Consider the following 72,089-nt stretch of genomic DNA (forward strand, 5'->3'; position numbering starts at 1 on the left):
CATTATTCATAGGAAGTAGCTTGAAAAGTATCCCACCAAAAATTTTAAGTGATGGCTTTCATAATATGTAAAAAAAAATTAAATGACGTTGCCTCAACAAGTCCATCCTCCCCACGGCCAGTCACATATGCGGACGATGTATTATTGTTCATGCAAAACCCTACCACCTCCCTACCTCATCTTCTCAAAGTAATAGATGATTTTGGCATCTATCGGGATTTAAGATAAACTGGCCAAAATTGGCCTTCCTTCCACTCAATGTGACTGCGAAGGCTACCGCCCTCCCAGCAAATATACCCATGGTAGAACACTTTAGATGTCTCGGAGTTGAAATATTCCCCACTATATGCCAAACGGTGAAGTATAATTATTCCGGATTCTTAGATAGGATAACAAATGACTTCGGCAGATGGTCAAAATTAAAAAACTCATTACAGGCCCAAGAATCAATAGTTAAGATGGATGTTTCACCCAGAATTAACTTTTTCAGCTCGATGTTTCCGTTACCCCCCCCCCCCCCCTGTTGGTTACTGGAAAAAATTACACTCCGCTGCATATAAATTCATTTGGAACAACAAACCTCCACGAATAAAAAGATCCACTGCACAGAGAAATAAAGCCGACGGGGGTTTAGCATTTCCAGACTTCAACTATTATTTTAAAGCGTTCTCTTTAAGACCACTGATCACCTGGTTTGATTCTCAAGCATCTGTATCCTGGAGAACATTAGAGGAGAACATAGTGGCACCACATAGACTGCAGGATATAGTGTACACCAACTTATCAATTAAGCAATGCAACTCGAGATTTGGCCCTCTTATTACACATGTGATCCGGATATGGCGTGACACACAGAAAAAGTGTACAAACCGCCATAAATGGCATAGTCATTCTCCCCTATTTAATAACAATTTACTCCTTATTGCACAACAACCTATCAGATTTCCAAAATGGGAAAAGGCATACATACATTGGGGGATATCTTCGATGACCATGGTTTCTGCAGTTATCAAGATATATTTAACAAATTGAACCTCACCAGTTCCACTTATTTTTTCTATCTACAATTAAGAGCAGCTTTAAAGGCTCACGGAGTCCCATTAAAGATTCCACTTGAGCACCACAGATTTGACAAATTCTTTTATGAAAAGGAGACATCGAGATGCTTCGTCTCTGACTTTTATCGTCACTTACTTACGTCCTCATATGAAATCCTTCCCCTAGACTCGGTTTGGAGGAAGGATATCCCAAACTTGGAAGTAGATTTTGATTGGGATGAAGTCTGGGCAAACGTACGGCTATCATCACGTAACCCATGATCACCAACAGATTAACCTTAACTTTGTTCATAGGACTTACCTGACTCCTAGACGTTTGCACCTAAGGTGGCTCAGACAAGACCATCAATGCTCCTTATGTTTAAACGGTGATCTTGGTACATGTATGCATATGTATTGGGAATGCCCTCGTGTTAAGATATTCTGGGAAAAAGTAACAACTCAATTATCATATTTTTTATCTCTAACCATACCTATACTGACTTCTGTATTGTTGTTGAATGATGTTTCTCAGTTATCAACCTCTGTACATGTAAAAAGACTAATTTTGTCCGGTCTTACGGTTGCCAAAAAGTTGATAGCGTCACGATGGATTCAACCGGATAAAATGTGCCGGAAGGTGTGGGTTCTTACCTATCTCGATGTGATTTATCTAGAGATATCTACTGCACAAATTTTAGGGGTTAATGAAGCCAGCATAGCAATCTGGTTGGCTGTGGTGGAGAAGATAAAGGGAAGCATATGAACTTGTAATTTCCGATGTTAACACTTTAAGTGCCGAAAACGTGTTTAGGCGTCTTTCCTAGCCATGCTAAAGTTGCCGAGGACGCCCTAACTCGTCTTTAATATCAATATTTCAAAAATCTGTGATCGGAATCATATTTCCCCTCTGCAGCCTTCACACACAGTTCTGAGCTCCTCTCAATCCTCTAGCGGTTCAAGAGCGCCATCTGGTGGCCGATCGGCATAAGCGCCAAACAGGAAGTCATGTGGATGAAGTGGTGATCACCCATATTACTTCCGGGCACTCGCTATAGGTCCCGGGACTCGAGCTCGACACAATACATAGCGATCCGTTGCCAATAACTCGATAAACAACATGATTTGGACGTATATACTATTATACAACCTGGAAATGGACCGGGTATTTTGACATCCCATAATGGAAAACTGTCTACCCCACGCTGATCGCCCAACGGCCCGAGGAGATTGGGGTGAGTTTTAGCGTGTAATATTACCGTGTTCGATACTAACTGATCTGATGAACATATGACCCACATTAGATGAATGGTATAACGCTGCCCACGGAATTATAAACGCCCCCTCGCCCATCCGGTCAACATCAGATGACGTGTAGTAACTTCCAGAAGTACGTCCAGTTGGAATTTTTTATATCGCGCCGATTGCTATCAAACTGTATTTCATCATCAATATAATGCATTTGGGGCTATAAATCACGTTCTGGAGAAAGCTGCAGAAAGAGATGAAAACATACTTATACCTTAGACCATATTTTAGTATGAATATGTGAATGAAAAAGGTTAACGTTGCTACACCATGAACAATACATATAGGACCTTGAATGGGCCCTAATAATGGCAATCTAGCAATAGAATTTAAAAAGTTATAGCCCTGCAAAGAAGGGGAACTTCTCCATGTTAAATATAGCTGGCAACGGATGGTATATCATGAATTTAGCCTTAGGCAATCAAAGTGTTAAATGGAATAGTGGATGTATAGTCCAAGAGGGGGTCCTGAGGGGGGGGGGTGGAGGGGGAGGGAAGGGGAAGGCAAGAGCTAGGAAGAGCGAGCAAGAGCACATGTATTGTATTGTATTGTATTTATTATTTGTATGTCTTTTAATCTAAATTTATTTTGATTTAATTACTGGACTGTCATTATTGTTATTATTATTTCTGTCATTGTCCTGTGATTTATCATTGATTTTTACTGTTACTGTATTGTTTGTCTAGTTTTATGTTAAAAAAGGGAAAATTAAAAACATTTGTTCAAAAAGAAAATATATAGAGATAGAGAGATAGAGAGACAGAGAGATAGAGATAGAGGTAGAGAGAGACAGAGATAGAGATATACAGTATATAGAGATATAAATAGATACATGGGTAGATATATATATAGATAGATAGATAGATAGATAGATAGATAGATAGATAGATAGATAGATAGATAGATAGATAGATAGATAGATAGATAGATAGATAGATAGATAGATAGATAGATAGATAGATAGATAGATAGATAGATAGATAGATAGATAGATATAGAGAGAATATATATATATATATATATATATATATATATATATATATATATATATATATATATATATATATATATATATATATATATATATATATATATATATATAATATATAGAGAGAGAGAGATAGAGAGAGATAGAGATATATATAGAGGTAGAGATAGATATATAGGTAGAGAGATATATATAGATATAGAGAGATAGAGATAGAGGTAGAGATAGACAGAGATATATATATATATATAGATATATAGAGATATAGAGACAGAGATAGATATAGAAATAGAGATAGATATATAGGTAGAGAGAGAAATATATATATAGATATAGAGAGATAGAGATAGAGGTAGAGAGAGACAGATATATATATATATATATATTACTTAGTTACAGAATGAGTTTATTCTTAAAAGATATATACTTTATTATACCTAGAATTGCAAATGAAGTTGTATTTGGCTTCTAATCTATCAATTTACTTTTCCAAAGTAGAAAGGTTTCCTTTTAACATCTATTTTACTAGCTACTTCTTGGGTGATTTCCTTCTGTCTATGTTCTTTACCCCAGGCCCTAATAAATCACACTCTAATGTGAGCAAACCGGTTCCTTTGTGTGTTTCTTTGTAGCTGACTGAGGTGTCTGTATGTAAAGTTGGTCTCTTTTGAGACATCCCTGCTTGCATGATACTTTATTTACCCACAGACAACTGGTCCCTGTAATGATTTCCTAGTTAAGTCACCTGATGATTTATTCTAAAACATTTCTCTTGAGTTCCAAAATGGGAGTTAATATAATTATTAAGAATATGTATAATTTAAGAGGCAAATTATACTACACTATATCTATCTCTGTCTCTCTATATATATATATATATATATCTCTGTCTCTCTATCTCTATATATATATATATATAGAGAGAGAGAGAGATATATATATATATATATTTATATATAGATATATAGATATATATAGATAGATAGAGAGACAGAGATAGAGAGACAGAGATAGATATAGTGTAGTATAATTTGCCTCTTAAATTATACATATTCTTAATAATTATATTAACTCCCATTTTGGAACTCAAGAGAAAGGTTTTAGAATAAATCATCAGGTGACTTAACTAGGAAATCATTACAGGGACCAGTTGTCTGTGGGTAAATACAGTATCATGCAAGCAGGGATGTCTCAAAAGAGACCAACTTTACATACAGACACCTCAGTCAGCTACAAAGAAACACACAAATGAACCGGTTTGCTCACATTAGAGTGTGATTTATTAGGGCCTGGGGTAAAGAACATAGACAGAAGGAAATCAACCAAGAAGTAGCTAGTAAAATAGATGTTAAAAGGAAACCTTTCTACTTTGGAAAAGTAAATTGATAGATTAGAAGCCAAATACAACTTCATTTGCAATTCTAGGTATAATAAAGTATATATCTTTTAAGAATAAACTCATTCTGTAACTAAGTAATTAAAATGATCAGTATAGGCTGTGACTGTAACTGAAAAGGGAGATAGCTGACAAAGAGTATTTGCATACAAGCAGGCCAACAGCTGTTTCTCACAGAGGTGTGAGAAGCGAACTCCTTCTGTGGCACAAATACACAGACAGTGGGAGGACTTGATATGGATTAAGAATATTGAAAATACTTTAAAAAGGCAATTGTCTAGATGAAATATAATTTTGATTAAACTACAATTATCACTGAAATGATGTGTTCAATAAGGGGAACAGAATGATATTAAATTTGAAGTGGTTTATAGCCAAACTCACAGGATTAATGAAAGAGAACTTGCAAATAACCTATATTAGCATTAAATAAATGTAATTATTTAGAAAGGCATGGTAAGACTTTAAGGAATCATAGGCGAATAAATTGAATAAGTCAAATGATGAAATGCAATCTTTATACACTGAACTGGAAATAATGATTGTGAATGTAACATTTTTGGGTTTACTCTGGCACAAACAAGTCATGTTTTATGTTGACATGTGGGTCCTTGAGAGAAGTACATTAATATGTATGTATCATGTTTAGCTAAATTAATAGTGACAATGATTTTAGCCTTCAAATGATTTGGAAAGAAATGCTGGCTTCAGCAGAGTTGTTAATGGTAAGCCACGCCTACATTTTCAAACTCAAAATAGCTGGTTGGAGATTGGAGGAAAACCGGTTGTGATGTCACTTGCTGTGAGGTCATCACCGGGACCAAGGCCTGCTATAAATACAGGGCCACGAGACACTGGGTGGAGAGATCAATGAGAAAAGGCGAAGAAGACTTGGACAGGACACCTCATCGATGAAGAGCGATTTCATATCCACGCTGCCAACAGAGATCACAGAAGACGGTGTTGTTAATACCAGTGGACATTTTTGTTAGAATATTCTGGATGCCGTTTCAGAGTTTGAATTTCAGTTTACATCAAGTGTTTTTGAGAGCAACTATTGATTGATTTTTTGTGGTCAATAAATATCCAATCAGAAGACATTGAGCGAATGTTTGGACTCAGTTTTTAACATAATACTACATCTGGTTAGGGACAACAACAACAACAACAACAACAACAACAACAACAACAACAACAACAACAACAACAACAACAACAACAACAACAACAACAACAACAGTACTATATACTGTAAGTAGAGTATCATCAGAAGAAGATACGACAATAGATATAGAGATAGAGATAGATATATAGGTAGAGAGAGATATATAGAGAGATAGAGATAGCTCAAGTTTCAAGTTTCTTTATTATTTGTCACAATCAAATAAAATAAAAAAGGTATGTATCTTCTTGTCTAACTCCAGGGAAGATGTTAAATAAGCTAATTTCCCAAAATGTTGGAGTTCCCCTTTAAGTCTACATGATTACAGTAGGGTTCAGTCTACATGGTATACAGTAGTGTTGCCTCCAACAGCAGATCAGTCTATGATATCAGCCGATTTGGTCTTAGTCCAACCTTTAATGTCAGGAACCCCCCCCCCCCCTCCCCCCATTTGATATCGTCCCTGGGACCCCCGCCTGACAAGATAATGTGTTGTTACATACGATTTAATCCAGAATGCCATCACCATTGTATTCTCTCACTGTACTAACGTCTAGTTTATTGTTTGTATGTATTCTCTCCCTGTACTAACTTCTAGTTTATTGTTTTTATGTATTCTCTCCCTGTACTAACTTCTAGTTTATTGTTTGTATGTATTCTCTCACTAACTTCTAGTTTATTGTTTGTATGTATTCTCTACTAACTTCTATTTTATTGTTTGTATGTATTCTATATCTGTACTAACTTCTAGTTTATTGTTTGTATGTATTATCTGTACAGTACTACATGTAACTACAATTAAATGCATTATTGTATGCATGTACAATACTGCTGTATATATTGTATGTATATATTCATTATATATATATATATATATATATATATATATATATATATATATATATATATATATATATATATATATATATATATATATATATATATATATATATATCCACATCTGTCTGTACATACCGGCATATAATCTTTTTTACATATGATACTATCTATATCTGTACATATGTAACGGTTGTGACAACGTCATCTCAAACTTCGATGCCCCGAGGGAGTTTCGAACACGGGTCTCCCACGCCGGTGAATTCACCAATATCGCTTTTACACCGCCCGGGCTCCGGTTCAAGCTCCAGCTCCGTTCTGAACCCTCTGAACCTTGGTGCTCTCTGGCAAACCACCCCGCGTTTACAGCCATTTAAGCATAACCAACCGTTACCCAGGCAGAGGTAGAAATAATGCGTGGAGAGCGAGCCTCAACGCGCGAGCCCACACACAAAAGCACACACGCACAGTATACATTTTAAATTAATCGTTCCAGCAAAGTAGGCTTCTATTATTCGAATGACTGTTTTAATGGGTATCATAGTATTAAGTCCTACTGTAGAACATGACATGTTAGCATGACATCTGATTTATTAATGCCAATACAAAAAATTAGGGACAAACGCAATTGGCACAACTGTAAATTATGGATTAGTCACTCATTTTTAACATTCGACTGATTAGCTCAGCTCGTTAGTCCACTGGCTGAGGATCCTATGGTCACATGTTCAAATTACTATTGGTAAAAACATTTTTTTACGTTTAATTAATTTATCCACTCTGGTTGGATGGTGTATATGTATATGTATGTATTGTGCTGTATAATGACAATACATTTTAATCGAATCTCATTTTTAAATCGCTACGCTGCCTATGGACACAACAGTGGCAGACAGCTTCGGAGGTGATTGCATTCCACCATGCTAGTCGCTACTCAAATCGCTACTCAAATCGCTGCTCAACAGGTAGCGATTTCAAAATGAGATTCGATTCAAATGTATTGTCATTATACAGCACAATACATACATATACATACACACCATCCAAGTGGATAAATTAATTAAACGTAAAAACATTTTAAAAATTTAACCAAGAGTGATTTGAACCTGTGACCATAGGATCCTCAGCCAGTGGACTAAGAAGCTTAGCTAATCAGTCGGATGTTAAAACTCAGTGACTAATCCATGATTTACACTTGTGCCAATTGCATTTGTCCCTAATTTTTTGTATTGGCATTAATAAATCAGATGTCATGCTAATATGTCATGTTCTACAGTAGGACTTAATACTATGATACCCATTAAAACAGTCATTCGAATAATAGAAGCCTACTTTGCTGGAACGATTCATTTCAAACGTATACAGTGCGTGTGTGTGCGTGTGTGCTTTTGTGTGTGCGCTCGCGCGTTGAGGCTCGCTAAGCCTTTCTCCACGCATTTCTGGAGCATTTCTTTATCCACTCTGGTTGGATGGTGTATTGTACTTGTGCTGTATCATAACAATACATTTAAATCTAATCTTGTTTTGAGAGCAGTCGCAAATCGCTTCCTGTTGAGTGCAATGCCGACTCGCTACTTTCCCCCGTTCACTTGTCTTCACACAGCCTAGAATATGACACGCCCACTGTTGACATCACGGTTCGCGAGGAAAAACCAACAATTTTTCGGTGCCAGCTGAGCACCGATTTATCACGTCCTGAACCAATTAATCCCGGGCTGAACGCGCCGGCCGGTGTGAGATTACGTTCGGGGACCGGCTCCAGCACGGAGCCTGGCCGGTGTAAAAGGGATACAAGAGGTGAAGCGCTTCACGATACCATCTGTTACACTCACCCTCCTTAAACTCACTCCACTCCACCCAAGGCATCCGGGTCAGTCGGCACCATTGTACCGGTTGTCATATAGTCACCTCAAACTTCGATGCCCCGAGGGAGTTTCGAACACGGGTCTTCCACGCCGCGGGCAACAACACAGACCGCTATACCAAGAGGTGAATTCACTGCTTTGTAACGTGTCTATGTGTCTTTTGAGGATGAGAGTGAGTTTAACCCATATCACCGCTACTCACCCCAGCCCTTCGTGACTGCGCTTCACGATACCACCCTTGCACAGCTACTCACCCCAGCTCAGCCCTTCGTGACTGCGCTTCACGATACCATCTGTTACACATATCCCTCACCTACTCGCACTAATTACGTTGCTGGCCAGTATGACTTACTACCATACTGTCTTTATACCTGTATCACTGCACATATTAATACTACAACTCTGTACATACATCAGATTAGTACTATTACTCAGTAGTACTAATGTATATATATTTTTTCTTTGATCCACTTTTTCTCCTTATTTTCAATTTTTCTCCCATCCCTATTTTGTATTTCCAATTCTCCCCTCCCCTGTCATGAACTTTGCTCGACTATGCCCCCGACTGGTCGGTTGTAGGGAGGATAGAAGCCTTGCATCACGTGTCCCCTCCGGTACACGAGGAGGCAGCCTGTCGCATCTTTTCACCAGACAGTGCGGACTCTCAGTGGCGGGGTGTAACGCATGGGAGGCTCACACTACCCCCGCTACTTCCTGTCTCTGCTGTGCAGGCGTCCCCCAACCGACCTGTAGGAGTCGCTGCCCACAACGTCCAAATCCCCACCCATCGACTTCCACCCTCTAACTCTGCCAATGAGTTAGTATGACGGCCAGCCCAAGCCGGAGGCAATGCTGACACCCGGATTCGAGACCGGAGTCTCTTGCGTTGGTGACGAGCACAATCTCCGCTGCGCCACCCAGCCGCACTAATGTATATATATTATACTTTAATTCACCTGTACATTTTATATTAATGTTGCACTTTACTGTTACATTTGCACTCTGGTTGGATGCCACACTTCTTTTTGTTGTACTGTACTCGTTGTACTGTACTGAAAGTGATTCTTTCCATGTTACATTCTTTTTTTGTGAGCGATTCCTCCCCATTTCGTGTCTGATGATTTCCTTCCTCAAAGTGTGGTCATAAAGCACTGCTACGTAATCCGTCAGCGAGCGGCCCAGCATGCGCCTCTGCCTCGTTAACGGGGTAAGACACCCTGTCACCCCACACGGCCCGCGGCTGACACTGTATTAATTATCACATCCTCCTGCTATCAGGAAGATATGTGACAGGCAACGCCTCTACTTCCTTAGGCGCCTAAGGAAGTTCAAAGTGAGTCAGGAGATCCTTAAGAACTTCTACTCATGCACAATAGAGAGCATCCTGACTGGCAATATCACCTCCTGGTTTGGGAATAGCACCGCACAAGACCGTAGCAGACTACAGAGAGCCGAACGCACAATTGGAGGTGGACTTCCCACTCTCCAAGACATTTACAACAAGCGTTGCATGGGTAAGGCTAAGAGAATAATCAAAGACCCTAGCCACCCAAACAACTGCCTCTTTGAACTGCTGCGGTCAGGCAAGCGATACCGTGGCCGGTACAGAGAGACTCAGAAGGAGCTTCTATCCCCAGGCCATCAGGATGCTCAACGACAATAACACTATGTAACAAACCATCAAATACACTCACAGCACACACATCCACACGTACACATGCAGTAGTATTTGGTAACCATAGATCTACATATGTCCAATTATTTACCTTGGGTTAAGGAATTCAGTAACTAATCAAAATCATGTGTTCTAGTCTTATAGAAACAGTCAAAGTGAAAAGATTGGCAATCAAATATAGTTTAAAACTGATTTGACTAGGGTGACTTAGCTTAGAGAGTGTGTGTGTCTACAGAGACTTGGGGGCACAACAGGAGGTAGATTTACATACAAAGTGTGGGCCAGCAGCTGAAACAATGAGATGACCACATAACATGAAGTCGTTATTTCCTGCCCCGTGGCCTGGGGACACAGGGTGCAGCCCAAACTGGTCTGATTACGACATGTGGAGACAGCTGCCGTAGGAGGGACTATGATTCAGTATCTCAGTAACATCAAGTACACTTTCAAATGTCTGTTTCTATACCTAAATTAGCTTAAAATGAACTGAAAATGATCCTGTTATATTGTGGTAACAATTCTGAATCTAATGATATAAAATATGCCATGTTTATGAATAAGAATCACAGAGTTTGAAATTAAGCCACTACATTGGAAAATACTAAAAGTGCTGAATAATAACTGTATAAAATAGATATTGATTTAAGTTAAAAGAAGATGATTAGAAACCTATAGAAGTGGGCTTAATGATAAAACTACTGTGATTCTCATTTAGCATCAAGAGAAACTATTCAAAAATGATATCTCTGGTTATGAAATCAATCTCAATTCGAATATATATATATATCTTGGGTTTAATAGCTGGTGGGCCCCAGGGGACGGCCCCTCTTTTTCAAATACTCTGTGAAGGCTTGCGATTGGGTGGAAATCCTATGCATGAGGTCACTTGGTGACGTCACGCCCAGGGTTTCTGGCTCAGGGATAAAATGGGGTGCTGTGACTGTAAGGACAGACTGAAACGGAACAACACAGGAACACACATCCCACCTTTTCACACAGAGGACGGCGCGACTAGAGGGGAACAAGGAGAACAAGCTTTTGGAACGAGAACAGAATCCTCTTTGTTATCAACAGAGAACAAAGACAATTCAACAATTACCATTCTTTAATCTACTTTTTTAGTCTAGTCTGGATCGCAGACGGCATAGTGTCTAGTGATCCGACTATAGCATTCGTTATTTTAATTGAACCAGAACCATTGTGATTACACTTTTAACTTTGAATTAAACAGATGCTGGTACACCATTCTCCTTCATTTCTCCTGCTTAGCTGCCGTCGAACAAGACCAGTTGGTCTTTTGAAAGTACAATAGGGCTTTTAAGGGATAACACAACGCAGAGCAGATCAGTTCTGATTCATCAGAACAGAATACAGCCCCTTTGTGAATTCACACACTCACTTTAAATAAACAACTCACTGTAGCACCCACTTTAGACACTTTTACACACTTTATATTTATATTTATTGGTAAAAAGATAGCTATGGATACAATACTATGGTCATTTGACAGTAACTATCTTCTGTCCAAGATGCAAAAAACAATAATTTTTTTCATGAATATGTTTGCGCGTTATCACGTGGTGAATATAAGTATAGTTTCGGAGTGATCCTGGCAAATTCCTGGAGAGCTGAGTTATAGGGTGCAATGTGAATTCTACTAAAAGCATTGGCGTTTCATCATGTTAAGGCGCATCTGACCGACAATAAATCAAAATGACACCATTCACCATCGTAGCCTATAATAACAGCATTGCATTGGCCTATAAACCGGTTTTAATAAACAAACAGAAACAGTAGCATGTGCATCTTTTAGATCAATTAGGCTATGAAAATTAGGCTGCCTCTAAATATAAATTTTTTTATTAAATAAGAATGGTTTACTTCACTTTTTTAGTTTTTTAAATAATAATTATATATATATTTTTTGACTCTGACATGAAAATCAAATGTGGAGACGACGGGCACGACTATTCGAAAATTCGAAAATTCGAACTCATCCCTACTGCCTGCCAGCAAGCTGATCTGAGATCTGTGACGGAGACGCAGTGTGGACATGTGTCCCAGTGGGTATCCGCGCGCAGCATCACATCTGATCTGAGATCAGTGATGGAGACTAGGGATGGACCGATCTGATATTGATATCGGATATCGGCCCCCGATATCACTAAAATAGCTGGATCAGGTATCGGGAAAAAAAATATATATATATATATCGGATTTTTTTATTTAAATTTATTTATTTATTTTATAATAAGAAATAAAATAAGAAATAACAATTCAGTACATTTATATCTATGTGTTAACCCTTTCACTGCCACATGACAGAAGGTTAACCCTTTACTATCACACAACCGACTGACCGTCAGTTGTGTGATAGTAAAGGGTTAACCTTCTATTGCGTGGCAGTGAAAGGCTTACCCGGCTGTCGTGTGGCAGTGAAAGGGTTATCCTTCTATGTATTGCCACAGTGAAAGGGTTAACCATTTTGGTAGTGTAGCAGTGACATGGTTAAAGGGGACATGCATTGCTATTCCTTGCACTATTTTGGCAACTTTACACAATTCATGAGAGTCTATGGAACACATCAGACATTTTTTTCACAAAAAAATGCATTGTTTTATATTTTTGATCAAGTACTCAAAAGCATAATTTTTCAGCCTCAGGATTTCAGGCTATTTTTGGATGGGCTCCGCCCATAAGCGCTTTTTAGTGAGAGTCACCCACAGTCTGCGACTAGGAGACAGAGAGAGAGATAGAGAGAGAGAGAGAGAGAGAGAGAGAGAGAGAGAGAGAGAGAGAGAGAGAGAGAGAGAGAGAGAGAGAGAGAGAGAGAGAGAGAGAGAGAGAGAGAGAGATAGAGATAGCTATCAACAGAAGCTCCTCTCTCTCTATCTCTCTCTCTCTTTCTCTCTCTCCCTCTCTATCTCTCTCTCTCCCTCTCTCTCTCTCACTCGCTTGTTCTCTCTCTGCCTCGCTCTGTTTGAGGAAGTGAAGATATTTCCACTCGCTCTGTTGTCGCTGTCAACCATAGAGGGGGCGTTAGTTATGCAAATCAGTACCCTATTCACGTCAGCAATACCGTCAAATCAGAACGGCTTAGTTGAGTGAACTCGAGACTAGACTGATGAGTCAATATGGTAATTAGAGATACAGACCCATTGATACTAACCTATATTGCTATAAAACAATGCTAAATACTGGAAAAAGCCATTTATAATGCATGTCCCCTTTAATTTGTTACATTTAGTTTCACTAAGTTAGGAAAGTAATGTTTTAAGTCAAGCCTGATGTTGCCTTGCACAAAATAATGATCCCAGTCTCTTCCACAGTGAGGCATACAGTTTATTAATTTAATAATGGGTATTTACATTTACATTTAGTCATTTAGCTGACGCTTTTATCCAAAGCGACTTACAAGTTCTGTACGACAAGTCATCAGGAAGGGCACAACTCTATCAGCTGAGTAACAATGTGTTGAGTGCTATAGTGTAGGTTAGTATATTAGGACAAGGGCATGACAGTAAGGTTAGTTAGGGTTAGAATTTTTATTTTATTATTATTATAATTTTTTTAATAATGGTATTGGTATCAGCTGATACCCAACGCCAGGTATCAGTATCGGGACTGAACAAGTCGGATCGGTGCATCCCTAATGGAGACTAGGGCTGTCCCTGAAGCCTGTCTTTGGGATTCGAACCTCGTCAGGGTTTTTCGAACGGACGTTCGAACCTTCGTATTTAATAATAAAAAAATAATAATTCTAAAAGAAAATAATTCTAAAATTATTATTATTATTTTTTTTTTATCCTCAAACTAAATCCTCAATTTGAATAAAGTGATTAATCTGATTAAATTAGTCTTATTTTTTTTATTAAATCAACTTTCTTGAATGAATATAACTCATTTACATTTACATTACATAAAACAGTTTTAATACTATAATATTAGTGTAGCCTAATCGTTATCTGAAACTGTGAAGAAAAACCCCATTGGTGAATAGACACATAAAAAATTTAATATATATCTTTAAATTGTTTTTATAAAAAAATGTAATTCTAATGTTGATTTTGAATTCGAATGCCAACGTAACGAACGAAGGTCCGAATGGAGCCCCAGCGCGGACAACATGTCCCAGTGGGTATCCGCGTGCAGCACGTCGCCGTGGAGCCGTGGCTCGGTACAGAGCCACAGGAGGTAATTCTTGTTGTTGTTGACTCGGAACTCATTGGGAGCGAAGCTACAACCTTTTTCTTTGGGTGAAATGAAATTGGATGAACTTTGTTATTTAATTGTCAAGCGGAGAAGGAGGCAGTTAAGACAGAAAAGCACAGGTTTAAATAAACAACACACTGTAGCACCCACTTTATCACACTTTACACTTTTACACTTTACACTTTATATTATTGGTAAGGGAATTGCACATCTCTCATTCCTTATTTCTTATTGCACCTCACCACCACAACGGTGGCACCACAAGCTAAGCTACACCTCACCATTTTTGTACCAGATGTACATACTGTATATAGAGGTATACTGAACAAGTGTTGTTTACACTTGTGTTTACTTGACTTCTTGACTTTCTATATTTTTATTTATGACAAATAATAAAGAAACTTGAAAGGAATCGCCCTGCATTGACTGAGGGATCGGTTACTGCTGGTCCGACTAATGCTACGCATTATCATTTGTGCGTAAAAGATAAGATACGATAAGATATTCCTTTATTGATCCCCTTGGGGAAATTCAGGCATCATAGCAGCATGGGGGAAGGGGGAAGGGGGAGGGGAAGTACAGGTATGGGCAGGGTAATAAAGGGACCTGGGCTTGAACTATGACCTCTGCCAGTGGGTCTTGGACTTCCTGACGGGCAGACCCCAGGTGGTAAGAGCAGGCAACTGCACCTCCTCATCCATCATCATGCTCAACATAGGGGCCCCCCAGGGCTGTGTTCTGAGCCCCCTCCTCTACTCCCTGTACACACATGACTGCGTGGCACAGCGGAACAACAACACAATCATCAAATTTGCTGATGACACAGTAGTGGTGGGCCTGATCTCTGCCAACGACGAGAGGGCCTACCTGGAAGAGGTAGAGAATCTGTCACAGTGGTGTCAGGAGAACTGCCTCTCCCTGAACGTCAGCAAAACAAAAGAGATGATTGTGGACTTCAGGAGGTCGGGGGTCAAGGACTACAGCCCCCTCAGCATCGACGGGGCACCGGTTGAGAGAGTGAACAGTTTCAAGTACCTCGGAGCCCACATATCCGAGGACTTGACATGGACCACACACATTGACAGTGTTGTGAAGAAGACACGACAACGCCTCTACTTCCTCAGGCGCCTAAGGAAGTTCCAAGTCAGTCAGAGGTCCTTAGGAACTTCTACTCATGCACAATAGAGAGCATCCTGACTGGCAACATCACCTCCTGGTTTGGGAATAGCACTGCACAAGACCGTAGCAGACTACAAAGAGTGACACGTTCAGCCGAACGCACAATTGGAGGGGGGCTTCCCACCCTCCAGAACATTTACAACAAGCGGTGCAGGGGGAAGGCTAAGAGAATCATCAAGGACTCCAGCCACCCGAACAACTGCCTCTTTGAACTGCTGCGGTCAGGCAAGCGATACCGGAGTCTTAAGGCGAGCACAGAAAGACTCAGAAGAAGCTTCTATCCCCAGGCCATCAGGCTGCTAAACGAACAATAAACACTATGCAACAACCATCAAATGCACACAGCACACACACCCACACGCACACACTCACTTAAACAAACAACACACTGCAGCACCCACTCTCCACACTTTAGATCACACAAACACACTTTATATTTATTGATAAAGGATTTGCACTACAACTCGTACACCCACTGTAAATTGTACCTAAATTGCACCTCATCCCATTTCTGCCTTGCACTATATTGTATTGTACACTGCATAGTATTGTATATTATATGGTAACTCAGTTATGTCTATTCTGCATCGAACATTGTACATATGTCTATACTGAACACTGTGACCTAATTTTTTACTTCTAATTTACATGCTATACTATGTTATTTTATTTCATACTTATCTTGTCTTGCACAGTCTCTGGAGCGTAACAGTAAGAAGCATTTTGTATAAAAGTATTCTGTACTTCTGTATGACAACTATTAAAGAAACTTGAAACTTAATAGTAGAAAGACATAAATACAGGCAATAAAACTTATAGTACAGTAGAAAAGTAAAAAAAAAAATAGGCAGTTTAAGTAACATAATGAACTCTGAATATATGGATCTGAGCAAGTAGGCAAAGGTGCAGATGAGGGTCTGTAGTCCTATCAGTTATATTATACATTGCAATAAATATGGTTACAATAAACTAGAATCTAAATATATACTATGAGTAAGTAATAGCGGTGGGGGAAAATATCAATACAGTAAAGTATCACGATACTTTGCATGGCGATACTGTATCGATACAAGGACGCCAAGTATCGATATTTTATTATGTCATTTATTAAAAAAATAAAAATGGTAAGGAAGTTGCATTGTTCATTTCAATACCTGTAATAGTACAGTAGTCCACACACACACACACACACACACACACACACACACACACACACACACACACACACACACACACACACACACACACACACACACACACACACACACACACACACACACACACACACACACACACACGCACACATACACACACACACACACACACACACACACACACAGAGAGACAGACACACACACACACACACACACACACGCACACACAAACACGGCAATTTTTTTTGAAAACGCCTGAAAATTGCATACCCAAAGTAATCTGCAATTTATTATACTTTATACTTATAGCACATGCATGACTCTGGTCGCTTTTGAAGGAAACATTCTGAATTTGCATCCACAACAGGAAGAATCACTCTGAGATACCAAATTCATCAACCGTACTGACCTTAACCATGAAGAAATTGAAACTGTTTGGATTGAAATCGTATTCGATAGGGCAAAATCAGTACTAGTAGGCACAATCTATAGACCGCCAGAACAGAGTGGCTTCTATGACACACTTGATGGGTGTTTAGCTGGGGTGGAGGGTGTAGAAAAAAATCGTATTGGGGACTGGAACACGGATATGCTACGTAAAGCAGCACCCATCTTCAAGGCCTTCAGTAGGTTTTCTGATCTGCACGGTTTCAGCCAGCTAATCACCCAACCCACAAGGGTATGTGATTCAACACAAACCACCATTGACCTCATTTTGACCTCTGACAAGTCCATGATCTCCAATAAAGGGGTGATAGCATGCGGGTTAAGTGATCATTATATGATTTTCTGTAGCCTAACCGCAAAAAGCTAAAACAAAAGGCCGTCTGTCACAAAACAGTCACATCTAGGGACCTCAAAACCTACTCTAGAGAGGCCTTTAACCAGGAACTGGAGAGCATGGACTGGTCAGATGAACTCAGTGGTACACAGGTTGAAGAAACATGGCTTGGATTCCAAACCAAATTCACAACAATACTTAACAACATGGCACCCCTAAGAACCACCAGGGTTCAAAATCGCGCTGAGCCATGGATGCACACTGAAATACTGACCGCTATGAAAACCAGAGACAAAAAATGCTCTGAACTTCATAAAAGTCAGACAAAGCTTTCCAAAAGCTCAAACAATGAACTCCAAGCCCACGTGGTTGAACTAAAAATTCAAAGAAACAGACTAAGAAATGACGTAAACGCGATGATCGAAACCGCAAAAAAGAAAAGTCAAAACAAAAACAAACCATGTGAACTTTGGAAATGACTCAATAATCAACTAGGCTGCAGTAAAAAACGTAAAGCCAGATTCTCAAACATAAACATGAAGACGGACAACACGCTCATCACAGACAAGCTGGATGTAGCCAATTACTTAAACATCTTCTTCACAAACATAGCCACAACACTGGTAAACAAACTACCCTCCCACTCAGGGCATTATGGGGTAGAACACATAGTAGCATACTACAAACACCTAGGGGTCCGCAAAGACTACTTCAAACTAGAAATGGTAACAACCGATGAGGTACTCAAAAAACTGAGCGCCCTCCAACCTAACAAGGCCACTGGCCATGACAACATCCCCTCCAAATTCCTCAGAGACTCAGCAGCCGCCATTACCCCAATCATCACACACATAATAAACCTCTCCATAAAACAGGGACACATCCCCAAGGACTTCAAAATTGCGAGTGTGACCCCTCTGCACAAAAAGGCCAGCAAATTAGACCCAGGCAACTACCGCCCTGTTTCTATTCTTACCTCCATCTCCAAAGTCATGGAGAAAATAGTCTACGAACAGGTCGAAAAGTACCTGGTGGAAAAAAATCTAATCTACGAATTCCAATCTGGCTTCAGAACATCCCACTCCACTGACACATGCCTTCTCTATTTGAACCACCACATCAAAAAATAGGTGGATGCGGGCAAATACTGCGGCATGGTCATGCTGGACCTACAAAAGGCCTTCCACATTGTCAATCACTCCATTCTGATTGACAAGCTAAAAGCAATTGGTTTTGATAGTTTGATAGTGAGCTGGATGCAATCCTACCTTGAGGGGAGTGAACTGATGGTGGAGGTAAACTGTACTCTACCCCCCCCCCCCTCACAGTGAGCTGTGGTGTTCCACAAGGAAGCATACTAGGACCGCTACTGTTCCTAATTTATGTAAATGACATAAACAACTTGTTCTTGTTCGCGGATGACTCAGCCCTGCTGGTCTCTGACAAGAACAAGTTACAGGTTGAAAAAACCCTCAGCTCTGAACTCTGCAGAATCTGCACCTGGCTCGCTGATAACAAACTATCATTACACCTGGGTAAAACAGAGTCCATTCTCTTCGGATCAAATAACAAACTCAGCAAGACCGACGGCTTCTCAGTTACAGTGGGTGACAATATTGTCACAAGTAAAGATGAAATTACATACCTAGGTTCCATCCTAGAGGCAAATCTTTCCTCTGACAAAATGGCATCCAAGGTAATAAAAAAAGTCAACCAACGAACTAGATTCTTGTACCGGATCTCCTCTCTGGTAAACAAGAATACCCTGAAGACTCTGGCAGGAGCACTAATTCAATGGTACTACGACTATGCTTGCACCTCATGGTACCATGCACCTCAAAGGCGCTAAAAACAAGATTACAAACCTCACAAAACAAACTGGTCAGACTTCTACTTGACCTTACCCCTAGAACCCACCTCACCCCTAACCACTTTGACAACCTAGGATGGCTTAGAGTAGAGGACAGAGTACAGCAACTTGCAATGGGCCTGGTCTACAAGATACACTATACGACTAAGGTACCCATGTACATGTCAAAATACTTCCCAAAGGTCAGTGAATACCACGACCACAACACCAGAGGAAGCTCAACAAATCATGTTAAACCCAGATTCTGCTCAAACAAGGGAGTAAACACGTTTCGCAATTATGCCACATCAATGTGGAACGCCCTACCCATAGCTGTAAAGGAATGTGAATCACTACCCACATTCAAAACCGCTCTGAAAGAGCATCTACGGGAGGCTGCAATTCTAAACTGGCCACCGTAAATGTCCAAACCCCCCCACCCCCACCCCCTCCTAATAGACAGTCTCCTCCCCACCGCATGTATATATTCTCCCCCCACCGTATGTATATTTATCTCCCAACCACCCACCCCCTCCTAATGTACAGTCTCCTCCCCACCGTATATATTCTCTCCCCACCGTATGTATATTTCTCTCCCACCCACCCACCCCCTCCTAATGTACAGTCACCTCTCCATCATACTCTGTCAGGATCTATGGGTAACAGTACTGTATATTTGCATATCGTATATGTCACAAATGTAACAGTACTAAATACCTGTATGTCATGTATGTCCCTATGCCATACATGTCATGTATGTTGTGTATTGTCATAAATGTCACTATGAATTGAAAATGGGGGACCCTGATGTAAACAAGACAAACGTCTTTCTCTGGTCTGCATCCCCTTAACAATTGTGTGTATTGAGCCGTACTGTATTGTACCCATTCTGCAATCTGTTAAATAAAGTTTTCATTCATTCATTCATTCATTCATTCATTCATTCATTCATTCATTCATTCATTCATTCATTCATTCATTCATTCATTCATTCATTAATTCATTCATTCATTCATCCATGCATTCATGCATTCATGCATTCATTCATTCATTCATTCATTCATTCATTCATTCATTCATTCATTCATTCAGACATCAGTCTGCTTGAGAAAATCCCATTTGCTGCAATACAAAATATTGAAGTGAGAGGAACAGACTGAAAACTTATTTTTATTAGATAAAACATGTTGGCAAAGTTTTACTTTGCAGTTTAAAAAAGGTAATACATCACAATATATCGCAATATCAATATAGCAAAACTCAGCATATCGCAATATATTTTGAATCGCAATACTATCGCATTGTGACTTAAGTATCGTGATAATATCGTATCGTGAGGCCTCTGGTGATTCCCACCACTACTAGTAAGTAATCATTGAATAGTAATACTAATATAATATACTAATGTCCGAAGCCTGAACGTATCAGTGTAGCACCTTGTTGCTGTAGGGATACCGGGTGTCCGTGAGCTCATATCACCGTGGTTTTTAACCGTGTGTCGAGGGACACCGTTGTGCCTCAAGAGCTTGCTCCAATTTAAAGAAGGTCTTCAGTAAGATGTAGGGATGTCCGATATTTTCGGCTTACCAATATTATCGGCCGATATTGGCATTAAAACGTAATATCGGAAATTATCGGTAGCCTATCGGTTTAAAAAAATATATATATATATATATTCTTATTTTATGTATTGTCAAAAGTATGCATAATGTTGTGTTAATTCCACGACAAGAGATATGTAAAGTTAATTACCTGAAATTATTCAGTTTTTTGGGGCGGGGGAAACCCTGCATATATCGGTATCGGTTGATATCGGTATCGGAAATTAAGAGTTGGACAATATCGGTATATCGGATATTGGTAAAAAAGCCAATATCGAACATCCTAGTAAAATGGCATGCAGTCGGCCTGTGATAATAATACTCATCCCAGCTGCTCATATTTTGCTATCTCCCTCGTATTATGTACACTTGATGTACACTTGATGCAGTGTTGTAGTCGAGTCAATAAATCTCGAGTCCGAGTCGAGTCTCGAGTCACCAGTGTTCGAGTCCTAGTCCGAGTCACCAAAGAAGAGCCAGAGTCGAGTCCGTGTCGAGTCCCTGTTACCCTAGTCTGGGTCAGAGTCCTCAAGGTTGAGTCCACTCCACTCTGGCAGTCAAAGAGCTGACATACAAATAAAAAAAGGTCTACGTTAAACATAAATGACACAGCGGTCACCATTTCAAAATGAGTTTATTTACTTTGTGACACAATAGCCACAATATCTTATGCCAAATAAAAAAATAAAATAAAAAACGCTATTTATTAAGTGTGAGTCCTCGTCTGCACATTCCGAGTCTGAATGCAGTCAATGCTCGAATCCAAGTCCAAGTCCGAGTCATTGGTGCTCAAGTTCCAAGTCGAGTCACGAGTCCTGAAAATCTGTCCAGAACTCGGACTCGAGTCTGAGTCCTGGACTCGAGTACTACAACACTGACTTGATGACACTTTTACGTTAATATTATCAGGTTTATTCTTGTCTACTGCAGCACCAGATAGGTTGAGAACCCCCTCCTTGAACACCAGAGCTGCACCCACAGCTAAATTCATTAGCTGTGTGTATATGCAATTCCCTTTTATTCTGTTTTATATGTGTATTTTTGTCATTTTTGTTATGTAGGCCTATTTGATGTATGTTATGTATGATAACCTTTTTTTTATCACTTTAGGTTGATGCCTTTTTTAACGTCTTGGCCAGGGACTACAGATTAAATCTAGATTTCTGGCTAAATCCGGTGTATTTACATTTATTGTTGATTAATACGCAATGTTCCTTTTGCAAATAAACTTAAACTTAAACTTGTGGGATCTGGAGGTCACGCATGTCTTCAGACTCATGCATTCATGTGTCCTGGATCCTGGACACGTATAGGGCAGTAAACTGACATTTCCATTCATGCACACAAACTCGAATGGTTTATTTTGTCTGGGGGGGGGGGGCAAGCAAGTGTTTGAACTTTCAATGACACAAAGTGGACCAATAATATCAAATAAATCATGAAAAAAAAGAAAAACCCAACCCGGTCGGAGGGCGGAGCGGAGGGATCACCATTAATAATGCAACGCGGCGTGGAAGAACGACCGTTGGAAAACGGGGCCTCCGTTGCAAAAGGTTAGGCGATCTGCTGAGCACGGCGGCTGCTGCCTGCACTAAGCTAGTTAAAATGTCTATCCTCAGAGGTCAGATTATCCCGGGACAAGGACGCATAAGAGGTCATTATCCACACAGCCACTTTGCTTGGCCAACCATTTCCGGCCTCCCCTGTGCCCCCTCCCCCAGGCCTTCTGAACCTGTCTCCTCCAGCCAAGTTATTGTAGCCTTGTGCTCCGCCAAGCAGGTTTGAAATCCTCCTATATAAAACAACCCCCTAAACAAAATACACATCGCTGTGCACATCCCACGGAAATATGGCTCTTCAATCACTTAAGTGACCCGCTCAATTAAACATATGGGGGGGAGAGAGGTTCGGTTCCACTGACGCGGCTTATTTTGTATGACTTGCTCGGAGGAGCTCTCCAGCAGTTGATTTTCCCAGGGATTGCCGGCCGCCGAGGTTTACGGCATAGAAATAATATAAAAACCCACTGCATCATCATCCGCGCGGCGCAGGGAAAGCAAAATAAATGTGTGTGGAGCGCGCGGGACAGCCCACAAAGGTATTCTGATTTATTAGTGTGTTGTGTGAGGCGCATTACAGCACAAAGTGATAGATCAACGCAGAGCTAAATCTCTGGTACCGACTTGCGTACAAGAAAGTATGGCTGGAAATCCGAGTTCTATAATTCAGGATCTCCTGTATATCAAGTGGATCGCTATAGATTCCCACGGTGGCTTAGATGAGATGGGTATTGTGCTCTTAAAAGACAGCGGCGTGATGCATTACTGGGCAAAGCGGTAATGACTGCTCTTTGAGAATGAATTCCGATCAATGGTGTTGATCATCAGCATATTTTCCAATGTAAGGAAGAGGCCTATTCTTATTGATTAGGATTAAACACGATCCAGCCGAGAAGAGGGGGAAAAGGGAGGTGGTGGAAATGAAAGGGCTGTGTGGGTTCAATACCGGATGTTGCTCGTGAGACACTCTGTGGAATGATATGAAGCATGTTTGCAGGTTACTCCACTTAAAGGTTTTTTGGTTAAAATAAGTGTTAAATTCTACACTCTGTCATCACTGATACAGAGTGTCTGGTCAGTAACATGGGTCTCCCAGTCCCTCCTGCTCTGCAGTAAACACAAAATACATGTTCTGGTATCCCTTCCCACTTTTTCCAGATATTTGACTTATTTCAAGAAATCTTGCCAGGCTAAATTTCATTTGTGTCAAGGACATTATTTGCTTAAAACTAAAGAAGCGCCTGCCGACTCTACATGTATCGGAGAAGACATGTGGTCGTCTACACCCTCCCCAGACTGAAAGCAGGGCAGAGCATAGGCGGCGGGTATATAAGACCAGGCTAGGCTATGCCGACCCAAACCAGTCTGCACATTATTATAGGCAGCCTAGGCTACGATATTGTGTGTGTGTGGGCTGCTGCAGCCCGGTGGTGACAATACGCAAGGGTCGGCGAACCAAGGTGTCAATGGCAGTAGGTGTGGTGGCCGTTTAACATTCCAGGCTGCAGGCAGTAACCAATCACGCCGCATCATCAAACTAACCGATGCCAGTCTGGTCTTCAAAATCCTCAATGGGCTAGCCCCACCGCGTGTAGCTTAATCCCAGCGGAAGAGTGCAAGAGCGCTTCCGCATACTTCGCCATACGCCAGTACGGTAATTTCCTTTTCCTTCGCCCAGGTGCTCGCGCGCATGCGCATGAGATCCCTGCTTGGTTCGACGCTTTGGTTCATATTAATCACATATTAACACGCTTTGGTTCATATTAATCACATATTAACGCTAATGCGCCATATTAGCACACATATATACACGCGATGGACGCAGCAGGCGATCATATTAATCACATATTAACACGCTTTGGTTCATTTTAATCACATATTAACGCTAACGCGCCATATTAGCACACATATATACACGCGATGGACGCAGCAGGCGATCATATTAATCACATATTAACACGCTTTGGTTCATATTAATCACATATTAACCAGGGGCGTTTTTAGGGTTAGAAAACATTGGGGGCTTCAGCAATTTTAGAGTAATTAGAGATGAATACTGAATAACTAGAATCATTAGAGGTTCTCAAAGTGAGGTCCAGGTCCATGAGAGGGATCTGGGCAGTTAACAGGACCAAATCATCAGTTTCTTATTTATTTATTTAACCTTTATTTAGCCAGATAAAACATTGATCTGGTCCAAGAAGCCCCAACAGGAGTACAAATATACATATATACACATATATATACATATATATAATATATATACATATACTGTACATACATACACACATATACACCAATAACAAAATAAAAACACAGTTAAGAATCATACACATAAGCAAATAAACAAAACTGTAACTGAGGGGTTACAATACCCTGACTGTATTAAAGATTGTGATATATTAAACCACTACTAGTTATGTACTTTAATTACTGGCCATACAGTACATGAATATATATGGTGAACACCCACACAAGAATACGGCATTGACACATAAAGTTCTATTGGAGGGTTATTTATTATTATTAAGCAACGTTAGGTTACAGATTGAGAATTAGGCTCGTGCTTGTATGGCGAAGAACATACGTAAAGTCAGTCAAGAGCATAAGTCAATGAGAATAGTATGAATACTAGGATGGGTCTAAGCTGATGCCACCTGTGGTATAGCAATTATATAGGCCACACCGGTACCAGCTGGAGACACTGGGGGGTTCCCTCCGGGGTGTAAGGCCGGTAGGGGTAGAGGAATGTTCGGGTACAAAGTCTGGGTCAACGAGGAACAACGAGGCTCCAGATACAGGAGCCGGTGCATGTACTCCCTTGATCAGCAGACAAAGCAACAGCTATAATCCAGTATGCTCGACAGCATTGACGACAGCCAGCCAGCCCCTTCCAAGAGGCGGGCCTGAGTGATGATCCTCACGGGGGTAAATCCCAAACGACAGTGGGATCAATGGTACTCTTCTCCAGTGGTCACGGTCCCAAAGCAATATAATCCAACCAGAAATGGTTCTGCAGTCGCCGGTGTAGATTCTCCTGTGTACATATCCAACGGTTCTCGCCTAGGACTCCTCGGGTGTGGGCACGGATTTAGGCCGCACAGCCTGGATAAGTGCACTAGCTAAATACACGACGAACCGATGATAATGCTGGTCACTGAAGAACTGTAGCCGCACGATACACTATAAATGATCGACTATTACTTCACATTAGATTAAGTCGAACTCAACGTTACTGCGTTAAACTCTGACACTTTAGCATTCTATTCGCACGCGGTTCTCAATGCTCTATTTAGATGCAAGGTTGCTCACTTCACTGCACGTTGTATGCGTGGTGAAGGCTTGGACACTGAACTAGAACTACTGCTGTTTTACACCTGCGCCGTATTTATACGTAAGGTGATTATCTAGTGCCAACCTCAGTTCTGTCTCGTATTACTGCGCAGACTCTGGGCATGTACCGACATGCCCGGAGTTGCCTTTGAACTTGCCGTTGGGGGCTTGGTCGTTGGCGCCTGGGGGTCGCTGTCCAATAGGAGAGCGAATATTACTCTGGTTTGTACACAGGTAAAGGGATATTCCGTGTATATATACAAATAATATACAAGGGATATCAAACGATATACAAATATTATACAAGGGATATCAAACAATAAATATATATATTCGGTTTAATCTGACCCTTTGTAACAAAAACAAACAAACAAACATATGCACAGCCTATGTACAAAAGAAATAAACAGTTCATCTCTAGTCTTTACAGTTTTCTTCAATTGCATAAACACTCAAATCAAAAGTATTACAAAAGTATCAAAACCTTAGGTCGCTTTCACACAGGGGCTGTTTGGTCCGGACTTTCGGACCAGAATTCGATAGTCCGGTTTTTCGGGTCTGTGTGAATGCGCGTCGAACTCGGTCCGCGGACCAAGCAGGCGAACTCTAGTCCGCCTGAAAACGTAGGTCTCGGTTCGGCTTCAGCGGACCAAACGCGAACCAAATATAGGAAGTGATTATTATTACCACTGCTTGCAGCACTCACTGCAAAACAAGCACACTGCATCTAATCTCTCTCTCTCTCTCTCTCTCTCTCTCTCTCTCTCTCTCTCTATCTATCTATCTATCTATCTATCTATCTATCTATCTATCTATCTATCTATCTATCTATCTATCTATCTATCTATCTATCTATCTATCTATCTATCTATCTATCTATCTATCTATCTATCTATCTATCTATATATCTATCTATCTATCTATCTATCTATCTATCTATATATCTAACTGTGCATCTTGGGAAGAAGGAAGAAAAACGCGGCTTATTATTATTACCGAGGCGCACGGTATTAATAATGGATCAATGCCACGTCAATACTATTATTATTATTATATTATTATTATTGGTCTACAAGTTGTTTAGCGAGAGGAGGGTGGTAATGTGCTTCAAATTTCAATAGAACAATGGATCAATGCCATGTCAAAACTCGCTCCGCTGATCTGGAGGGCTCGCAGACAGTCCACACACAGACACACACACGCGCGCGCGCACACACAGGCTTGCAGCCACACACACATTTCCACTGTCCAATAGACAAGCGCCCTTTTCGACCGCGTGACATTGTTCAGAAGGTCTCGGTCCGCCTCACAGATTTCTCTATGTGAACGCAGGCGAACCAAATGAAGAATGCAACAATGTTGCAACTTCACCCCCAGAACTGCACAGAGTCCACCAAAACTATATGTGAAAGCGACCTTACACTCAAGGAGCAAAATATAGGCCCAGATTTGCACCCCTACAATGTCAGCATCACACTTTTTGCAAAACAATACACACAGTGATTTGCAAAACACTAAACACACTTGCATTACATTAGACACAGAATGTCAAATTACCACACATATGAGCCAATTGGTTAAACACAGCCATCAGATGCACAAACACACCATTGCTTAATTGTAGATACACCAATCAGGTTATAGCACTATAAAAATGCAGCAGGTGAGTTCACCTGTCTTCAACCAAAATGGAAGGAGAGTGAAGTACTGTACACAGAGAACGTGAAAATATACAATACATCCACCAAACACTACACAAGACAACCAATGATGCAGACTGATGAAAATATACATTTTCTCCCATTTTCCTCAACATGGAGAATCACAACAGAAAATTATCTTGCCAGATCCAGCTAGGCAAAGAGATAATGTCTAGTATTTTCTGTTTAAATTTTTTCAATTTTTGTTTTGTTTTACTGTAATTTTAACCTGTACTGGATACAGTATTTTATGTTTGTATGATATTTGCTGAGCTTACAGTGTTATGCACATAGCATGAAAACTGGGACATGTATTGTTGTGATTCTCCATGTTGAAATGTTGACTGATTTGGTTATATGGAGAGAACATTTATATTTTCATCAGTCTGCATCATTGATTTGGGTATATGGAGAAAAAATGTAATTTTTTTCATCAGTCTGCATCATTGATTTGGGTACATGTAGATAAATAAATTATATTTTCATCACAGCATTGGTCTTGTGTAGTGTTTGGTGAATTTATTGTATATTTGCACATTCTCTGCGTACTTCACTTACAGTACTCTAATCACTGAGAAGTAGAATTGCTAAATGTGTTTTAGGTTAAGCACAGCAGTGTGTGTAACTGGTTCAAACAGAATTAAGTCATATGAAACGTGTTTCATATGGTAACAAAATGTAGTTTTTATAAATTAGTGTATGGTTTTGACAAGTGTTTAATTTAGCAAAGGATCTGATGTGTTCTGATAATTGTGTGTGTGGTTGTGCTAATTGTGTGTTTTGAAACACCGGGCCCCGTTTTCAAAATCATGCTTAGGCAATCGAAAGAAAACTGTATTGTGTGTTTCATTATATACATATGTTTCAGTCTTCTCATAAAAAAAATATTTGATTTTTGGGTCTTTTCCTGCCTTTGGTCCGCTTTGCATTCACATCTCAAATGAACCGCAGCAGGGTTCACTTGCAAGAGTGAATGAGCTTTCACACCACACCAAACCATGAAATGAACCAGGGTTCGATTAAAGCTTATTATAGGACACTGGACATGGGTATGGATGGCTCCAGGTGCTGCTGCGTTAAAGTGCACATCTTCAATATCTGTACTATTTAAAAGCACAGTGCAGGACACACTCAAAGGTTATCGCACCTCAGAGATGGCAGTGGACATGTATGACAGGACAAAGGCCATATGTAATGGCCTTTGGATTGAGGAACATACTACCAGCCAAAGGAGGAAGCAGAAAAGGATGGACGAGTATGTAGTTGAGTCATCTTGTGGCACAAGCTCAGACCTCAGCTCAGAGACTGTTCTATCCAGTCGTCGACAGAATGTTGCAAGAGCTTGAGAGCAGGTTCTCATGAGTTGGATAACAACTTATGAGAGGCATACAGGCATGTTATCCAGCCTCAGACCAGTTTCTCTCAGTGGAATTGCTGCAACCCCTCGCCACACATTACAATATCCAACTATTGCCAGAGGAGATCACAGTTGCAAAGTGTTTCCTGGTCAGGACAGGCAGAGATGCAGTCCCTACTATCCAAAGTGTCTTTTCCCTCCTGGATGATAATAATAATAATAATAATAATAATAATAATAATAATAATAATAATAATAATAATAATAATAATAATAATAATAATAATAATAATAATAATAATAATAATAATAATAATAATAATAATAATAATAATGATAATAATAATAATAATAATAATAATAATAATAATAATAATAATAATAATAATAATAATAATGCATTTGATTTATAAGGCGCCTTTCAGGACACTAAAAAAAAAAGTCCACAAATCGGTGAATAAAGAAATTATAGGATCAAATGAAAACTACTTACTAAAAATGGATGTTTAAAAGTACTAAAAACCAACAAAAAATACCAAACACTAACAAACATTCAGCACAGACAATGGGAATGCTGACATAAAAAAAAGAAAAAGAAAAAGTAAAAGAAAAACAAAAAATGTAAAAAAAAATTTTTTTTAGATCCGGGGCTAGGAGAAAAACATCCGGGGCTAAAGCCCCGGAAGCCCAGGGCTAACGACGCCACTGATATTAACGCTAACGCGCCATATTAGCACACATATATACACGCGATGGACGCAGCAGAGCTTGCGGCATTATGTAGCCGTAATCCCCTATGTTTTTCATTTGGCCCTTAGCTCAACTGGTATGCCGCCGTGCTGTGAATCCTGCGGTCCGTTGGTGACAAGTTCAATTCCTTTAAATTATTTTATTTTTTTTAACGTGCATTCTTTCGTCGGTTACGTTTAGGCATGTTAACTTTAAGCATTGTTTCGGAGTTGGTTATGGTTAAGTTTAGGCGCTGTTAAGGAGCTGGTTAAGGTTAGAGTTTGTCTTAGAGAATGGCAATAGACAGCCTATTTCCGCACTGCCGTCGCCTCGCAATAATATACATGTATTCCATAATATGTAAAGTACAGTTGACAGCTGCGTTGTGTTAACGTTACAATGTACAGGGAAATAACATTATGTGGTCCTCGTTTGGATAATATGTAAAGTACAGTTGACAGCTGCGTTGCGTTACGTTGCAATGTATGCGGAAATGCTGCGTTGTGTTGCAATGTACTACATGCATTCCATTTCGGCGTCTGAGCGGGGGGAAAGAAAATGCGCATTTGGAGGGCGTTACCGCGGCCAATCAGGGCAAAATGCGGAAGCGCTCTTGCACTCTTCCGCTGGTATTAAGCTACACGCAGCCCCACCCCCACTTCCCGATTTTTTCACCTCCAGGTTCACCAGAACTGTTGTACCGGGTGACTTGGCTGTTTCATTAAGGACAAATACATTTAGCAAATCAGCCCTCTCCGTGAGAGCTGCCAAGACCTGGAACTCCATTCCAAGTTACATGCCGCCTGGGCATAACACTGGATCACCTGAGGCCAAGGGCTTGCTCTACGAGGGCATGATGAGACTGAGTCAGAGTTAATCAAACTGTGGAAACTTTTTAGAGCTACTATGTACATTGTTTTCAAAGCATGATGAGATCCAAATTACGGAAAACGTTTCCTTCATTGCTGTCGGCACCGCAACGGGTCATAGACCTAAGCAAAGCCTTCGACACCATCAGCCGTGAGCTGCTCTGGAAACACCTCAACAAACTTGGGGTACCACCCAAGTTTATCTCCATCCTTCAGCAGCTGCATGACGGGATGCAAGCCAGAGTCCAGACGGGTGAACTCCAGTCAGAATCCTTTAAGGTTAATGTTGGGGTGAAGCAGGGCTGTGTCTTGGCTCCGGTGCTCTTTAATCTCCTCCTCTCTGCCGTCACCTGCCTCTTCCGCCGAGCCATGGGACATGAAGACGGTGTCCATGTGGAATACCGCCTTGATGGTAGTCTCTTCAACATCCGCCGGCTCCAGGCACACACAAAGACAAAATCCTGCCAAGTATGTGAGCTACAGTACGCTGATGACTGTGCCATCTTAGCTCACAGTCCAGAGTCTATGCAGCATGCTCTCGACACCATATCCAGCCTGTACCAATCCTTCGGTCTCCAGGTCAACATACAAAAAACCGAAGTCATGTCCCAACTCACTTCCCGAACCTCTACACCTCCCAGTTTTCACATAAACTGTGTTCCACTCAAAACAGTGGATAATTTCACCTACCTCGGCTCCACTCTGTCCTCATGCTGCTCCCTTGACGTGGAGATACACACACGTATCAATAAAGCGGCATCATCCTTTGGACGCCTACGCAGCAGGGTTTTTGAAAACCGAAACCTGAAGATCAGCACCAAGGTTGCCGTTTACAACGCAGTATGTCTCTCCACTCTGCTCTATGGAGCAGAATCCTGGACCCCATATCGCCGGCACATCACCAACCTGGACGCTTTCCACATCCGTTGCCTGACCTGGGAAGATCGAGTCCCGCACACAGACATCCTCAGCAACACCAACTCAATCTGTATGGTGGCCAAAAAACATCTTCGTTGGATAGGGCACACCATACGTTTGCCTGACCACCGCCTGCCCCGCCAAGTCCTCTATGGCCAACTGAGAGGAGCAAAGCGGGCTGCTGGAGGCCAAAAGAGACGCTTTAAGGACTACACCAGGGACCTCCTAAAGTGTGCAAACATCACGCAGCTTGAAATTCTGGCACTCGACAGATCAGCCTGGCAAGTCACTTGTGCCACTGCAGTTTCCCAAATACACCAAACGAACCATGACCGAAGATCTGAGAGGCGCACGCAACGACACCAGCGGGCGGCTGGCATCCCCCAGGTATCTGGCTTCCCTTGCGCCATCTGTGGACGGGTGTGCGGCTCAAGGATCGGACTCAACGCCCCCGAGAAGTGGCACCAGCGGCAGCGTCGCTAACCCCCCCCCCCCCCCCCCCCCCCTCACCCCATCCCTGGAGAAAGCGTCATCATCAAACACGATGGACAGCTAAGAGACAGCACAAAGTGATAGATCAACGCAGAGCTAAATCTCTTGTACCGACTTCCGTACAAGAAAGTATGGCTGGAAATCCGAGTTCTATAATTCAGGATCTCCTGTATATCAAGTCTCTAAACAACATCTCTAAACAACGTCTCTAAACAACGTCTCTCGACAACGTCTCTAAACAACGTCTCTAAATAAACTTAAACTTAAACTTAAACACAACGTCTCTAAACAACGTCTCTCGACAACGTCTCTAAACAACGTCTCTAAACAACGTCTCTCCATGAAGTTCTGTTAATATCAAGTCCTCTCTCCACGCCGCTCAAAGTTTTGTTAATATCAAGTACTCTCTCCACGCCGCTCAAAGTTCTGTTAATATCAAGTCCTCTCTCCACGGCGCTCACGGTTCTTGGTATCTCCTCCACACTGAATGTTTTTACAGGTTGAATTCATCAGACACGTGTGAAAACTGCTCATCTACACCTATTAGCAGCATCCACAGGTAAAACATGTGTGTTTCTCAAACAAAAAAAAACATTGGAAAGTCAAAAACATCTCTCCACAACGTCTCTAAACAACGTCTCTAAACAACATTTCTTCACAACGTCGCTAAACAACGTCTCTCCACAACGTCTCTAAACAACGTCTCTCCACAACGTCTCTAAACAACGTCTCTCCACAACGTCTCTCCGTAACGTCTCTAAACAACGTCTCTCCGTAACGTCTCTAAACAACATCTCTCCACAATGTCTCTAAACAACGTCTCTAAACAACGTCTCTAAACAACGTCTCTAAACAACATCTCTCCACAACGTCTCTAAACAATGTCTCTAAACAACGTCTCTAAACAACGCCTGTAAACAACGTCTCTAAACAACGTCTCTAAACAACGTCTCTAAACAACGTCTCTCCTGAGCAACGTCAGAAGGATCCGCCCCTTCCTGACAAAAGAAGCCACCCAACTCCTCGCCCAATCAACAGGCATCTCCCGCTTCGACTACTGCAATGAACTGCTAGCTGGCCTCCCGGCCACTGCCACCAAGCCTCTTCAACTCATTCAAAACGCAGCGGCCCGCCTGATCTCAAACCTACTGAAGTCGGCCCATGTCACCCCACTTCTTAGGGACCTGCACTGGCTCCCCATTGCTGCACGTATCCGCTTCAAGGCCCTCGACCTAGCATACCGTGCGGCAAAGGGAATCGCTCCCGCCTACCTGCGGTCAATAGTATCTAACTACACACCTTCAAGACCCCTACGCTCTGCATTTTCTGGCCGCCTCAGACCCACTCCTATCCAAGCCCCGGGAGGGTCATCAAAGAGAAGTCGCTTATTCTCAGTCCTTGCCCCACAATGGTGGAATGAACTACCCACCCCAGTTAGGACAGCCGAATCCTGTCCAATCTTTCGCCGTCGACTGAAGACACTTCTTCAACCATTATCTGAAATAATGAAAAAAATAAATAAAAAAAATCTAACCCTAACTAACTTTACTGTCATGCACATGTCCTAATAAACTAACCTACATTCTAACATGCAACACTTTGATGAACATTGTTACTCAGCTGATAGAGTTGTACCCTTCCTGATGACCTGTCGTACAGAACTCTAAACAACGTCTCTAAACAACATCTCTCCAAAACGTCTCTAAACAACGTCTCTAAACAACGTCTCGAAACAACGTTTCTAAACAACCTCTCAACACAACGTCTCGAAACAACGTCTCGAAACAACGTCTCTCCACAACGTCTCTAAACAACGTCTCTAAACAACGTCTCTAAACAACGTCTCTCCACAACGTCTCTAAACAACGTCTCTCCACAACGTATCTAAACAACGTCTCTAAACAACGTCTCTAAACAACATCTCTCCAAAACGTCTCTAAACAACGTCTCTAAACAACGTCTCGAAACAACGTTTCTAAACAACCTCTCAACACAACGTCTCGAAACAACGTCTCGAAACAACGTCTCGAAACAACGTCTCTAAACAACGTCTCAACACGACGTCTCTAAACAATGTCTCGAAAACAACGTCTCTAAACAACGTCTCTAAACAACGTCTCTAAACAACGTCTCTAAACAACGTCTCTAAACAACGTCTCTAAAGAACGTCTCTAAAGAACGTCTCAACACGACGTCTCTAAACAACGTCTCTAAACAACGTCTCTAAACAACGTCTCTAAACAACGTCTCTAAACGTCTCTAAACAACGTCTCTAAACAACGTCTCTAAACAACATCTCTAAACAACGTCTCTAAACGACATCTCTAAACGACATCTCTCCACAACGTCTCTAAACGATGTCTCTAAACAATGTCTCTAAATGATGTCTCTAAACAACATATCTAAACAACGTTTCTAAACAACGTCTCTAAACAACGTCTCTAAAGAACGTCTCTAAACAACACCTCTAAACAACGTCTCTCCACAACGTCTCCAAACAACGTCTCTAAACAACGTCTCTAAACAACGTCTCTCCACAACGTCTCTAAACAACGTCTCTAAAGAACGTCTCTAAACAACGTCTCTAAACAATGTCTCTAAACAACGTCTCTAAACAACGTCTCTCCACAACATCTCAACACAACGTCTCGAAACAACGTCTCGAAACAACGTCTCTAAACAACGTCTCTAAACAACATCTCTAAACAACGTCTCTAAACAACGTCTCTAAACAACGTCTCTAAACAACATCTCAACACGACATCTCTAAACGACATCCCTCCACAACGTCTCTAAACGATGTCTCTCCACAACGTCTCTAAACAACGTCTCTCCACAACGTCTCTAAACAACGTCTCTAAACAATGTCTCTAAACAACGGCTCTAAACAACGGCTCTAAACAACGTCTCTAAACAACGTCTCTAAACAACGTCTTTCCACAACGTCTCTAAACAACGTCTCTAAACAACATATCTAAACAATGTCTCTAAACAACGTCTCTCCATGAAGTTCTGTTAATATCAAGTCCCCTCTCCACGCCGCTCAAAGTTCTGTTAATATCAAGTCCTCTCTCCACGCCGCTCAAAGTTCTGTTAATATCAAGTCCTCTCTCCACGCCGCTCAAAGTTCTGTTAATATCAAGTCCTCTCTCCACGCCGCTCACGGTTCTTGGTATCTCCTCCACACTGAATGTTTTTACAGGTTGAATTCATCAGACACGTGTGAGAACAGCTCATCTACGCCAGTATCCACAGGTAAAACACTTTTAAATACAAATTTAAATACATTGGAAAGTAAAAAATGCATTAGCAGGTGGCTGAGGTATATGTGAGCACTCTATATTATCAGCCCTCCTGCTTAAAGTGGAACAGATAAGTACCCTCAATTACATCTAGGAAACAAGACACTTCACTATTTGGGGATTATTGTCAGTGGCGCACGACGACATGCCTCTGGGATGGCTGCCCACATGCTGTGAAACAGTTTAGTTTTACATATTAGATCTGCCCCCAAGCTGTGGAACAGTTCACCTTTACATGTTAGATCTGCCCCCAAGCTGTGGAACAGTTCACCTTTACATATTAGATCTGCCCCCAAGCTGTGGAACAGTTTACCTTTACATATTAGATCGGCCCCCAAGCTGTGGAACAGTTTACCTTTACATATTAGATCTGCCCCCAAGCTGTGGAACAGTTCACCTTTACATATTAGATCTGCCCCCAAGCTGTGGAACAGTTCACTTTTACATATTAGATCTGCCCCCAAGCTGTGGAACAGTACCTTTACATATTAGATCGGCCCCCAAGCTGTGGATCATCCAATTCAACCCTCCCCTGTCACGAACGCTGTTTCTTGCCTCCCACAAGCCGGCTGCAATGTGGACTAAGTCATACATAGCACAAGTCCCCTCCGGTACTTGAGGTAACAGCAGTTGCATCTTTTCACCTGCGCAGCTCGACCTCTCAGTGGCGAGGAGTAACGCGTGGGAGGCTCACGCTGCCCCCGACACTTCCTGATTCTACTGCGCAGGCGCACCAACCGACCTGTAGGAGTCGCTGTCCACAACGCCTTATCCCCACCCATTAGTTTCCCACCCCCTAATACGGCCAATGTGTATTAGTACGGACGACCAGCTAAACTGAAAGCAAATGTGGAGCGCTGGGCTCGAACAGGCAAGCCCAGCGTCTCCAGATTTCGTGGCGAGCGCCTTGCCCACTACGCCACGTAGGATTTGACTTGATTCAACAACAACAAAGCAGTCAGGGCAATGGCAAGCCAAAAAGTTGGGTCACAAGTGTGGTTAGACTCCACAAACTTTACAAAGCTACATGCAGACAACACTCGCTGCAATATTATATATATATTAACAAATTGTTCTAAATAAATAATAATGATAATAGATAATTAGAAGTTTGGAAAAAATATTTTACAACTGAGGTATGTATGTAGATAAAAATTTTAAGGACAAAAAAGGTACCGTTGGTACGGCTGGGTGGCGCAGCGGAGATTGCACTCGTCACCAATGCAAGAGACTACGGTCTCGAATCCGGGTGTCAGCATTGCCTCCGGCTTTGGCCGGCTGTCATACTAACTCGATTGGCAGAGTCAGCGGGTGGAAGTCGATGGGTGGTAATCTGGACGTTGTGGACAGCGACTCCTACAGGTCGGTTGGGTGGACGGCTCCACAGCAGAGACATGAAATAGCAGGGGTAGCCTCCCACACGCTACACCCCGCCAATGAGAGTCCGCGCTGGCAGGTGAAAAGATGTGACAGGCTTCTATCCTCCCTACAACCGACCAGTGGGGGGCATATGCGAGCAACGTTCAAGACAGGGGAGGGGAGAATTGGAAACACGAAATTGGGATGGGGAAAAATAAGGAGAAAAAGTGGATAAAAAAAAAGAAAAGTACCGTTGGGTACCGGTATCGATTCAAATGTGAACAGTACCCAACCCTACAAATCACGTATGTCAGATCTCACTCAGCTGACAGGCCATGGATATCGTCTCTCAAGCCACTATGACACTGCAACGTCTCACTACACCATGCTGCTCGTTATATGACCTTTCTAGGACGAGAGGGAGAGAGAGAGAGCGTCGCTTGAGAAACGCTCGTAGGAGTGTGATAAAACGCCAAGCCAGCGGAGATAAAAAATGTCCAGGTATCTGCTACACGGAGGTTTGGTACCACCAGTCCAATTACCCAGAGAAAAAGACACAGATAGAAAAGAAGACGGCGTCTCCCGAAGGCTACGTCGTTAACCCTTTCAGGGTGGTTGTTTCTTTTCAGAATGTGTTCTCAGAATTATATCTTAAGAGTAGTGCTGTCAATCGATTAAAATATTTAATCTGATTAATCGCATGATTGTCCATAGTTAACTCGCGATTAATAAAAAATAATAATAATTGTATCTAGCTTAACAGATATTTTTCAAGTTCCAAGTTTGAATACTCTTTGAAGTATTAAAGTATATACTCAACATGAGAGTCAACAAATGCTTGCTTTATGCAACCATTTAACACAAAATGATGACCCTCATGCATTGCAAATTTGCATCAAATTCAAAACAGAGTGATGCACAAAATAACTTAAAAGTAAATAATAATTTAAAACAATGAATAAAGTGTGCATGAAATAATAGGGGAAAGACATTGGGAACTTGTTACATTCACTCACCCCCCCCTCTCTCTCTCACACACACACTCTCCCAGCTGATATTTGGGCTGATGATATTTTCAAATCCTTAACACAGACGGCCCCAATACGGGCCGTCACGCACTCGTGCGCACGTCACGGCACCTTGCCCTCCCTCGTCTGTCGGCTTCGGGCTGCGTTTCTCCCGATCATTCAATACATTGATGGAAAGTTGAATTTGCCACCTTTCGATCGTCCCCCCACTCAACCTATTGCGTGCTTCGGGTCTCGAGTTACTAAGGGTGGGAATAACCAGTTTCATCACGATACGATATAGATGATTTGGACAATTATACGATATTTGCCGAAAAGCGATACGATAAGACCGAAAATAAACTATTCATCATCATATAACATCATATATCACAAAGTCCCTTACATCCCTCCTCCATCCCTCCTTCCATCCCCCCTTACATCCCTCCTCCATCCATCCCTCATCCCTCCTCCATCCCTCCTCCATCCATCCTTCCATCCTTCCTCCATCCCTCCTTCATCCCTCCTCCATCCCTCCTCCATCCCTCCTGTATCCCTCCTTCATCCCTCCCTCATCCCTCCTTCCATCCCTCCTCCATCCCTCCTTCCATCCCCCCTTCTATCCATCCTCCATCTCTCCTTCCATCCCTCCTTCCATGCTTCCTACATCCCTCCCTACACCCCCCATTCATCCCCCCTTCCATCCCTCATCCATCCCTCCTTGCATCCATCCTTACATCACCCCTTACATCCCTCATCCATCCCTCCTTCCATCCATGCTCCATCCCTCCCTTCATCCCCCCTTCCATCCCTCTTCCATCCCTCCTCCATCCCCCTTCCATCCCTCATCCATCCCTCCTTCCATCCCCCTGTCATCCCTCTTCCGTCCCTCCTCCATCCCTCCTACACCCCTCCTTCCATCCCTCCTCCATCCCTCCTTCCATCCCTCCTCACATCCCGCATCCATCCATCCCTCCTCCATCCCTCCTTCTATCCCCCTTACATCCCTCATCCACCCCTCCTTACATCCATCCTCCATCCATCCCTTCATCCCCCTGTCCATCCCCCTTCCATCCATCATCCATCCCGCATTCAATCCCCCCTTCACCCCTCCTCCATCCCTCCTACATCCCTCCTTCCATCCTTCCCTTCATCCCCCCTTCCATCCCTCCTGCATCCCCCCTTCCATCCATCCTGCATCCCCCCTTCCATCCCCCCTTCCATCCCTCATCCATCCCCTCTTCCATCCCTCCTACATCCCCCCTTCCATCCCCCATCCATCCCTCATCCATCCCTCCTCCAATCCCTCCTTACATACATCCTTCATCCCTCCTTCCATCCATCATACATCCCTCCTTCCATCCCTCCTCCATCCCTCCTTCCATCCCCCCTTACATCCATCCTCCATCCCTCCTTCCATCCCTCATCCATCCCTCCTTACATCCATCCTTCCATCCCTCCCGGCATCCCCCTTTCCATCCCTCATCCATCCCCCCTTCCATCACCCCTTCTATCCCTCCTTCCATCCCTACTTCCATCCCCCCATACTTCCATCCTCCATCCCTCATTCCATCCCTCCTCCATCCCTCCTTCCATCCCCCCTTCCATCCATCCTCCATCCCTCCCTTCATCTTCCCTTCCATCCCTCCTGCCATCCCTCCTTCCATCCCTCCTTCCATCCCTAATGAGACCTAGAGAGTGACAGCTCTTGACGTGACTTATGCAGCCAGCGAGGAGGGTGTGGGTGTTCTCATTAAGACAGAGTCATCTCCAGCTCCCGGTCCAAATGAAACGACTTGATTAGAGAGAGAGAGCGACGAATGACAAGGCGAGGGAGGAAAGTCACTCATTAAACATTTAGACATCTGTTGAGAGAAGGTGTTATTATGTCTCTGCTCACAGCCACGGGCAAACAGAGAGCGACCAGAGAGGGCGATTAACCGCTGTATCGACTGCGGATTCGCTTGTCTTCCGCCATGCGACACCTACGCTGGTTCCTACGCAAAATGATAACGGTCACCTTTTCAGCGGCGGTGTCACGAATGCAAAGTCTTGAAAAGTTACTCAAACTAGACCAGCATTTCCCCAACCGTGCGGTCGCCGCATTATGCAAAATGAGTCGCCTGAAATTTGCCTGAAATAACACATTGCAGAGGATTCGGACATCCGCAGTAATAACTTGTTTAAATGAACAGGTCGTAAACAGGTCATCAAGGCCACCTAATCACCCCCCCCCCCCTTAATTGGCTGATATCAATCCCTGTCTCCTGAGCCTTTCAGTCATTGTGTAGTGTGATGTGTGCCTGGTGCCAGTGTATGGTAGTCATTGTGTAGTGTGATGTGTGCCTGGTGCCAGTGTATGGTAGTAATCATTGTGTAGTGTGATGTGTGCCTGGTGCCAGTGTATGGTAGTCATTGTGTAGTGTGATGTGTGCCTGGTGCCAGTGTATGGTAGTCATTGTGTAGTGTGATGTGTGCCTGGTGCCAGTGTTTGGTAGTCATTGTGTAGTGTGATGTGTGCCTGGTGCCAGTGTATGGTAGTAATCATTGTGTAGTGTGATGTGTGCCTGGTGCCAGTGTATGGTAGTCATTGTGTAGTGTGATGTGTGCCTGGTGCCAGTGTATGGTAGTCATTGTGTAGTGTAATGTGTGCCTGGTGCCAGTGTATGTAGTCATTGTGTAGTGTGATGTGTGCCTGGTGCCAGTGTATGGTAGTCATTGTGTAGTGTGATGTGTGCCTGGTGCCAGTGTATGGTAGTCATTGTGTAGTGTGATGTGTGCCTGGTGCCAGTGTATGGTAGTCATTGTGTAGTGTAATGTGTGCCTGGTGCCAGTGTATGGTAGTAATCATTGTGTAGTGTGATGTGTGCCTGGTGCCAGTGTATGGTAGTCATTGTGTAGTGTGATGTGTGCCTGGTGCCAGTGTATGGTAGTCATTGTGTAGTGTAATGTGTGCCTGGTGCCAGTGTATGTAGTCATTGTGTAGTGTGATGTGTGCCTGGTGCCAGTGTATGGTAGTCATTGTGTAGTGTGATGTGTGCCTGGTGCCAGTGTATGGTAGTCATTGTGTAGTGTGATGTGTGCCTGGTGCCAGTGTATGGTAGTCATTGTGTAGTGTAATGTGTGCCTGGTGCCAGTGTATGTAGTCATTGTGTAGTGTGATGTGTGCCTGGTGCCAGTGTATGGTAGTCATTGTGTAGTGTGATGTGTGCCTGTTGCCAGTGTATGGTAGTCATTGTGTAGTGTGATGTGTGCCTGGTGCCAGTGTATGGTAGTCATTGTGTAGTGTGATGTGTGCCTGGTGCCAGTGTATGGTAGTCATTGTGTAGTGTGATGTGTGCCTGGTGCCAGTGTCTGAAAAGGTTGTGTTATCTATCGTACCAAAATAAGTAGTTGCAAATGAGAACAAGTTCCAACATCAGCAAGTAAACAAGTAGTTTTTTTTCAATTTTGAATGAATTTAATTTACATTTCTATTGCCTATAGTTATTGTAACGTATAATATAACCAATAGGGCATACATACTCTCACATGCACCTTTGTTTACTTGTTTACACTGTTTATCACTCATATTTGTATATTCAGATCTTATTGTATTGTCTACAGCAGGGGCGTTTTTAGGGTTAGAAAACATTGGGGGCTTCAGCCCGGGGGGGTGGAGGTTTTTTTTTTTTTTTTTTTTTTTAACACAGAAATACGCAATTTTAGAGTAATTAGAAATGAATACTGAATAACTAGAATCATAAGAGGTCCTCAAAGTGAGGTCCAGGTCCATGAGAGGGATCTGGGCAGTCCCCATAGAACATTCAAAGTTAACAGGACCAAATCATCAGTTTCTTATTTATTTATTTATTTAGCCAGATAAAACATTGATCTGGTCCAAGAAGCCCCAACAGGAGTACAAATATACATATACACACACATATATATATATATATATATATATATATATATATATATATATATATATATATATATATATATATATATATATATATATATATACATATACTGTACATACATACACATATACACCAATAACTAAATAAAAACACAGTTAAGAATCATACACATAAGCAAATAAACAAACAAACAAACAAACATATGCACAGCCTATGTACAAAATAAATAAACAGTTCATCTCTAGTCTTTACAGTTTTTCCTGGTCAGGACAGGCAGAGATGCAGTCCCTACTATCCAAAGTGTCTTTTCCCTCCTGGATGATGATAATAATAATAATAATAATAATAATAATAATAATAATAATAATAATAATAATAATAATAATAATAATAATAATAATAATAATAATAATAATAATAATAATAATAATAATAATAATAATAATAATAATAATAATAATAATAATAATAATAATAATAATAATAATAATAATAATAATAATAATAATAATAATAATAATAATAATAATAATAATAATAATAATAATAATAATAATAATAATAATAATAATAATAATAATAATAATAATAATAATAATAATAATAATAATAATAATAATAATAATAATAATAATAATAATAATAATAATAATAATAATAATAATAATAATGCATTTGATTTATAAGGCGCCTGTCAGGACACTAAAAAAAAAGTCCACAAATCGGTGAATGAAAAAATTATAGGATCAAATGAAAACTACTTACTAAAAATGTTTAAAAGTACTAAAAACCAACAAAAAATACCAAACACTAACAAACATTCAGCAGAGACAATGGGGATGCTGACACCAAAAAAAAAAGTAAAAAAAAAAAAATTAAAATAAAAATTAAACAATTTTTTTTATTAATTTTTTTTTAGATCCGGGGCTAGGAGAAAAACATCCGGGGCTAAAGCCCCGGAAGCCCAGGCCTAACGACGCCACTGGTCTACAGTATATGTATGTCTTTCTATTACGGCTGTCTCGGAGCAATGACCGGAGTGTTGAATGTCCCGTGATTAAGACGGGGAGGACGCGACCCTCTTTGCGCCGCCCCTGTGCCTCAAATAGATTCGCTATCAGCTCTATCTTTAATCTTTCAAAATGTTCAGTTGCTATCAGCTCTATCTTTAATCTTTCAAAATGTTCAGTTGCTATTGCATGCACTCATCTGTGTTTCACTACACACTTGAGTGCATGCTTACCAACTGTTAGTCTGCAACACTACTAGACATCTAAGAAGGGAGATCCCCCCTTGAATGGCCCTTCTAAGGTTTCTCTCCTGCCTGTGGAGCATTTTTTCCCTATTGTTAGGTTTTAGTGAGTTTTTCCTTACCTTCGCGTGGGGTATGTCTGGGAGTGCTTGCATTCTTTCATTTATTTGCATTTATTTTAAATTGGTTGGACCTTATGGTGTTCTTGTTCTGTTCTTGACTTATTGTTATGTTTCTACTTGACTTGTTTAAAGAAGACATGTACGGCCCATGGGGACATTAACATGTGTTGTCGGGCCTTACAAATACATTTGATTTGATTTGATTTACTATTACCCTGCCCATACCTCTACCTCTACCTCCCATTCCCCTCCTCTCCTCTCCTCTCCTCTCCTCTCCTCTCCTCTCCTCTCCTCTCCTCTCCTCTCCTCTCCTCTCCTCTCCTCTCCTCTCCTCTCCTCTCCTCTCCTCTCCTCTCCTCTCCTCTCCTCTCCTCTCCTCTCCTCTCCTCTCCTCTCCTAAAGTGAATTGCTTGTGACTCGTACCTTGTTTGTACTTCAGCAGAAGCTCCCAGATGCCCCGACGTGCGTACGGGTCGACTCCCGCCGTGGGCTCATCCAGGATGACGATGCTGGAGCCGCCCACAAACGCAATGGCCACCGACAGTTTCCTCTGCATTCCCCCTGAAAGAGGAGCACTGTTAGCATTGTTACGACCCTGGCTCCGAGGGACGCAACATAGAGGGACACAGACACCAAAAGGTCAAGTTTAAACCAAAAGGATATATTTATTACTAGGGATGTTCGATATTATCGCCCGATATTGGCATTAAAATGTAATATCGGAAATTATCGGTATCGGTTTTCAAAACAAAAAAGATTTTATTTTTTAAATTTTTTACATTTCTTTAACCTTTATTTAACCAGGCAAGCAAGTAAGAACACATTTGTAATGTTTCTTTCTAGCAATGAAGAAACTGGGGTTCTTTCAATATCATTTTATTTAGGTACTGGTAGCAAGTAGGTAGCATACAGGTCAGCATCAAACGCGTGCTTTTTTTCCGTAGCCTATGTGTGCGAAGACGCTCTCTGATTGGCTAGCCGCGTACATCGAAGACCCCCTCTGATTGGTTTAGCGCCGAAGGGTCTCTTCCGCCTTGTACAAGTGGGTTATGCTTAGAGTTAGGCTTAGGGTTAAGGTCAAGGTTAGGGTTAGGGTTAACACTTTAACTGCCGGGAACGTGTTTAGGCGTCTTTCCTAGCCATGCTCAAGTTGCCGAGGACGCCGTAAATCATCTTTGATATCAATATTTCAAAAATCTGTGATCGGAATCATATTTCCCCTCTGCAGCCTTGAGACACACTGCTGATCTCCTCTCAACCCTCTAGCGGTTCAAGAGCGCCATCTGGTGGCCGATCGGCAGATCGAAACCGGATGTCAACCTTTGAACCGGCAGGACTCGCTAATGTTAGAGAGACTCCGTCTTCACACAGTGAACATCGATCGGTGGAAATAACTCGAAAAAACAACATGATTTGGACGTATATACTATTATACAACCTGGAAATAGATCTGGCATTTCAACATCCCATAATTGAAAACTGTCTACTCCACGCTGATCACCCAACGGCCCGAGGAGACTGGGGTGAGTTTTAGCGTGTAGTATTACCGTGTTCGATATAAACTGCTATGATGAACATATGACCCACATTAGATGAATGGTATAACGTTGCCCACGGAATTATAAACGCCCCCTCGCCCATCCGGTCAACATCAGATGACGTGTAGTAACTTCCAGAACCACATCCAGTTGAAATTTATTATCTGGCACAGATCGCTATCAAACAGAATTTCATCATCAATATAATGCATTTGGGGCTATAAATCACGTTCTGGAGAAAGCTGCAGAAAGAGATGAAAACATACTTATACTTTAGACCATATTTTAGTATGAATATGTGAATGAAAAAGTTTAACGTTGCTACACCATGAACAATACATATAGGACATTGAATGGGCCCTAATAATGGCAATCTAGCAATAGAATTTAAAAAGTTATAGCCCTGCAAAGAAAGGGAACTTCTCCATGTTAAATAGAGCTGGCAAGGGATGGTATATCATGCATTTAACCTTGGGCAGTTAAAGTGTTAAGGTTAGGGTTAGGGTTAGGGTTAAGATTAGGGTTAGGGTTAGGCGGAAGAGACCCTTCGGCGCTAAACCAATCAGAGAGGGTCTTCGCTGTACGCGGCTAGCCAATCAGAGAGCATATTCGCACACATCGGCTACGGAAAAAAATCACATGCATCAAACAGGTGTCTCATTAGTTCCTAGTTATACTGACTGTGTTTGGGGTGTGGCCCATGTAGCCTGGTAGATGGGGCCATCTAGTGGTTAGTATAAATCACATCACATATATCACAACATCCTCCTTTCTTTAGATGCTAACCATATGTAGCAACCTGGAAAATATGCCTATTATCCAGATGTGCTGACTTGCCTTTTATCTCCCCTTTGTGCACAAAGACATGTTGACTAGTTTCCATTGATATTCTCACGAACAATGATGCGAGCTCCTCCTTCTTCTATCGCTGGAATATGGATTATGAACAGGATTACTGGACCATACTCTATCAGTCTTGTCCCTGTGTGACTAGTTGGCGACCAGCAGGGGGCGGTGGCAGCCAGAGAGTGTCGGAGAGAGATGGAAGGACATATATGGAAGCGGAAGAGGGGAGACGATCTCTTCTGCTTGGGATGTTGCTGTGAACGGTCGCAGCTGCGACGGGAGGTGCTTTGGAATAGCCCCGTTAAAGAACCCCCAGAGAGCCCCGCCGGAGCGAGCGACGGGTTATCATAGGAGTATCCGTGATAGTGCATGAGTAAGAGAGTCTGGAGCTAACGAGACTAACGTCTAACGTTATCGGGTTATAGTAGTTACTGTGTGCGGTATAGTAGTATGCTGTTAACGGCTCCGTCTGACTTCAGTAGACTACCGGGCGCGCGGCGCTGAAGAGACCGGTGGTATAGCCAGCCACGTTGCGCCACAGTATAATCGTGTAACAGGTGGGCTGTTTGGGACCCAGAGTGTAGCTGCAGTGTTAGTAAGTAAGTAAGTAAGTAAGTATTTATAAAGCACCTTTCATACATGTCATGTAGCTCAAAGTACTGTACACAATTATAGGCATATATAACGATAAAAGCAATAAAGTCATAGTGATCAGTTAAGATAAAAAAAATAAAAATAAAAAATAATAATAGTAACGTAAAAATGAAAATAACGTAAAAACAGTCATTTGCTTACCAGTTTGGGAGAACAGGTCCGCACAAACATTTCCGCTCAGTGGCAACCGGAAGTGCACTAAACCAATGCACTTGTATGGTAGCAATGTTTAGCTCTTATAACGCTAGTGTAGTTACGTTTTTATCAGTGGTCATAGTTGGGTCCATAGTGCTTTACCAAGTCCCATGGATCCATCAGTGGCCGTGTATTGTGGTAGAAAGAAAGAAAAAGAAAAACGTATAAAGAAAACAGTCTAAAGTTTGAAAGTTTGGGAGGTCCGCAAAAACACGCCTTCAGCTCAGAAGCTGAGGCGTGTCAAAAACTTTTGAAAAAACTGGAGGCGTGTCTCCTATTGTACCCATTCCTTCATCTAAAAAGTTTGAAAGTTTGGGAGGTCCGCAAAAACACGCCTTCAGCTCAGAAGCTGAGGCGTGTCAAAAACTTTTGAAAAACTGGAGGCGTGTCTCCTATTGTACCCATTCCTTCATCTAAAAAGTTTGAAAGTTTGGGAGGTCCGCAAAAACACGCCTTCAGCTCAGAAGCTGAGGCGTGTCAAAAACTTTTGAAAAACTGGAGGCGTGTCTCCTATGTACCCGTTCCTTCATCTAAAAAGTTGGGTCCACAAGGCTTATCCTAGCCTCATGGATCCATCAGGTTTTTCCAAGCCATAACTATTTGTAAGCTAGACTGTATAGGTACGTTTTTAATTTTCCTTTAAAAATGTGTATAGAGCTGGCGTTTCTGATGTGTGTTGGTAGTGTGTTCCATAGTTTTGGGGCATAGTTGGCAAATGCCATACTTCCTATCCTTTTTTGGTTTCTGGGCGTGTCTAGTAAACCTGTAGTGGATGACCGTAGCGTTCTTGAGGGCAGATAACTAACTAGGGAATTTGCTATGTATTTTGGGCCTTGCTCATTAAGAGCTTTATATGTTAGGAAAAGGACCTTAAAATCAATTCTATGAGTTATTGGAAGCCAGTGCAGAGTGGCCAGGACTGGAGTGATATGTTCTCTTCTCCTTGTATGAGTTAGTAATCGAGCTGCAGAGTTTTGGATAAGCTGAAGCTTCCCAATGGTTGCTTTGGGAAGACCAGTGAACAGTGCATTACAATAGTCAAGCCGACTTGATACAAAAGCATGAATAAGTTTCTCTGCATCCTTTTTATTTACGAAAGGTCTTACTTTCGCTATGTTTCTTAGGTGGAAGAATGACGTTTTCATGGCCTTATTTATATGAGATTTAAAGGTCAGGTCTGAGTCCAAGATGACACCTAGGCTTGTAACCTCAGTCTTTACATAGGATGACAGACTCCCCAGGTTTTTACAAAGCACTTCCCTTTTCGCTTTTGGGCCGATCAATAGGATTTCGGTCTTGCTTTCGTTTAATTTTAGGAAGTTATTGTTCATCCACTTGTTTATTGCTAACAGACAATTTGTAATGGACTGTATGGCTGTAGTGTTATTTGGTTCTGCGGAGATATATAGTTGTGTATCATCAGCATAACTATGGAAGCATACATTGTGGTCTCGAATGATGTCCCCGAGGGGCAGCATATATAGTGAGAAGAGTAATGGACCAAGGCAGCTTCCTTGTGCGACTCCAAAATTGCTGTCATATTCCTCGGATACATTATCTCCAAGCTTAACATAGAACCTTCTCCCCTTAATGTATGTTATGAGCCAATTTAGTACATGATCGGAAAAGCCAACCAGTCTTTCAAGACGACTGATCAAGATATTATGGTCAATCGTATCGAACGCTGCACTAAGGTCCAATAGGACAAGAATTGAGACTTTGCCAGCATCGGAGTTTAGCCTGAGGTCGCTAACTATTTTGGTAAGGGCAGTTTCAGTGCTGTGATTTGTTCTGAAGCCTGATTGTAGTTCCTCCATGATGTTATTATCTTTGAGAAAGGAGTTTATTTGTACTGAGACTATCTTTTCTAATATCTTGCTGATAAATGGAAGGTTCGATATTGGCCTATAGCTTTTTAGTTCGTTTACATCTAAGTTTGTTTTCTTTAGTAGTGGTTTTACTACAGCCGTTTTAAATGCATCTGGAAAAGTGCCTGTTTGAAGAGACATATTTATGATTTCAAGGACATGATTTGAGACACTATCAAACACCCGTTTGAGAAATGCTGTTGGTATAGGATCGAGGCAGGAGGTGGCGGAATTACACTCAGAGACAATCTTACAGAGGTCAGGTAATGTAATACATGTGAATTCCCCCATTGTTATCTCAGGTGGGTTTTCACTCACAGCCAGATCTATATCAGCGGTAATGCTTGCTCTAATCAATGATATTTTTTCATTAAAGAAAACTGCGAACTCTTCACATTTTGTGGCGGATTGCTGCGGTATATGGGGGGGTGGTATGTTAATCAGCCGGTCAATGGTGGAAAAAAGTACCCTGGAGTTACCCATATTTTCTGAGATCATTTTGGAAAAATATTCCTTTCTCGCAAGTTGTATTGCTTTATTGTATGCGCCCATGGCGTCTTTGTATAAATTAAAGTGAGCTGTGAGTTTGAGTTTCCTCCATTTTCGCTCGGCTATCCTACATTTTCTCTTGTTATCTTTAACATTGGTTTTATTTAGCCATGGAGAGATTCTATCAGTTTTTACCTTTTTAACCTTTAGAGGGGCAACAGTATCTAACACTGTTGACAAGGTGCTGTGGAAGTTTTGCACTTTCTGATTTATGGAGGATTCACTGCATTGGTCATATGATTTCATCATACTAGAGAATTTTGCTTCAGCTCTAGCGTCCAGAAGCCTTCTGTGAACTATGAATTCGCTTCTGGTCTTATGTAATATTAGGCTTGTACCATATAACACACAATAATGGTCAGAAATTGGAATTTGTTTTACTGATACATTCTCAATGTTTAGCCCTGTTGTTATTAGTAGGTCCAGAGTGTTGCCATGTTGGTGGGTGGCCTCGTGAACATGTTGCATCAGTCCAAAACTGTCCAGTAGGTTCAGAAACTCACAACCCCTGGGGTCATCCTTTTTGTTGATATGAATGTTTAGATCTCCATTAAGAATGATTCTATCATACCTGGTAATGCAGATCGATATGAGTTCTGAAAATTCCTGTATGAAGAGTGGCGAGTACCTTGGTGGTCGATACAATGTCACACATATTACTGGCATTTCTGTTTTCAATACAATAGCAAGGTATTCAAATGATAAAAATGTTCCCAGGTCAATATCATTGCACACAAATTGAGTGGAGATGATTGCTGCTATTCCGCCTCCCCTCCCACTCTGTCTGTTTGATTGATAGAATTTAAAATTGGAAGGGCAGGTCTCAATCAGTGTTGCTACTCCAGTGATATTGTCTAACCATGTCTCTACTAAAAACATACAATGTACACCATGTTTTACTATGAGTTCATTTATCAGAAATGATTTTTGTTTCAGCGCTCTAATGTTGAACAGTGCTAGTTTTAGCTGTACGGGTTCTGTAGTGGGGTGTGAGATAGTCTGTGGTTGAACACTGATATTGATAAGGTTAGATTTACATATGGGACGTGATAATGAGTAATTGATTAGTCTTTTGGTGATCAGAATCGGGATGACACTCAACGTGTTTTTTTGTAGTTTAGGCTGCTTCTGTATATAGTCTACAGAGCTAGATATGGTTGGTTGTCAGGCCAGTGATGCTATACTTTGTATGACGTTATGTATTAGCACATTTACCCCTGATATGTTTGGATGGATGCCATCGGGTCTGTAATGGTCTTTCCTGGACCAGAGCAGATCAAAGTTATTTATATAGCAAAGTCCTATAGTAGTACAGTGGGTCTGTAGCCATTTGTGCAACCAGAACAGACGGCTAAATCGCTCAGATCCACGACCTATGGATGGAATGGGGCCAGACACAATGCATATTTTACCCAGGCTTTCAATAGTGAGTATTAGTGATTCAAAGTCAGATTGGAGTTTAACGGATTGTCTAGCCATTACGTCATTTGCTCCGATATGAATGATAACGGTGTGGGCGGACGGATATCTCTCGATGATTTCGGGAGTACACTCAAGTAAGTCAGTAACTTTTAAACCGGAAAAACAATACGTAATGCCGTGTGGTATTTGCAAAAACCTGGTGATGGAATCTCCGATGAGTAGGATCTCTGGCTGTTCCTGGATGCATTCCCCGTCGTAGATGGCCAGGTTTCTATGGTGAAAAGCCGCAGGAGTAGCGTCTGCATTGGTGGCGGGGTTTGATGGTTGGTCGAGCAGCAGCGCCGTGTGGAGGGGCTCGTTCACAGCGGCATTTCCATCGATGACACTCGCCGTTTGAATGCTCATACTGGTATGGGCTGCAGAGCACCGCAGACGAGGACGTTTAAACTTTGGGGAGTCGGACCCATCGCGTGAGTCTGGGGAGTTTGGCGATGCGAGAGCAAACAGGGCAGAGCGCTTTCTGCTCTGGGTTGTAGATATATTTCCATGGTTGAGTTGTGAGCTGGCCGCCGTCCTGGTAGCTTCGCTTGGAGCCTTAGTGAGGGCGAGCTTAGATACGCACGTGGACCAAACCAGTTGCCTACAACCAGTCTGCTCCGGCTGCCTACAACCAGTCTGCTCCGGCTGCCTACGACCAGATCTACACCTGGCTGCCTGCAACACACGGGAGTTGGTCCCGACCAACAGAGGTCGCCATCACCCAGCACACGCTCTCAGCTCAACACTGCCTCTCTGCTCCAGCTCCACCTGCTAGTCCCCTCGCCGAGAGCGTTCGATGCCATCTTGCCTTCCGGACGACGGTGGCGCGGCGAGGCCGCCATGTTGGTTGAGTACAATTGAGCATCTACGCTCCGGAGCTATAACACAGTACACAGTGTGTGCAGCCCACGGGCGAAGCTAACGTTGCTAACCACAGTTCTAGGGGTACCCCATCAACAATACATGCCGGCATTAGCATAGGGCTTTTGTAAGGTATTTGTGGGCCCACCTTTTGATTTCTTTTCATTTTCTTTGAGTGTGATAATGGGTTTGTTCTTTAATAATAGTTTCCCATCTAATTGTGGGGAAGTTACAGACCGGGTGCATTATAAATAAAGCCTAGAGAGGTATTATTCGTGCCGTATAATTAAAGCCTTTTGGAGATATTATACAGGGTGAAGACCCAGACTTTGTCGATGAGTCAAACACATTGAAGTATATTATCCCTGATATTAACCCAGAGGTGGGTGTATAATATACGTGTTTATGAGGTATGGAGTTACCAACGGTACTATAGTTGGACTTCAGTCCAATTGGTCACTAGTAGTAAATCATTGTAACTGACCAGTCTAAATAACATTAAAGAATTAGATGGGAGCTCTGTGTGCGTGTCTATCCATGAGCCGTTTAACAACTCTTTTGGTGTGGGTAACGTTAACATAATTAACCCATTCCTATTCCATCTTTCCCTTTTCATTGTAAGGTTTCTAGGGTCATTGAGGGAGGGTACTGATTGCGGGGGGATCCCAGGGTATTTATTTACAATTCAGTCACTAGGTGTGGGAGGGCTTAAGGAGTAATTGGGGGAAGTGGGAGCGTGTTGGGGAGTACTGCTGACCGCCCTGCTGCAGGGGAGGAAGACCAGAGTACCAGACCAGGTTGGTAAATCCCGGGCCCCATCCACTCACACTACCAGCCTCCAGTCGACGCTCCAGGCCCAAAGACGAGGGTGCAGTCAGACGGAGCTCTACTGTGTCCAGCTACCTTGTGACTGCCAGCAACCGTTCCCACGAAGCAGGGATAATCCACCCTGCTACACATACAACAATAAATATAAACATTTCTGTTGACTCAAAACACAGTCACATTTTAGTTTTTTTCCTACTGTTGCTATTTCCAAATACAATTATTTTTTTAACATGCATACCACAAATTAACGTCATATATATCATGCTTTATAATTATTTTCCTTTTAAAAAAAATTGTTATGCAAAAGGTTACAGCTCTGTGCTGTTCTTTACAAATACTGAAGTCTGTCAGGTGGTTTAGACTGACGTGTAGATCTTCTCAGTACTGGTGTTGAAGGTGTCTGGTCAGCGTGGTGGCAAGTTTGTCAGCTCAGCTGTCTGTGGTGCTGCTGTTGTGCAAACTTCGTCATCAGCTGTTGACTGTTCTTCAAGTGTCTCTGGTGTTTTTAACAAGCTTTGTCGATTCCTTCTTAGGACTTGACCCTCTTCTGTCTGTTCTGACGGTGTAGGATCTAGGACCCACTTCCTCCAGAACTGTGGCTTTCTTGTTCCAGTATTTAGAATCTTGAAGTCTCACTGTGTCACGCTGTGACAGTGGTACTAAACTTTTTGACACTTTGTCATAGTTTGTCTGTCTGTTTTGCAGACACTTTTGTTTCTGTCTCACAATGTTATTCTTCTTCTGTTTTGCAGTGTAATGAAGTGTAGTTCGTAGCCTCCGTCCCATCAGAAGCTCAGCAGGAGACAGTCCATGTTCTAGTGGTGACACTCTGTAACTCAGTAGAGCTAGATATGGATCAGAAGTTCAGAACCACTCTATTTTGCTTTCTGGACCAGCCTCTTTACTATGTCCACACCTTTTTCTGCTTTACCATTGGATTGGGCATACAGGGGCCTTGAGGTTACATGCTGGAAATCATATTCTTCTGCAAAGTTCTGGAACTCTTTAAAGTTGTAAGCTGGTCCGTTGTCAGAAAAGAGAACCTGTCAAATTCCATGTCTCGCAAAGATAGATTTCATATGTGTAATCACACAAGTAGCTGTCCATCTCTGGATAGTTAGAAAAATTGTCTATGACCAGTAGATAATTCTTTCCATCCAGGTGGAACAAGTCAGTTCCCACTTTCTGCCAAGGCACATTAGGTAGGTCTGCAGTTACCATGGGCTCTTTCTGCTGCTTTGTATGGTGTTTCAGACAGGTTACACAGCTCGAGACCATCTTGTCAATGTCTGTGTTGATGCCTGGCCAATATATTGCTGTTCTGGCTGTTCTGGCTGTTCTGGCTCTTCTCTTAAATTTGTCCATTCCGAGGTGCCCCTCGTGAAGTATTTACAACATCTCTTGTTTCAGTGACTGAGGAATGACAATTGTGTTCTTTCCATTTATCACACTCAGCTTTGCTCGGATGTTGTAATATTGTTGACAGTCTCCTTTAGGCCAGCTCTCTTTCAGATTAGTCATGACCCTCTGTAGTATTGGGTCCTTTTCTGTTTCTGTTGAAATCTGCTTAGATTTTCTGTCTGACACAGGTAGTGATTTTGCAATCAAGTTCACATGTAATTCAACATCAATCTCTGTAGAGCTCACTGGTGTGTCACTCTGTGTCGTTGCCCTGGACAGAGCATCAGCCATCACAATGTGTTTACCTGGTGTGTATATCAGCTCGAAATCATATCGTTGCAGCTTCATCATCAGTCTTTGTATGCGTGGTGACATCTCACTGAGGTTTTTCTTTATGATGGAGATCAACGGCTTGTGGTCTGTCTCTGCCACAAATCTTGGTAGGCCATACACGTAACTGTGGAATTTTTCAAATCCATACACTAGTCCTAAGCACTCCTTTTATATTTGTGCATAGCGACATTCAGTTACTGTCATCGTTCTTGACGCATAGGCAACTGGCCTCCAATCCTCTCCATCAGCTTGTAGCAGCACTACTCCAATTCCATTTTTGGATGAGTCAGTGGAAATCTTTATCCTTTTGGATGGGTCAAAAAATGTCAATACTGGTTCTGTTGTGAGCATGGTTTTCAGTGTTTTCCACTCCTCTTCATGACTGTCAGTCCATTTGAAGTCACACTTGTGGTGTAACAGCTGCCTGATGTGCACTGTCTTGGTTGATAAAGTTGGTATGAACTTTCCAATGAAATTTATCATTCCCATCATTCTCAACACACCTTGCTTATCTTCAGGTCTCGGCATCTCCACTATGGCTTTCACCTTGCAGATGTCAGGCTCGATACCTGCACTCGAAAGCTTGTCTCCCAGAAAGGTGATTTCTCCCACACCAAACTGGCATTTTGCTCTGTTGAGCTTTAATCCATGCTTTTTGATGTTTTGCAACACTTTGATGAGTCTCTCATTGTGCTGCTCCAGTGTGGATCCCCACACCACTACATCATCCACATACACCCGTGCTCCTTCTAAACTTTCCAGTATGTGCTCCATAGTTCTGTGGAACACTTCAGGAGCAGAGCATATTCCAAAAGGCATTCTCTGGAACGAGTAGCGGCCAAACAGTGTATTGAATGTACAGTACTTTGTGCTGTCTTCATGCAGTTTGATCTGCCAAAAGCCCTGTGAAGCATCCAATTTACTGAAGTACTTTGCACCGGCCATTTCACTCGTTATTTCCTCTCTTGTTGGAATCTGATAATGCTCTCTTTTAATGTTTGCATTTAGGTCTTTTGGATCCATGCACAGACGTATATCACCATTTGGCTTCTTGGCACACACCATTGAATTCACCCACTCAGTAGGCTCCTCCACTCTCTTTATAACCCCCAGTGACATCATTCGGTCGAGCTCTTGCTTCACCTTTTCTCTGAGCGGTGCTGGAACCCGCCTGGGAGCATGTATGACTGGCTGTGCATCCTCTTTTAGTTGGATCTTGTAGGTGTATGGTAAGACACCAAACCCTCGGAATACATCTGTATACTGATCCACTATCGTCTCTACGTTGTTCTGTGCATTTGTTTTGATGCTATACATCCTCTTGACTAGACCCACTTGTTCACATGCTTCATCTCCCCAACAGTGAGTCATGTCCATCTGGAACTATTACAAACATGATGTGATGCTCTTTGTCTTTAACGCTCACCTTCAGTCTGCAGACTCCTCTTGTGGGGATGGGCTGTCCATTGTAGGCCTTGAGTGGAATGGGATTAGGACGAATTTGGGGCTTCACCTTCATGTTTCTGATGTGAAGTTCACTTATCATGTTAGCCTTTGCTCCTGTATCCAGTTTGAAAGCAATTATAGCTCAATTTATAATAGCTCGGTCCACTTGTTCTGCTCCACTCTATTCACACTTGTCTGTTTGTCCTCTTCAGGCATGTTGTCCACATCCTGTGTCACCATGCCTACAAAGAAGGAATCACACAGGTAATTTTCCTCCACTGTGTGTACATGTTCACCTCTGCCTTGTTTCCCCTTGGCAAAGCATTGCTTGGAAAAGTGATTTTGTCCTTGACACTTTTTTGACAAATTTTTCCATATGCTGGGCATTGTCTTGGTGCATGACGAGTACCACATATTTTACATTGAAAAGTCTCTGATTTCTTTTGTTGATTGTAGGCCTACTGCCTCTCTCCTTTGTTGTAAGTCTTCCTCGCGACCATAGCAACTGCTCCTCCATCTTTAGTGTCTCCCGCAAATGTTCTGGCATGCTGCATTGCTAATTCACTTGCATGACATATTTTCACAGCAGATTCAAGGGTTAGCTCTGTCTCCCGCAGTAACCTCTCCCTCAGTTTTTAATCTTGTATGCCAAACACAAGCTGATCACGGATCATAGAATCATGCATCTCTAAAGTTACACGTTCTAGCTTTTAGCTTTAAGTCCGTTAGAAACACATCAAAACTTTCAGCAGGCTGTTGCATTCTCGAGCGAAACACATACCGTTCAAAGGTTTCATTCTTCTTTGGTGAACAGTGTTCATCAAACTTCTTGACAACCTCGTCAAACTTGTCTTTGTCTTCTGCATTGGGGAACACAAATGTGTTGTATACGTCCACAGCTTGTTGTCCCGCGATGGTCAGAAGCAGTGCAATCCTCCTTGTTTCCAACGTTGCTTGCCATCCTACAGCCATCAGGTACAGCATGACATGCTGTTTGAAGGTACGCCACTCATAATCAACATTACCAGTCCAATTCACAGTGTCTGGCGGCTTCACACTTTCCATCATGACGACTTGTGATCACTCCTGGTACCATGTAATGTTTCTTTCTAGCAATGAAGAAACTGGGGTTCTTTCAATATCATTTTATTTAGGTAGGCCCTACTGGTAGCAAGTAGGTAGCATACAGGTCAGCATCAAACAGGTGTCTCATTACTTCCTAGTTATACCGACTGTGTTTGGGGTGTGGCCCATGTAGCCTGGTAGATGGGGCCATCTAGTGGTTAGTATAAATCACATCACATATATCACAACAAAATTCTTATTTAATTTATTGTCAAAAGTATGCATAATGTTGTGTTAATTTCACGACAAGAGATATGTAATGTTAATTACCTGAAATTATTCCGTTTTTTTGGGGGGGAAACCCTGCATATATCGGTATCGGTTGATATCGGTATCGGAAATTAAGAGTGGACAATATCGGTATATCAGATATCGGTAAAAAAGCCAATATCGAACATCCCTATTTAAACAAATGGTCAATTGTGGTTGAAGGGGAAGACACTGCTCTCACAGTGTCTTCCAGCAGCAAAGCCCAGTCTCTGCTTTTTCATTTGAGGAAGCTTAGATCCTTCGACATCAGCAGGTCACTTCTTCATGTCTTCTATCAAGGTATCCTGGCTAGTGTCCTTTTTAATGCTGTTCTCTGCTGGGGGGGGGCATCATTACGGTTTCTGACAAAAACCGTATAAATAAAATCATTAAAGAGGCTGGCTCAGTGATTGGCCTCCCTCCCGATTCCTTGGAGATTATTATTGCCAAGCGAACTAGAACTCAAATTAACACATTTTATCCTTTGACGGCCACCCTCTGTACAATTTGATTATTCTTTCTTTGATTGCTCTGCGAAGCTCATTCAGTGACAGGTTGTTGATGCCTCGATGCTCTCTTTGTTCCTGCTGCGGTAAAATGTTTTAACAAACACTGTTAGCACTGTGTTGAGAGGCTCTCTTCTTACTGTGTTGTGTATCTTGTATTGTATCATGTAATTGTTTCTTTCATGTTTGTATATTTGTATTAGCTTTTTACAATAATAATAATAATAATAATAATAATAAAAACTCTTATACAGCACCTTTCACACATGGACCGCAGCCCAAATTTAAGACAATTTAATACCTTTTAAGGCCTTAAGTTGAGAATTATGAGACTGTTTTAAAATAATACCCTGCAGATACACTGGTTCTGTGACGTTCTCAAGGGAAGTACAATACCTCAACAGAGTAAATAACAACAACGTTAATACAAAACAAGAAATCATTTAATATTATTTCATCTCCTGACAGCCAGGCTTAGCCACCCAACATTTCTTATACCTGTGCAGATGAAATGTAATACATTTTAAGGCCTTAAGAATGACCTATTCTTAAGACTTTTTAATACCCTGCAGATACCGTGGTTCTGGTGGACGTTCTCAAGGAAAACCCTTGCGGAAAAAAGTGCAATATATCAACAGTGAGTGATGTCACAAGGGGAATAATAACAACACCGGGATACAGCCGTGCGGAGAGAAACGAAAAGCCTCCGATGCCGGGGGGGAGTGGCTCATCTTACAGCGCGAGGCCGCGTGGCGCGACGCTCAGATACGCGGCCCGCGGCACAAACTAATTTAGCGGAAAATGTCAGAGCAGATCACCCCTGGAAGTCACGTTTCCAGTGATTCTGTTATATTGCATACTGGCTCTGCGTCTTGCTTCGCCTATTGGACTAATATGCTCGAGCCTATGGGCGCACGTTGAAAAAAAACGTTCATAAGCATCTACCTATAGCCACGCCCACTTCCGGTAGTATATAACCCGGTGTAAGGGCCATGCTCACCCTTCCTCGTTTGTTCACAAGCACCTGCAGCGTTGAGAGTTTGTGTTATTGTTACTGTTAGTTAGAGATGGATATACCACCACCCAAAAAGTCCTTTTCAGGACTCGCCCAGCGCGTTCAGCGCTTGTTGTCCACCACTCGTCGTGGAGTATCCCTTCTCCGGAAGATCGCTGGAACCCGGAAGCTCGAGCCCCCCCCCCCGCGGTTGCGGTGAGTCCTTCTCACGGGAGAGAGGGACCCCCGGCCCTGGGTTGAGTGGTGTCGATGCCTAGGCTCAGCGCACCGAGCAATCGGGAAGCGTGAGCAGCGGTCAGTCTGTGGAAGTGGAATACGCGTCGGCGGGTGAGTCCGGGACCGTAGAGCCACTCCCGGGCCAGGGGGAAGTCTATTCAGTGTGTCACGTCTATTCAGACGGAGAATTCCAAATCTTACCCCCCATTTGGCACGCCAGAGCTAATCACCTCGGCCCCTCGGGATGTATACTTGGAGGAGGTCAGACAGCAGTCGAGTTGCTCATCTTCCCCAGTATTATGGCGGCTGCGGCCGCAGCAAATGGTGTCCCACTCCCTGTGCCCCTACCGATGCCTGTCCCCGATGGCATGGTGGGTGATTTTTTCAGAGGGGACCCGTGCAGCAGGCAGGACCTGCTGTGCCCAGGTTTCCCCCTATCGACCCATATGTCGCAAAAGGACAGGTGGTGTCAAGTGTTAAGGGCCTGACCACGGCCTATCTGCCCTTTACACAGGTGGAAGGTTGTGTCCTCCACATCTGTACAAATGTTTTCTTTTCTGAAAAATAACGAAAATCCGTTTCGGCCAAACTGCATTTGTGTTACAAACAAGCAGTCATTTCACCTCCTAAAGTGTGCCACGAAATACCGGCAGGTGTGTGTCTATGCAAACGCCATGTGTGCGGGTTTTCTCAGAGAGTAGCTCAGCGCCTTCATTCCGCTGTGTCTGCTCATCGTTCATCCCCTAGTATTTTATACGAGTAGGGGCTCTGTTCTTCCTCTGGCACTGGTGGGCCGCGCTACTAACCCTGAAAGAAAACGTAGTAAGCGGCCAGATGAATCACCTCGCATGTCAGCAGGCTTTACCCAGGTCCTTACGGGGACCGGGGCTGACCAATAGAGTGATAAATTATCTGGTTGAGTCGCGGTGGTTCTCATTTGAAACAACGTAGCCTGGGGAACACGGCGGCCGGCGAGTTCTGCATCTGTTTTCACCGATGAGGGACACAGAGCTTGTGCTACTTCTCAGGGTCCCAGGGAGCCTCGGAGGGTATGTTACACGAGGCTGTCAGTCTGAGCGAGGCGAACAATCCTTCTCTGTCTGCATTTAACGCAGGGTTCCCTTCATGGCAGAATCCTGACATCATACTGTATATGGTGATGGACCGAATCTCCCTCGTTTTATGAATTACACTTGTTGCAGGGGTAATCCCTGTGCGCCTCAACGTGATGACGTTGCACGTTGTGGGTCTCACCACGTATTACGTTTGCACTCCCCCAGTCCACACTACATGTCCTAACAGTGACAGTGGTGTTTGGGGTGCCCTGTAATATGGATGGTAGCAATACCATCACAGGGTTACAGTTTCAAGATAATATGAATAAAAAATATTACACTGTATGTGTGTTGGGCCGCAGAGCTAGTAATCCCCAGTGTTCTGTCAGTGGACCTAGCTCAGATGGGGAACAGTTTCGTCCCTTCTCTGAGATGGATATGACGTCTGGTGTTCCCCTGGTTCAAACCCCCCCTTTCTGTCGGGGACCCCATGGGTGCAGCTGGCACAGTGCATGGCGGAAGGGACCGGGACCTCTTATCTACAATCAATCACCAAATCCTTTATTTAACCAGATAAGCATCATTGAGATTAAAATCTCTTTTTCAAGAGCGATCTGGCCAAGCAAGGCAGCAGAATGTTTCAACATAAAAAAAGAACATCACAATAAAATACAGATAAAACATTCACAACAAGCTCCAATTTCAGGCAAGTTATCAAACGGGCAAGTTATCAGTTCTACAGTTCTTAGGAGGTCAGTGCCAGCCCTTGGCCATCAACTCCGCTTCTCCTGGCCATCACCTCCGCTAAATGCGTGGGTGAGTTATGTGCCCGTTCGGGTCAACCAGAGTACCTGTCTATACAGGGGGATAATAGCAGTGTTACTCTGTGGCCCGATCCAGCCTTTGTGCCAAAAAAGAAAAAAAGTATCCGGAGCTTTTATCGCTCCAGGGATATTGTGCTAAAAGCTTTCCACCCGCCTTCACCTGTTGTGTCCTATTCGTGCGCTGGCTATATATCTTTTTTTTTTAAGATTTATTTTTGGTGTTTTTCCAGCTTTATTGGTCAGACATGACCGACAGAGGAGAGAGAGAACAGGAGAAGAAGTGGGGGAGGACATGCGGCAAATTCGTCCGGGAGCGGGAGGCGAATCCGGGTCGACCGTGTAGGTCTGCGTCGCAGTACGCGGTGCGCCACTGGGGCGCCCTGGCTATAGCGCACACAGGACCTCAGGGCTACCAGCCAACTATTTCGGCCCTACTTCAACCGAATCAGAGACACCCACGCATACCAAACTAGGCGCAGCTCAACTGACTTTGTGCCAGTCAGATTCAGGAGCTGTATGGGGAAGGAGTCCTTTCTGTATTCAGCAGCTGTCTATTGGAATAGTCTGCCCAGTGAACTGAAAATCATAGACAATGCCGTTAGATTCAAGTCCAGCCTGAAGACATGGCTCAAAAGGGACTATACTTGACCTAGACACTTAGCTTAAGGCACCCTTGCATGTTGTATGAGTCTGTATGTATATAAATGTTAAATGGTATATGTGATCTGTTGTGATGTCACGTTTTGTATGATGCATGTTTTAAGCATCACACTCCCCCACCCCCCTACAAGGACCACAATGGAAATAAGCTCTGAGATTTTTTGTGTTCATCCTTGGCAGTATATCCCGACTGTGCTCTTCTGTCACATGTTTATTTTTTATATTGTCAAATAAAGTCATTGATTCATTCATTCAACAAAGGTAAGGCAATGTCAAAACAACGCCTGTCACATTGGTTGTGCGAGGGCATCGCCATTTGCTACACCTTGGCTGGACAGGTTCCCCCTCCAGGCATCAGAGCGCATTCCACCCGTGGTGTGGCGGCCTCTGCTGCCCTGCTTAGAGGGGTCTTGGTGGAGGACATGTGCGCTGCAGCTTTGTGGTCCTCCCGGGTCCTTTTGTTAGGTTCTATCTCATGGACGGGACTGGGGGCTCTGTCTCTCATGCGGTCCGTAGTGATGGGACCTCATCGTCATCCCGCTGTTATTGTGAATGGCTGGGATGTGTGATGTAAATTGTGGTTTTATGCACGGTTTACTCACATTTGTGCATTTTAGGGAGCTGTGCCCTATTACGCATAGTGTCGGAGTTCTATCCTTACGCTCTTTGTTAGGATGGGTGTGGGGCTAGGACCCTCCCTGCTTTGGTGGTCGTGAGGGGGACCTCAGGGGGTACATTTATCGGGGCTACGCGCCTTGCTTTCCGCACATTAGTCCAATAGGCGAATCAAGAAGCGGAGCCAGTAGGAAATATAACAAAGGTTATCCTATAACCCTAGTTATATGATTACTGGCAAAGCATCTTGCTTTTTGGCCCTGAGGACCCCTGTCTGTTTTTAGGGTGACATTCAGACTCAGAAGGGTGAGCATGGCCACTACACCGGGTTATATACTAGATGTAAGGTGCATGAAAGGTTTTTTTAACGTGCGCCCATAGGCGCGAGCATAATTAGTCCAATAGGCGAAGCAAGACGCTTTGCTAGTAATCATATGACTAGGGTTATAGGATAACCTTCGTTCACAACCGATACATGAATGAAGACGATCTATCAAGCCGGTACCTTTATTATTAATCTATAGTATAAGAAAGATTTCCATATCCACCAACCTCAGTGTGTTCTGCCTTAATGACTTATACTGTGAAATGTAATGTGACCATACAGTAGTTAATGTATTTATATTAGGGATGTCCGATATTATCGGTTTTCAAAACAAAACAAAACATTTTTAATTACATTTATTTAACCTTTATTTACCCAGGCAAGCAAGTAAGAACAAATTCTGATTTTATTTATTGTCTGCATAATGTTGTATTAATTCCACAACAAGAGATATATTAATGTTAATTACCTGAAATTATTCAGTTTTGGGGGGGGGGGGGGGACCCTGCATATATCGGTATCGGTTCATATCGGTATCGGAAATTAAGAGTCGACAATATCGGTAAAAAAGCCAATATCGAACATCCCTATTATATTCGATTTTATTTTACTATATTACATATTACATTTTACACACACACACACACACACACACACACACACACACACACACACACACACACACACACACACACACACACACACGCACGCACGCACACACGTTCACCTGCAGAGCAACCAGCTGACAGGAAGACAAGGCCAGGCGCTTAACGGCGTATAAAATTATCATCTGTGTGACAGTTATGGGGCATGCTGCATGTGTCTATACTACTGTACAAACACACGTGTGTATGTGTACACATCATACACACACACACACACCTGCACATTATGCATGCCTACGGTTTAAGCGTGTTCTAAAAATATAATTATGTTACATCTGGGCCATGATTTCTTTTATTTGTCGTTCCTGAGGTAGAAAAAACCCAGAGGGTAGGAATAACAAACATGACACACACACATGCACACACACATACACACACACACACGCACACATACAGTACACACACACACGAACACGCCACCCACGCGGTGACACACCTGACAGGTTCTTGGCGAGGTCGTGGCGCTTGTGTGGCAGGCCGACATCCTTTATCATCTGTTCCATCTCCGTCTTCACCTCGTCACGGCTGCGACCCTTCAGCCGCGCGTAGAACCAGATGTGCTCCTCCACCGTCAGCCTGCAGGGGGCGACAGGCAGGCGCGTTAGGGATGTTTTCCAAATCCGGTACTTTTAAGGGTATCGGCCGAATCACGTTGGTAATAGTAGTAGTAGTAGTAGTAGTAGTAGTAGTAGTAGTAGTAGTAGTAGTAGTAGTAGTAGTAGTAGTAGTAGTAGTAGTAGTAGTAGTAGTAGTACACTGTAAAAACTGGAATTGGGGTTAATTCATATTTATTAAATAATTATTTATTAGTAACCTATACATAATAAAAAAGACTATTACAGTATGTGCCGTTTGAAATCGAATTGAGCTGAATTCAATTAATTTGTACCATTTATGAATAGCATTTTACACAGTTTTAGTTGAATAAAATTAGCTGATAGTTTAAAAGTCACCAGATGCCGCTCAGTTTTTACAGTGTAGTAGTTTATTTAGTCATCACACAATAATTTAACAAACTTTGATTCAGGCAGTGACTGAAAAGGTACAGACTGAAGCATAATGCTTATATATGCCTGTCCTATATTCTTAACAAAATGAAGACAGTATTCTAAAAGAAAATAACATACAAAAGAAAAATTATTAATCACATTTGTAATCTTCAAAAATAGCTTTACAAAATGTTTCTTAAAAACCAAAAGCGAATGACTCATTCTTAAATGTCTATCAGATTTGTTCCACAAGTTAACCCCAACAACAGAAATACATGTTAGGGATTGTAATGCGACCCCAATTGCACGACACAGACGGTACTCAGAGTTAGCCAAAACAAGGGCATCATTTATTCACAACAAAAAAGCGGCATTGTCCCTTTAAGGGAGAACTCAAAATACACAGGTGAATCTTCTAGAGTCCATGAATGAAATGAAAGTTCTGAGTCTGGTCCTGTTCAGACTCACCGGAACACTTGCCGACAGGCAACACAGCAAATGGGGGCCATGAAAACGGAGTGAGAAACATAGGCATCCTCCCGTGGAAGCCTAGAGAGCGATGACGATGCCTCACACCACAGAACACTGCCGACGTGCAACTCAGCAAACGGGACCACGGAAAAGGAGTGAGATCATAGGAATCCTCTGGTGGAAACATTGAGAGCGATGACGATGTCCCACACCAGGAACGAGACCCACGGAGAGAGAGTAGGGCAGTAGATGGCACAACGTCTCACCCCAGAGATGCAGTGGTAGATGGTAGCAACAGATGGCACAACGTCTACCAGTGAGAACATAGGAAATCCTCCCGTGGGATTATAGAGAGCGAAGACGATGTCTCACCAGGAGCGCGGCGCTTGATGGTAGCATACAGAACAACCTGGCAATGAGTGGAAGGCAGTCGGCAGTATTTGTAGTCTCCCGACAAGCTAAATGCCAACCACACTCAGGTGCGTGAGCTAAATGTTCGACACGCCCCCTCGTTGGGAAGCATGCAGTTCCTACCCAGCCCTCACAATACATCTCCTTTTAATCCCTTTCTTAGCTTTTTGAATTTACAAATATCTCTCAAATCATATTTTCTTTCATGTATTGAAAAAAACCTTTGCACATCCTCCGGGAGTAACTTTGCTTTAGCTCTGTACATTATTTGCATAATTTTATAATAAACCAAATCTTAAAATTTCATAACATGTGACTTCATAAACACTACCGAGTACCGATTCACGTGAGATCCACCAGTGCCACATTACGGTACTGTTAATAAAAAAAATTATGAAGTGTGCCGAACGTTCACGTTAATGTCCACGCGCACAATACACGCTTACCTAGGATTGGACTTCATTCAACAACAAAGCAGTCGGGGCAATGGCAAGCCGAAAACGGTCGCAAGTGTGTTTACACTTTACAAAGCTAGATGCAGACAACGCTCGCTGCAATATTATATATTATATATATATATTAACAAATTGTTCTAAATAAATCAAAATGATAATAAATTATTTCAAGTTTGGACAAATGTTTTATTTATGTTGTAATGTTGGTATATAATTTCATTATTTATTTTTTTCCATTTGACGTCTGAAATGCCACTCAGAAATGGTTAAAAAGGTCCATGCACGAATAACATGCACAAGCAAATTAAAAAGCTTATCAGAGCTATCAGGGCCATGACGTCACGTCTGGTATCTTTCCCCTACTTCTGATCCACTACAAGGAGTTTTGACGAGTGCAGAAAGCTATTTCCTTGATCCAAATGGACGCCTTACAAGACGCAAATGGGTTTAATCGTTAAAAGACTTTGATGGACCAGCTACAACTGGTTGAAACAAGGTAGTTATAATGTTTTTAATGTCGTAAAAAAATAACTACATCTACCACTAGGCAGCCTGTTGTTCAGTACAGCAGCGCTACTGGTCTGTGGGCTGTCGCCTTATCCCCGGGTCATAGTATCAAGCTGGCTATATAGCTCTGGCTAACGTTACCCCGCTAACGTTAGCATTATGTCTACTGTCGTGCATGTAAAAGAGTTTTGGGAACGAGTAAAATGTGCAGGTCCTCTTCTCAGACCTGTCGGGCAAAGCACTGCACACGCATCATGCAAGCTACGTTAGCTACACGTCGTGGCATGTTGATACAATAGCCCCTTTAGCTGCACTCTGTGGATAGCCCCTTTAGCTGCACTCAGTGGATAGCCCCTTTAGCTGCACTCGGTGGATAGCCCCTTTAGCTGCACTCAGTGGATAGCCCCTTTAGCTGCACTCGGTGGATAGCCCCATTAGCTGCACTCGGTGCATATGTACAACGACACAATGATCAAACACCTTATAACTACTATTGTCGTGTCCATAAGTTCCCTGGCAGAATACTTGTGAGGACAAAGGTATACAAAGAGGAGAGAACCATTTTAATTCTGGCTTTGTTAGGAGTTTCAAGAACGGCGGCTACCAAGCTAAGCTACGTTAGCTGCTAACGTTGCATACACAATATGTACAACGACACAATGATTTACATTATTACAAATATGGTAACGTGGTTGTGGCTGTTACAAATAGTGGTTAGCTTTAGAGATGAATGGCTATGATCACGGAGCAATAGTGTTAGGTGAAACAGATACATTTTCATTCATCACTCCTCGGCTAGTAGTAGTGTAACTGAGGGGTTACAAAACCCTGACTGTATTAACGATTGTGATAGATTAAACCACTGCTAGTTATGTACTTTAATTACTGGCCAGACAGTACATCAAATATAGATGGTGAACACCCACAAGAACACGGCATTGACACAGAAATAGTATTTGAGGGTAATTTATTATTATTAGGCAACGTTAGGTTACAGAATGAGAATTAGGGTCGCGCTTGTATGGCGAAGAATATACGTAAAGTCAGTCAAGAGTATGAGTCACTAAGAATAGCAGGAATACTACGATGGGTCTAAGTTGACACCACCTGTCGTATAGTAGCAACTATATAGGGCAACACTGGTACCGACTGGAGACAATGGGTTCCCTCCGGGGGTGTAAGGCCTGGAGGGTAGAGGAATGTTCGGGTACTCCGTCTGATTCAATGAGGAATAAAGAGACTCCAGGTACAGGAGTCGGTCCTTGTAAAATCCCTCGATCAGCAGCAAAGTAATAATTGTAATCCAGATGCTCGACAGCATTGATGACAGCTAGCCAGCCCCGTCCACGAGACCGGCCCGAGTTGTAATCCTCACGAGGTTGAATCCCAAACGATAGTGGAAATCAACGATGCTCTTCTCCGGGTACCACGTTCCAAATCAATACAATCCAACCAGTAATGGTTCTGCAATCGCCGACGTCGATTCTCCTGTGTACATGTCCAACGGCTCTCCGCCTAGGACCCCTCGGGTGTGGGCGACGTATTTAGGCCACACAGCCTGGTTAAGTACACTAGCTAAATACACGACGAACCGCTGGGTAATGCTACACACGAAAGAACTGTGGCCGCACGATATACAATAAATGAACGACTATTTACTTCACATTAGATTAAGTCGAACTCAACGTTACTTCATTAAACTCTGACACTTTTACCATTCTATTCGCACGCGGTTCTCAATGCTCTGTTAGACGCAAGGTTGCTCACTTCACTGCACGTTGACTCGTGGTGAAAGTGGGTAAGGTACTGAACGTAACTGAATTGAACTAAGCATGGTGTGCGCACCTTGCGCTGTATTTATACTTAAGTGAATATCTAGTCCCAACCTCAGTCCTTGTCTGGTATCACTACGCTGACTCCGGGCATGTTCCGACATGCCTGCAGTTGTCTTTGAACTTGCCATTGGGGGCTTGCGCGCTGGCGCCTGGGGGCGCTGTCCAATAGGAGAGCGAATATTACTGTGGTCTGAACGCAGGTAAAGGGATATTCCGTGTATATATATAAATAATATACAAAGTATATCAAACAATAAAGGTAGACTCTCAGTTTAATCTGGTCCTTCACAACAGCCGCCTCCTAATTAGTCTGCACCTAATTAGTTAAAGGAAGACAGATTAATAGTCCAGTCAACTGCTCAATGTCTGTTGTGGGGAGTAGGGCAATCTACAAAGTTAGTGGGTCATGATCGTCATCAGGGGGGTCAGGGAGCCTCGGCAACTCTATCAGCCTCGCCACGGGTCGGGTGTGACAGTGAGGCAGGTCGGCCATCCTGGGTATACTGGGCTGTGCTCGCCACTTGCGACAGTCTAGACGAGTCCGCTGGAAGCGACGTACTGCTTCTCTTCCGTTCAGTATCCAATAGCGACGTCGGATCTCAGCGAAGACTCTCTCTGCCCCAGCGTGGTGCACATCCTCGTCGTATTTCTTTATGATGAGCTCGGTGACCTTGTGTCGGCTGTTGAGGACTATAGGAAACTTGACGTCATCCGTTAAGTCCAGGGCCCATCTCAGACGACCACCCACCCTGATGAGGCCATGGGTGTCGCGCTCGGGGGCCAAGTGGAGCAGTCTGCTGTCTGACGGGATTGGCTTTGTTCCCTGCAGGCAGTCTAGCTCGTCGGGGAACGAGTCTCTTTGGGCTCGCTGTAGCAGAAGTAGTTCTGCCTCTGCGTAGTTCGATGCGTTAATGTCGGTAGTGGGGGGAACCTCAGGGTGGTGCCACAGGAATGTCTTTAGCTGCGCACTCTCAAAGGTGAGGCAGTCGTCTATGTTAGGGTCAGTGGGGACTGGGGTGCGCGTCAACCCACAGAACATAGATTTCTTGATCTCTGCCTCCTCTTGACTAGCCTCCCGAGGGGTGGGGGTAGGCCACACTTCCTCCGGGAGCTTGAGGAACTCAGGACCGTCACTGTAGATATTGTGACGTGTGAGGTCATCTAGGGACATCCCCCGTGTGATGACATCGGCTGGGTTCTGTTTCGTGTCCACGTACCTCCAGCACGCTGATCCTACTAGGTCTTGAATCTCTGTGATTCTGACTCCCACGAAGACCTTGTATCTACAAGAATCGGACTGGATCCATGTGAGTACGGTCATGGAGTCTGACCACAAGATTGTTCTTTGCACCGGGATGGTGAGTTCACGTTGGATTAACGTGGCGAGTTGCGCGCCTACCAGAGCTGCGCAGAGCTCTAGACGCGGGATCGATTGTTGCTTGCGGGGGGCTATCCTTGAGCGAGCCAGGATGAAGGCTGTGTGTATTTCTCCTCCCTCCTCTCGGGCCCGCAAGTAAGCCACCGAACCGTAGGCTACTTCTGAGGCGTCGCTGAAGACGTGCAGGTCCATCTTGCACGTCTCCAGCCGCACTGTGGGTGGGAAGTAGCTTCGGCTGAGTTCTCTCTCCCACTCTCTCCAGGTGGAAGCTAGGTGGTCGGGTATGGGGTCGTCCCAGCCCTGTTCCTTGTCCCACAGCTCTCGTACAATCATTTTCGCCCGAGTGGTGTAAGGTAGGATACACCCCAGCGGGTCGTATTGACTTGCGAGTGTTCTGTATACGCTCCATCTGGTGGTCGGTAGAGGGGTTGACCTTCCCTGCTCCGTGGTCAGGGGTGTGTATTTGTAATGGAGCGAGTCTGTTTTGAAGCGCCAGACTAGGCCCAATGTCATTTCCTGTGCTTCACCTGGGGTGGTCGCCATCCAGGTCTCGCTGCTTGCTGCCTTTGTCTCTGGGGAGAGGCTGCGAAGTACTTGAGGGTCACTGCTGGCCCACTGCCGGAGATCAAAGCCGCCTTTGATCAGTGAGGCGCGGAGCTTGAGCAGGAGGGCTTCGGCTTCTTCTGGCGTCGAGACGCTTTGCAGACAGTTGTCCACGTAGAAACTCCTCTCTACACTTTGTCTGACCTCCTCGTCAGCTTCAGGGTCTTCTGTCACATGTTTTTGCAGTGCGAACGTAGCACAGCATGGGCTGCATGTGGTTCCGAAGGGGAGGACCTCCCATTGGTAGATGGATGGTTGCTCATCTTTGATCCTCTCTCTCCATAGGAACCGCAGCAAGGGCTTGTCCTCCTCCACTAGTCGCACCTGCAGGAACATCCCTTTGATGTCGCCGCTGATGGCCACCTTGTCTTGGCGGAAGCGTAGTAGTACGCCGAGGAGAGAGGGGCCGAGTGTTGGGCCGGGCAAGAGTTCTTTATTCAGATTCTGTAGTCCGATCTGGTAGCTGCAGTTGAATACAATGCGATCCTTGCCGTTGTGGTGGACCTTGTGGTGGGGCACGTACCAAGATTCGATCGTCTGGTCGGCCTCTTGAATGTCAATTTTCTTTATGTGTCCCGCTGTGATCAGCTTGTCGATCTCAGCGCGGTACACAGTGGCTTGAGTGGGGTCTTTGGCTAGACGCCGCTCGGTGTTCAGTAGATATCGCTCTGTCGCTTCTTTTGAGGCGTGGAGGGTGGGCATACCCTCTCGCCTCAAGAGTGGAGTTGCGTATCTCATCACTCCATTGACCTCGACTCTCTTTGTCCTCTGCTCGAGGAGGGCTATGACATAAGTGTCTTCCTTTGAGCGAACGAGTTTCTTTTCATTCTTAAAGGGCATCGCGTCTAATGTCCATAGCCTCTCGACGTGCTGTAAGAGGGTGGTGTCTTCTTCATTTATCCTCGTGTAGAGACAGCGAGTGGCTGTCGGTCGGTTGGAAGACCTGGAGAGGGGGCCTTGTAGTGTCCAACACAGGCGGGTCTCGACCGCTGCTGGACAGCCTCTGGGCCCGATGTGGACCCGGTCCGTTGGGACGATGAGGTGTGGGTGGTCGGATCCTATGAGCAGGGTCGGGGTGGCGTCGTCGATGAGCGGTATAGGTAGTTGACGTAGGTGCACGTATTTCTCCATCAGCTTTGGGATGGGGTAGGTGTACTGTGACAGGCCTATGTCGTGGCTGGTGAAGGCGTTAGTGATGCTATACTGCTTCTCGGGCTGCCCGACCGCTGCTATCGTGAAGGAGACATTTTCACCCTTTATGGTCTTCAGGTCTCTTCTAATGGTACGGATTGTCATTGTTTCTTCGCTCCCCCGCAGACCCAGCCGGGCTGCGGCGGATGCGAGGAGGAGAGTCTTTTCTGACCCATCGTCTAGGACGGCGTAAGTGTCCATGACCTTGTCCTCGTAGCTTAAGATCACTCGGACCACCTTCAAGAGCACTCGGGAGCTCCCGCTCTTCGCAGGGTCTATGTACATGACGTTCACTCTCGAGCTGCTTGGGGGTACGGGTTTCTTCTTGTTGCTGTCGTGTAGGACCTCCAAGTGGGCGCCGTCGCACTTGCTGCATCTTTTCTTTAAGCGGCACTCAGCTGCCATATGGCTGCGCGCGCAGCGGAAGCAGCGGCGGTTGGCTTTGATCCACTGACTCACCTCGTCAGCGGTCAGCTTCTTGAAGGTGTCACATTGAGACAGCCAATGTTCCCTTTCACAGTACTGGCATACAATCTTCCACTTCCCCTTGGTCTGGGGGGTGCTGTGGTTCTTGTGCTGCGGCACTGACTCGGCCTGGTGCATAACGGTCACTGACTGGCGGTTATCGTTGGACCTCCGAGGTCCATCTCTTGAGCTAGATCCACTCCACACCAATGTGTCCAGTCGTAGGCTACTAACTTCTCTTGCGAGGAAAGCGGCCAGGTCTAGGAGGGATGGCTCTGGGCCGTTGGGATCACGGTGGTCTCTCTGCCGCCGAAAACGCTCTTGGCGGGCTGGAGGGAGCTTCTCCAGTATTCGCTCCACATTAGAATTTGCATACAGTTCATATCTCCCCTTCTCCTTTTGGGACCCCAGCATCCCCACGAGGGATTGTACCTTGATAGAGAGGTCATCCAGTGCTCTATTGTCTTTGGCTGGGGGGAGGCGGTCGATATCCCGTATTTCTTGGATCACGTAATCCCATATGCGTCCATAACGCTGGTCGAGGGCCACCAGAGCCGCGGAGTATGGGGTGCTTGAGTTGGAATATGCCAGCGCTATGTTATGCGCTCTGGGCACCTTGAGATGCTTGAGGAGGATGGCATATTTGTACGACTCGTCGGGGACATCGGACATCATAGTCTCCAAACACATGCGTAATTCCGTGTACTGTGCTCTGTCCTCGCGCGTAAAGTCTGGGAACGTCGGTGTGCCAAGGTACGATGCCATGGATGGCTGGTACATTGGTGAGCGTAGGGGAAGAGGCCTCCTGGGCGAGTCTCCCCGCACGTGTGGTCGTGGGTTAGTACTTGGTGGGTACCAGAGGCCGGGTCCCCAGGTGCTGTTCCTCGGTGCTGACTGTACGTCAAACTCACCCGTGAGTTGGGTCGGGGTTTGTAGTGCAGTGACTCGGGGCTGAAGTCGGGGCTGTACTGGGCCTCCTGGTCCAGAGTACGTTCGCGCTGGTGGGCTTGATATTCCTCCTCTTCCTCTTCCTCTTCTAGGTCCTGGAGTCTTCTAGTTAGTCTCTCGGCGACGTAGGCCGGTTCTTCCCGTTGGCTGGGTCTCGTATGGACCGGTCGGGGAGGGGGCTCGGAGACGTAGACAGGTTCCTCCTGTTGGCCGGGTCCCGGGTCGCTTTGTCGCGTAGGGGAAGGTGCCCTAGACCCTTGTCGTGATGATCTCCGGGAGCTCCGTGCGGAGAGAGGGGGTGTCGCCCTGGCGATCAATTGTTCTATCATCTGCGCCTGCAGCCGGTCGCGCTCTGCTTCGCGCTGTGCATTGGCGCGTTCTCGTTCGATGTTCTCTTCCGTCTGAAGGCGCCTCTCCTCCAGTCTTATGCGGTCGTCCTCACTCCTTTGTTGCGCCTGGAGGCGCTCTCGTTCGGTTGCAGAGTGTTCGCGCTCACTAAGGGCTTGCGCTTGGAGTTGCGCGTGAAGGCGCTCTCGTTCCGCTGCAGAGTGTTCGCGCTCGCTTAATTGTTGCGCCTGGAGGCGCTCTCGTTGTTCGCGCTCGCTCATCTGTTGAGCCTGAAGGCGCTCTCGTTCCACGGCAGAGTGTTCGCGCTC

The sequence above is a fragment of the Notolepis coatsorum genome (assembly GCF_963971535.1).
Source record: "Notolepis coatsorum genome assembly, chromosome: 4".
NCBI classification, from domain to species: Eukaryota; Metazoa; Chordata; class Actinopteri; order Aulopiformes; family Paralepididae; genus Notolepis; species Notolepis coatsorum.